Consider the following 72,089-nt stretch of genomic DNA (forward strand, 5'->3'; position numbering starts at 1 on the left):
GCTAATTTATAGCTCAAAAATCAACCACAACAAAGCTGAAATTTGAAACTCTATGCTGAAATTTTCAACTACAAGCTGAAATTTTCCATAAACAAGCTAAAATAACATATAAAAGTTAGAAAATTCACATGGCAAAACTACTAGATCAGAGCCAAACTCAAACCATCATGTCAAGGCTGAAATTTCACCATCAAAGCTGAAATTTTTGAATCACCACTTAATCTATGAAATTTTCCATGTAAACTACCAAAATCAAACTCTAAAACCACTAATATGCAAGTAAAAAAAGTAAAAATGGTTTCTTGCCATAGTTACCTTGAAACCCTAAGAAGAAATGGAAATCAAGTGCTTCTTTCTACGAAACCTCTCTACTAAAGCCTTTAATCCTTCCTAAAAGTCACCTTTTATGGAGTAGTTTGCAAGATTATGGTGAAAATTCAAGGATTCAAACAAGATTTGGTGGTTGAAGATGAAAGTTTTACTCTCTTTTCTTCACTCAAAAGTTGGCCAAAAGGAAAGGGAAAGGTGATAGGATTTTTGGCCAAGTCTTAGTCAAAGTCAAAGAACCATGGCTTGTGTAACACTTGGCGCTTCAAGGTTAATTCTCATCTCTTTGTCTTCCAAAGGCTAAAATATCTATCTAACATCTAATTATCCTTTAGCACCTTATAAAATAATATCCCTTTGTATAAAACTCCTCTTAATCTTCAAAAATTTATCGCACATATCACATTAGTGGGTCCTACTTTCATAATACACTACGAATTTAACATGCACTAACTCATACAAGAAAAATGATTTAAAAACTTGACTCACTTATAAAATATCTAGGAAATTAAAGCAATAAAGTAAGGTAAAGAAAATGTATTCGGAAAAATAAAATAAAATAAAATAAAGATATTTTTCGGGTCCTCACAAATTCCTACCACTTTGTTCTATAGAAATTCAATTTTTCTCACTTTAACCACATAACGCAAAATTTGAATTAAAAATGACTAAAACACTAAAAAACATACATAAATAGCTACACAAAAACACGCAACGAGAAACTAATACTAATACTAATATATATTGAGATGGGTTTATATAAACATGTTGAGAAACTAATACTAATATATATTTAGTGTAGTAGTTTATATTGTGAGTTATATACCAACGAAATCATGAAATGTTGAAGAAATTAGAGTAGAGAAAAGTAGACAAGAAGTAGAGAGAATTAGTCTTTCATTCACTTAACTCCTCCAAAGGTTATAAGAGAGGTTAGATGACCCCTATTTATAGGCAAAATAAGATCAATGGTATGTGAACTATTATCAATATTTATACGTGGTGTCGTGCCCATTTTTCAGAAATGAAAAGTGATGTTGTGAAAAACTGGATTTTTTTATTTTAAAAAAAAGAAAATAGCCTAAAATAGGACTTTGAAAATATGAAGATTTGGCCCAAAATATAGTACAAAAATAGTTTTGCGGAAAAAGAGTCCTCACTCTATATTTAATTTAGGTATACCCAGTTACCATAAAAAATAATTTGAAAAGGTAAAAGAAGGAAAAACCTTTTTAAATGACTTCTGGTATTTGAAAATAAGAGAAAAAGGTTTAAGAGTCATGATTGAAGAAAGAGAAAATAAATATTTGATTGGGTCAAACCTAAGACACCCTTTAAATCTAGTCTAAATTAGTTTTGCGAAAAAAAGAGTCGTCACTTGATATTGAATTTAGGTAGACCCAGTTACCATAAAAAAATAATTTGAAAGGTAAAAGAAGAAAAACACTTTTTAAATGACTTCTGGTATTTGAAAATAAGAGAAAAAGGTTTGAGAGTCATGATTAAAGAAAGAGAAGACAAATATTTGATTGGGTCAAACCTAAGACACCCTTTGAATCTAGTCTAAATTATTTATGAGGTTTAGTCAAAGTTTTTCTAAGCTAACCTTTAAAGTTATCACATTTAGATATTCTTATATGGATACAAATCTAAATATAAGAGAGGCATTGGGAGGGGGCAAAATATCCCTTTAAGGTCTAATTGGTACCAGCACATTAATTGGGAACCCAATAATAATCTCTTGAACGAGTCATGAGTATGCAAAGATGAGATTCGAAAAAAAGAAAATTAAAACTTGTATATATAGGTATAACTGGCCAAAGAAAGATGGATGCAACATTATGGGTACGAAGCACTAAAATTCATGACTCAATTTTTCTTTTTGTAGAGAATTAATGGGTGTTAAGGCTAATGAGTCATAACCATCTATTTCCATACTCCAAGGATGAACTTTCTAATTTAAACAAACAAATGTGATATTTAATATTCTAATTCCCAAAAAGGATGCAATTATAATTAAAATGGTTTAAACACATATGGATAAGAATATAAAATAGAGTAAAATAACATGCGAGTCAGAAAAGTCTAAAAATAGAAAATATGCATGAAAATGACATGGACGACACATGATGCATGAATCTAAAGGGGCTAAGAGTCTAGCATTGGACCAATCCAATTCTATAAGTTCTCACTAGTATTGAATTAGTTCAATTTTACAAGTCCTCACTAGCATTGAACTCGCAAGGAAGCGGAGAAAAATACCACAACTAGCATTAGACTGGTGTGTTGACATCACGCATTCATCATTTATATAATTATAATAAAGAAATAAAGCATGAATTAAAAAAAATAAACATATAAGAGCACATAATACCTAAGTATAGTATTAAATGCAAAGTCATAAGAAAGCATGCAAAACACATAAGCACATAAGTCACATAAAAGCATACAAAACATATCTATTATATTGGGGGATCTAGGTGCAATCTAAAGGGGGGAAAAAAGAAAAGAAAATAGGCCTATCAAACTATCTATTACATTTAAAAAGAAAATAAACATATTTACAACTTTTCTAAGAAAAGAAAATATAACCTATCTATTATATTTTGAGGTATTCAAGTACCTTCCAAATGATAATAAAACTTAAATTAAATAAATAAATGATTTAAGTAGATAAAGAAATAGCAAAAGAAACACATGAAGCATATACACATATAGGAGTATATAAGAACACGTAAGAACACATAATTAGAATTTAAAAGGTGATAAGAATACTTCCCTTTTGAAATGATGACTTGGATGAGGGAATGCAGAATTATCTATGCTCAAAATTCAACAAAAGGGTCAAAGTACCAATTTATTAGATATTTAATTAGTAGAGATAAAAAATGAATTAATGAATAAAAAAAACTCCCTAAAGTCACCAAACAAATAGTAAACTAATACTCCAAACACAAATAAAGGATTGAAGAGCTGAGGACAATTCCAATGACAAAGGTAACAACGAATCTTAGGGATTAAAGTGAGAAAATAAAAGTTCTTAGGGTCAAAATATACATTTTTAAAATCTAGGGACCAAAGTGAAAATTTTGAAAAAATAGTTTCACTTCCCTTTTATTCATAAATTACGGAACATTTACCAAGTTTAATTTCCCAAACTAATTATCAAATCACATTTCGTATAATCTGAGCTGTAGTCTTTCACATTTCATAAAATGATTTTTTTCGTCTCTCACATATTACAAATTAAAAATTTTCATCCCTTATTGATCATGTATATGAATAGTTTTTTCTTATTTTTGAAAATACATGTATATCTATTTGATTTCACCTGAATGGTACAAATAGCATGTAATATATTTCTATTTAATTTCACATGAACAAGTTAATTATAGTTATAGGTGAAATCAAATATAGATGTACTACATGTTATTCATACTGTCCAGATTAAATTAAATAGATATATATGGGTTTAAAAAAAAAGCTATTCATATACATTATCAATGAAAGATGAAAAAATTTATTTTGAAATCTGAGGGATTATTGATCGGATTATATAAATTTAATTTGATAACTTTGCCCATAAAAAATGACCACGCGCAAGGCACGTGGTAGATTTTAGTTAGAAACTAATCATAAACTTAGGTAGGAACCAAATTTGACGAATGTGAATTTGAAAGGAAGGTAAAATTGCACTTTTAAAAGTGAGAGAAAAAAAGTTATTTTACAAAATATGAGGGACGTTGTGAAATACTTTTCCAAAATAAAATTAGGAGACAAAACTGAATTTTCCCAGATTAATTAAGCACTTACATTTCCTTTATAGGTGTATATTTGGTTTATTCACTACAACAAAAATGACCTTTAACGGTATTTAAAGGTGTCAGTATAAATAATCTAACCTGACACTTTGCCTTTCCTCACTTCTCGGACGAGTGTTGTCCCTTCTAATGTGGGGATAGGCTCGTAGTATTCAAATGTGTCAGGAAAACTATACTGTTATAGCATCCCATCTGCCAACAAAATTTCCTTTTCTTGATAATCAAAAGTGTCAGGATAGCTATAGTACAACATTAGGATATTGAATTCTATGCTGACACTTTTAATTGCCAGAAGTTTTTTTTTTCTTTTTTTTTTTATATTGAAGCAACCTGCAGGTAGTGCTCCCTGCTATATATTCTGTCAACCAGCAACCCAAAGGACTTGTAAAATTATCCCAAAGAACAGAATGCATATAGTAATCTGAAAGCAAAAGTCAATGCTCAAATATAATTTGTTGAACTAAAAGTCAGTAATAAGTACTAACATTGCAAATCCGTAACAAGTACAAACTTGAAAGATTCTCTTGCGCACAAACTAAAAGATTCTCTTCCCTAAAAAGTAGAAAGAACTTGCAGTAGCTTCCAAACTTTCCAAGCTTCCAGTCCATAGGCAAAACAAACCTTTCCTGAAACATAGTTAGGAACAAGAAAATGAACATAACTTCACAATAAATTTTTAATAAAGTATACATAATACAAAAGCTACCACTACCTTTTATGAAAAAATTCATTAATGTGTGAAAAACATAAGGAACCACTTACAAAAGCTGATCTTCAGTGTAGTTTGTGTGCCTCTCGCATGTCTTAGTCCACTTCTTGAACCCATTGATAGAGCATTGTGCAGTAAAGATTGCTGCTGCTGCTAAGAGAGATGGGGGGAACCTAAGCATTTCATACTCGACAAGACACAGCTCAACAAAAGAAGGACAGAAGCTCCAACTAGTCACTAGAAGATTATTGCCTTAGGCAGATCAAGATAATGCAAAAAATTCACATACACTAAATACGAAACAATACCTTTTTATTAGATTGAGCAGCTTTAAGAAAGCGCCTCATGAAGACATAAGGAGTAGGCACTGAAAGATTAAACTACAAGGTATTGATCATTAAGCTCTCTTGCAGCGAGCCACAGTTCAATTTTAGTTATATGACAAAGGAAACCATCATATATCAAAGATCAACTCATAGACAATAGATGCCATAACAAACCTACCATCTCAAGCACGTCATTTCTGGAGTAAGCCATGTCAGAAATCAATATGAGGTCTTCAACGACAGGAACAGAAACTTCTTCATACTTGCAAGCCAGAAGCATTGCTGTCACTCCAACAAGTTGAAGTTTCTTGCGCACCACAGAGACTGTTGTTAAGAACCTATCTATTACATTGACAGTTAAATACAAGGTCTCATCCATCAGTTCAAACTTGTAATGCACCTGTACATTCAGAAGTACAGTGTTAGCTGCAACCTTTTTCTTACTTCTAACAGTTTAGAATTTGTAAGAATGCCAAAGTAATGTGAAATTATTACCTCTAGGTGAAAGTCTGGGTGGAAGCCCAGGTGGTGTAGGCGACGGCGCTGCCAGGTGGGAATGTCCAGCCCAATGAACCAACAACCACATGTGTTCTTTGTGCTACTGAGCACTACAATGCAGCAGCTAGAACTGCAACAACGAGTAGTATGATATTAAACTTGCCTGCCCTTTGCTGTGTTCTTGAACTTCAGATCGCCCCTATTTGAATTCACTTCCAAATCCGATTTGGTACTCTCTCTTGCTTGTGTCACTAGATTTATGTGAAGAGAGCCTCAAAGTTTGTGGAGGTGGACACTTGCTCCACCAGTATTTATAGGGACTCTTGCACCGGGTCATACCTCCAAGAAGCCGTATCGTAGCCTCACAAACTGGAAAATCACATCCCCCCTCTCTCTTTTGCGAATTTAGGCACTCGAAATTTCGAACCAATCTAGAAAGAAAGAAAGAAAGAAAGAACAGAGCCAACTAATGGATGACAAGCAATGGAAGTAGTTGAGGTTGACTCTTAGTGTTTTTTTAATAAAAAGCCAAGTCATTCGTTAATTAGATTGGTGGCCAAATTGGTCCAGGGGTGGTGGCCGTGTTTTGGGACTGAGTAATGACTATTTCCCATTTAAGGAGTATATTTTTTTCTTCTTGCCGGAATCATATCATATGGGAATAAATAACAAATCCTGTCCTAGAAAGATCGCTCGCTTAGTTTGTGGCCACCAGTTTCTCGGTTGTCTACTTGACATTTTATTGAACAGGTTATGGGCAACAAATCTATAACAAAATAGTCACACGAATCAAGTAGACAATCGAGAGGAATAAAGCTGAACAACAAGTGCACTCAAATCATAAACTATTACTACATTCATTTCAATCTCAAATAGATGGGACTAATCTCAAATGTAATCAATTTAGGGCAAACTTTAAAACTTAACCCTCCCAATTCAACACAATACAGTACATAACTTCAAGAATAAGTAATAATGTCCAATAAAATCTCAGGAAAAAAGGGAACAACTTGAAGAATGAGTTAAAAGGAAAATGAGTTAAAACGTACAGTAAGTAACATAAAAACGTTTATGGTGCTCTTTCTCTTTGGATTTTCCGTGACGTGTTTCAGTGTTCACCATTGCTCGCTATCTCTGCACTAGATTGAGGAACTAGAGAAGGAATTGGTAGAGACTAGAATGAAGTGTACTAACCTCTCTTTACACTTGGAAACTCAGAGAAAGCAGAAACTTGTCGAACAACAGATGGACTGTACTTGATGCAATACTTTTTAGTAGCGGTTTGAGCCTTTGGCATAACAGAGGGAAAATGACATGGGGTCGAAAATGTATTTGGATGGGTGGAATCCTCCTACTATTGCCCTTCCTCTTTTCGGCTTCTTTCTCTGCCAGTGTTTCTTGTGAGAGAGATAAGAAGAAGCAAAATTTGACCAAGTGTTTTGGCCGGCAAAATGAAAGTTTTGAGCAAATGAATATTCCGCCAATTCACTACGATATCGTTTTGTGCCTTTCCTTCTTTTTTTGGTATATCTCACATTTTATCAAGTGTCATAATAGGTAGTCTAAAGGCACATTATTATTCTTATATCAAATAAAATAAAAAAATTAAAGTATATATTATTGAGTTGATAATAAGTGTCATAATAGAAGTACTATAATGACATAAACCAGCAAGTGTCCCTATAGGCATGTCAGGAAAAGCCATTTTTGTTATAGTGATTTCACAACAACGTTTGTAATGGCAGTTTGAACTTCTACCCTATTGCACTACAATGCATGTGTGAGCATTTGAGATGCCGCTACAATGTACATTTAACATATAAGCATAAAATGAAATAGTTTCATCATACCTCCATGACCATTCTTTGAGTAACTGAATATCTCTACCATAATATCATTTCAAATCATCGGAAATAATAGTTAAATATGGTTAGATCAGATATCATTGATAGAGGCTCCTACTAGTAAATCTTAATCACCATTACTTTTCTACTAACATGCACAGAGGAGAGCTGGACGTAGAATCCTCGCAACATATTGCTCGGGACTCCACAATTAAGCAAAGTTCGGGACTATTTGAATTGTGTTTTCTGAGAGTTTTGTGAGAAAGAAATACTGTAGTACTTTTTTGAGATGTGATATTTGTAAGAAGAAAAGGTGGTCAAGAAACGCAATAAAGATTATTTTCAAAAAAAGAAATCCAAAAAATATTTTCTACAAAACTAGCAATTTAGACCAGGATTTAGATGCCACCAATCCTCAATGATGAGAAGGAAAAAAGGGTTCGAGAAATTTTCCATGTTACATGTTTTATGTTGTGAGTGCCCATAAATGGTCAAATACATAAAATTAATCAATTGTTTTACTACGAATTTTGGCTTAGGACTCCCCATTTTGTGCTGTCATATTTTACCAGCTCATAATACGCTGGATTATTGGAGCTTGAATCTTGGGAAAGGGACCGTTTATATATTAAAAGCCTATCAACTTGCATTAATTAAGATTATACTAGTTTGAAACAATTGGAGGAATAGCAGGTTCAGATACCTGGGATTTGGATGGTTTCAGAATGGATGAAAAATCATATCCTAATAAACCAATCGCTTTTGCTTTCTTTCTCCCAAATATAATGACAAAGAAAGAAGATTAGGCACAAGATTTCCATACTTTTCTGTCCTAACTAGATGTTAATAAAGTGTTAACAGTAAAAGTTAGCTTAGAATAGTAGTGGCAAGATTAGCTTTGCTTGTGGCCATGTACATCCATGGCGATTGGTCCCTTATAATAATATATTTTTGTTGCCATGTGGAACTTAGTTACCAACTTGGTAATAAATAACAAGTAACAGTGTATCTAAGATAAAAAGATACTTGTAAAAAAATATTGTAGCAAAAAAATTGTATCACTTTTTTAATGTGATATATGTAATATATAAAGATAGTTAAAAGATAAGTTTATGATACGATCAAATAAATTTATGTAAATAGTAAGCTATCCAAACGGATCTTGTGTGTTTTAATAATCTGCATGCGGTTTGTAAACACTGCAAACCAGGCGCAGTTTTATGTTGTAGCCGTCAGTGCCTATGTGCATAAAGAATTGATAAGAGTTGCAAACCTCTCAATCAAGCTTCAAGCCTTCAACTAAGCGTCCATCTCAAAGTTCTAATATGCTACTTGCTCCTCTGAAATGAAGTTGAAAGAGAATTAACGAATTGTTGGACAAATTATTACCAATCATTTGGGGATCACTTGACATTTTCAAGCCAACAAGTTCTCCGAAATGGGCTTTGGGGTTACAATGGTGCCATTTGCTTGTGTGAGGGACTAAATTGCATCATTTTGAAAGTGGAGGACTAAATAACTACAAAGACAATATGTAAGGAACTTCTTTTGTCGTTTTTTCTCTAAAATGAATTCAATCAAAGATCCAGCAGGTATAATAATTAATTGCAAAAGAAGTGCAACTACATTAGACTCTAATATTTACTTTAATTTACTCTGAAAGAAAATCATTCTCCAACAATGAATTTTACAATATAGAACTCAAATTGGTTTCTTGTTTTCAGTATTCGTGATAGAATGTTCATCAGTCAAGCATGAAGTTCAGACAACGTCGAAAGGCAAAATAAAAATAAAAAAATAGCATGCACTGTATTTAGTTTAAGAAGACAATCATTTGATACGAACAAAATAAAATATCATTAGCAGAGAAAAGGAAAATTTAATTAAGCAAGCACGACTATATATGTATAAAACTGGCGGATCCAAAATAAAAATCCCCAAGCTCTTGTAGTACTACGATTAAAACTCGATGGGATTGTCGTAATCGTATTCGTAAAACCAAAATATTTCTTGTTTATGATATATAGGGTCTGATTAGTGTTAATTCTCTCTTGTTTGGCTTTACGATTATGAATAATCTCTTAATGTACTCAAAATCTCCCCGTTTTAATTTACAAACCTTAAAAGGATAAGGAATACAAAACCTAGGCTTCAAGTGTCAACCACCATCTGCATGCTAAGCGTTTATGATATCTTAAGGCCCCCGCGCTCCTGAACTTGCAAAATCAAGAAAATCGAAGTGACCTACAGACATTGTAATATTAGAACTGCGAATATGGTTAATGAACTTCAGATTGTGTTTAGTAGCCCAAAATTCTGGTGAAATATTAAGTGGCAGAATGGGCTTAGCCAACTTTATTGCTTTTTAGTTTGCTAATTGAGGTTAATGGTTCCTAAGACCAAACTTATATGGTCAAAACATTAATCGGGTGACCGTAAGACCTAATTCAATTCTCAAGTTATCGATCATCTTCCCCCCTTTCTCCTTATGATGCTTGGAGTCTCCAGTTAAACTAATAACAACATAAGAGGTTAGTGGGCTTCAGATATTGTGTACAAAAGGATCAAAGGCTTCTATTAGCTTAACTTAATTTTGGCCCTAGTTGTCAATCGGAGTGGGCTAAGTTTTCCTTCTCCCCTAATTGATTGCATTTGCATCCTGAGTTTTCATTATGTGGATGATATAAATTGACAGTGAAGTATTACTGAAAGATGCATAGAAGAAATTGTTCAATTGGATCTCTCTGGATGCAATTTGAGCCAATAAGATCCAGGTGTTTTGAATCTTTGTAAAACAATCAAGAATACTGAGGGTTGGTGACAAAATGTTTCCCATCAAACCATACTAAGAGCCGCTCTTCAAACTTGGAACTTCCAGGGGACAAGATTCACAGCCTCAGTTTCCACTCTTACTAGAAAATTCAGCTTCTGGCCTATACTCCAGAAGGTAAGTCTGTCCTGCCCTCCCGAAGGTATGGGGCATCAAAATGGCTTTCTAAACTGAATTAGCATCCTTTAACAAGAAAGAACGAAAAGAAATATAAGAACTAATGTTGCACTTCTGCGGTAAATCCAGTCACAAAAATTTTATGCTCCTACAGGTTATGTCTTTTTTACCTAGCCGAAAGAACACTTCAACACTATTCATTAGTTGTATCTTGCAATTCTACCAAACAACATACCCTAACTCAACAATTGAGAATTTGGTACATTAAGATTCATAATTGAGAATTCGAGAATGACTTTTACGGAGGATTTTATGTCTTCTCAAGTTATATTGTAAATTTTCAGCTTTGGTGCATAAAGTATATAGCCTAGATTAGAGTATATATATGTGAAATTTTGATGGATTTCTTTGCCAAAAATATATGTTATACACCTAATTACATGTTAGTTCTGAACTCGTGTATTTCCCATGGAAATAAGGGTGAAAGGTGGAGGTCTAGATGAAAGGAATTGGGAGCAAGTTGCTGAAAATTTTTCCTTATTGGTCGAGTGAGAGAAGGGGAGTTTGAGTTTTAAGTTTAGGTTGATTTTGACATACTTTTGCTTGAGTCACTTGATAGAACCATGATCTTCATATATATGTTGGATTTGAGCTAAAACAAAGAGGTTTGAGAGGAAGAAAATGAGCTTTCCCCAAACACTTTTATTGTTGGTAATTTCTAGTTTTGAACCTTGAGAGTCTTGACCCGTTTTCTTCAAAATTCGTGACTATAATCACCATATTTTTTCTCCATATTATGCTTGAAGTATTGAGCTATCGTATATGGGTTTCCCACTTGCTTTGAACAAGAAACCTTGTGATTTTGGAAGCTATATTGGGAGTTAAAAATCGATGAATGTGTGTATTGTCGAAGGGGAAGTTTAAAGCTTCAAGTTTCTCACTTATAGTGGCTTGGAGTTGATGGATTCTTGCTATACTATATATGATAGTAGGATTTGAGAGTGGCCAAGAGAGAGAACCGGTGAGTGACAAGACAAGATCATGATAAGTTGATGTGTGTTCCAACTGCATGTTAGGACTTGTAGCTTGATTGAAATGTGATCTTGGCGAGATTGTTGAATACGTGAAATGCTATCTTGATTACATGGTTGATTGCTATTAAATTGTTAAACTCGCTTGACTTGATTTTGGTTGGGCGAGTGTGTACTTTATTGCATTTACTCTAATTTGACACTGTTTACAAGTGAAATAATATAAATGTGCATGACTTGAAACTTGTTTGGATATATCATCCCACTGACTGTACGAAGTGCTTGGGATCTCAAACCCCATTGCCTAGTTGGTCGAATCGAGCCAGCAAGGATTTGGTCGAGGAGATTGACGAACCATGGGTAGTGTTTATTGGTTATTACACTGGATTTGGCATACTTGAGTATTACCCGTATTGTTATATTTGGTGTACGGGTGGTGGGTGTCAAACCACCAAAAATAAAATTTATATTAGACCTACTACCAAAACTGAATGAGTATAGTGGTGAGTAGGGTCGTCTCCTCAGGGAACCGGTAGATTTATCACACAGGAAAATGGGGGGAATTTTAGCAATAGTACCAACTAATTAAAAAGAAATAAAAACTGAAATTCAAAGTTGAGTAAGATAGCGGGAACCAAATTACACAAATAACAATTAATTAAAACAACCTAGTCAAGGAATTAATCTTGGCACCGAAGCACACAATTGATCACAGATACAAGGGACAATTCATATACTCACGAATAAACTGGTTATAGTGGTCAAGCGACGCGCCCAACCACCAATCTTTCCTTACTTTTATGGTAGTCAAGAGACGCTCATAAACTACCCTCTTGTGACTAGACAACCCCAGAAACGCTCACAGGATTTAATGTAGCTACAGCATTAGACATTAGAAAGACCCAATTCTAGATGACAAACACACATGCGGGTTTATTTAGGCTAGATTAATTATCCCCACGATCCAAATTAGACCGCTTGCGAGGCGGTGAAATTGTCTCGTTTGCCACTAATCAAGATGCTTAAAGGCGACGCGCCAACATCCTAATTGGCTATCAATTATTTAGACACTCGAATAACAGGCCTAATTATCCAATAAATCTAAACAATAATAACTCAGGGAAAAATAGAGAATAATCAAATACCCATGAACATATAAATTAAAAATAAACAATTAAAACGATCTCACAGTTATGGTGCCCCGATCCTTGATTTACTCCTCAACTAGATAAAAGAACTAGCCTTGCCGCATAATCATGAAGCAATTCGGAGTTTTCATGGAGTTTTTGTTGATTGAGGGAGTAGTAAAAAGCATCGGCCGCCACTCACTACTTGCGTTCAAAAGGAAAAAGAAAGAAAACAAAGAGACTAAGTCCAAGACGAAGATGCCCTAGTCTATTGCTGTCTTTTTATTTATAGTGTTGCTGCCAAAAGTCTTCATTCAAAAGGCTTCCTAATCCCACGTAAGTTCAGAATTTGTTTCCAAAGAAAGGTGGTAGTCCAAGGGATAGGACCCGCGGTCCGTCTTTTTCACGCAACTCTACCTTGTCTGGCGTGGGCACGCCTTATAATGCCTAGTCTTCTGGAATTTGTCTCTTTTTGTCACTTTTAACACCACTTCGCCTGCAAATAACACAAATACCAAATCTGAGCAGAAATCCAATACTTTGCCTAATAAACTGCCAAAATTAAGACCAAATAACCACAAATAAACTGCATAATTATATCCCTATCAAATTCCCCCACACCAAGACAATGCTTGTCCTCAAGCATTTCAAACTTTAAATACACACCCAAGCGAGCAAACATTTTTGCAGCAGTCGAATTCAAAACAATGGCTATTAATCAAAGCAACTATTGCCAATGTATCATTTAGATAACTGTCAAGTACTGATGACAAATTTTACGAGATAACTCTCCAACTAACTTTTAAAACCAACGACTTTCAAATCCAGACTAACTAATCTAAGAATAGAAAATATCCAACCAACATTTTTTTTTAAAATAATCGGTCCAACTATTAAGCAAAATCTCAACATAAAGACTCATGGATCTGCAGGCAATACAATTATTCACAAACTTTCATGCTCGTATACCTTTTTTTTTTTTTTTTTTCATTTTTCTCATTTTTCTCATTTTTTTTGTTTCTTTTTCCTCTTTTTTTTTCTTCCCTCCTTCTTGAAGGAAGTGCTTAGTCTTGAGCCATTCAAGTCTTTTGACGCGAACTCCGACATCTCTCCAATGAAGGAGCCCGGTTACTCAACTTTAACCGCTTAAAGACCACATACTCATAATTATCGCTGCTTTTTGACGCGAAAATCGACACTTTAGGTGAAGACCCCCAATTACTAGTCAATGATAACCAGCGGAGTATAGCCGAATATTATTCATAAATAAACACCCATGTAAAATTAAAACCATGCAAGCCTGCTTCATTTCCTTAACATGGAGAACTAAGATTAATAATTGAACCAGTTCACACAAAAATGTCAGAAAAATATTTACAATGCCAAGAAAAGTTAACCAAGAGAAATGGCAAGAGTCACAAAATCTCAAATATTTACCAAAGAGTCATCCTAAAATTTTACCATATCATACTTAACATATTATCATCTAAAACCGTAACAATAGTTAAATTTGAAAATCTAGCCATTGCTTATCAGGGCTAACCATAAAAGTCCAAAAGGCATGGTAAAGGTTTTTTTTTTCTTTTGGGAAGAAAGAAAAGCAGTAAGAAGGAAAAGTTAGACTACTCCCCCCCACACCTAAAGTCTACATTGTCCTCAATGTAAGAACGAAAAGTGGAAGTCAAGTGAAGGGAGCAAAAAACTTCCCTAAATGAATAAAACTGCAGCAAAACACCATGATAGAGGAGGTGTCAGGGACTGGCAGCGTTGTTGTAAAGCGTGACCGCGCCTTTTAAGGTAGAGTCTTCTGCCCAAGCATTTCTACGGTGTTCAAGAGCATCACTTATAGGGCGCGGGCATGCCTTGTAAATCCAAGTCTGTGTCCCCAGAGTCGACTAGGGTTGCTGTAAGGCGTGACCATGCCTTATAAGGCAGAGTCTTCTGCCCAACACTTGCAATGAAACAAAACAACCCAAAATCAACGAAAAATGAAAGAGAACTATAACAAAAAATGGAGGCCTTGGGTTGCCTCCCAAAAAGCGCCTTTTTTTAATGTCTTTGGCTAGACGTTGCCCTGTTTATTCACGGAGGATATAATCTTGTGGCTCGTTTCAATGCTTCGTCCTCTGTATAATCCTGATAACCCTCGTAGATAGAGTAATTTTTGAGCACACGAGGTACGGTCTTCCATGAATTTTAGATGGTGCCAAACATACAAGTAATGACCTTAAGTCTTCACTCACTCCTCCATGAAGAGCATTTATTGGTTCGAGATATTTTGTCATCATGACTCTTAACTTATTCCTGTCATGAAACTCAAAATTTTCTGACATAATAAAATCAATCTCACTAACAGGAATTAAAGAATAAGAATCAAGAGAATATTGATTGAGGAATGGAGGAGATGTCACCGTATTCGGCGATTGTGCACTAGATTTATTCACTTGAGCAATTTGATGTTGGGATCTCATTTCTTGCATTTTAACTTTCTTTTCAACTACATCTTTAGATCTGTCTTCTTGAGACTCTTGCAGTTTCATGTCATTTGTCAGGATAATTGCACTCTCATCTTCCTCATGATCGATAATAGTCTGCGAGGGCAATTTCTCACACATTTGAGAAGTCAATTGCGTTATCCTAGATGTTAATTGATTCACTTGATTTGCCAAGTTACGCATGCTCACTTGTGTCTCCTGATGAAAATCCATTGTCTCCTGCTGAAATTTATATGTCTCCTGTTGAAATTGATATGTGTTAGTAGCTATTAATTTAACCATTTCTTCAAGAGACATACCTGACATGGATGCTGGCTGTTGCTGTTGATATTGATGTTGAAAATCTATTGGCTCTGGCGTATAATTAAAATTGGAGTTGTCCCACCATCCCTGATCATACCCGTTTGAGTAAGGGTCATACCTCATTTGATATTGAGGGGAAAAATCTCCAAGAGTGTCGATTGGAGCACTCAGGCCATCTTGAAAGGGGGGGTATATGTCGGCTGAATAATCTGAGGCAAAATAACTCCCACAATTTGCAACAGCCAATTGATTATTAGAAAAAGTACGAGTCTCATAATCCCTTTTAGAAATAAAATCCAATCCATCACCAAAATACGGAAGATTAGCAGCCATAAATAGTAAAAAAAAAAAAAATGGAACGAACTAAACAAAACAAACTTGTGCAATAAATCACTTCAAGCACCAGGTCCCCGGCAACGGCGCCAAAATTTGGTGGGTGTCAAACCAACAAAAACAAAATTTATATTAGACCTACTACCAAAACTGAATGAGTATAGTGGTGAGTAGGGTCGTCTCCTCAGGGAACCGGTAGATTTATCACACAGGAAAATGGGGGGAATTTTAGCAATAGTACCAACTAATTAAAAAGAAATAAAAACTGAAATTCAAAGTTGAGTAAGATAGCGGGAACCCAATTACACAAATAACAATTAATTAAAACAACCTAGTCAAGGAATTAATCTTGGCACCGAAGCACACAACTGATCACAGATACAAGGGACAATTCATATACTCACGAATAAACTGGTTATAGTGGTCAAGCGACGCGCCCAACCACCAATCTTTCCTTACTTTTATGGTAGTCAAGAGACGCTCATAAACTACCCTCTTGTGACTAGACAACCCAGAAACGCTCACAGGATTTAATGTAGCCACAGCATTAGACATTAGAAAGACCCAATTCTAGATGACAAACACACATGCGGGTTTATTTAGGCTAGATTAATTATCCCCACGATCCAAATTAGACCGCTTGCGAGGCGGTGAAATTGTCTCGTTTGTCACTAATCAAGATGCTTAAAGGCAACGCGCCAACATCCTAATTGGCTATCAATTATTTAGACACTCGAATAACAGGCCTAATTATCCAATAAATCTAAACAATAATAACTCAGGGAAAATAGAGAATAATCAAATACCCATGAACATATAAATTAAAAATAAACAATTAAAACGATCTCACACTTATGGTGCCCCGATCCTTGATTTACTCCTCAACTAGATAAAAGAACTAGCCTTGCCGCATAATCATGAAGCAATTCGGAGTTTTCATGGAGTTTTTGTTGATTGAGGGAGTAGTAAAAGGCATCGGCTGCCACTCACTACTTGCATTCAAAAGGAAAAAGAAAAAAAACAAAGAGACAAGTCCAAGACGAAGATGCCCTAGTCTATTGCTGTCTTTTTATTTATAGTGTTGCTGCCAAAAGTCTTCATTCAAAAGGCTTCCTAATCCCACGTAAGTTCAGAATTTGTTTCCAAAGAAAGGTGGTAGTCCAAGGGATAGGACCCGTGGTCCGTCTTTTTCACGCAACTCTACCTTGTCTGGCGTGGGCACGCCTTATAATGCCTAGTCTTCTGGAATTTGTCTCCTTTTGTCACTTTTAACACCACTTCGCCTGCAAATAACACAAATACCAAATCTGGGCAGAAATCCAATACTTTGCATAATAAACTACCAAAATTAAGACCAAATAACCACAAATAAACTGCATAATTATATCCCTATCAGCGGGTCTGATAAGAGGGATGATCGGTGGACAGAGACTGGAGTGATATAGTGATCTACTGGATATTGTTACCGCATTTCCATGGTTGATGGAGTGTCAACAGATCTGGGACAGGCTACATTGAATTTGTTCGCATGAGCAAAATTGTATCCTTATACTTGAAAGTGCTAATTGCTTATTTGAAATATTAATGACTTGTCTTATTGGCATTTACTTTATTCCTTTTGAGATTGTGATGTATGTGATTGTCATCTTGATACTTTGGTTGCATATTTCTTGGAATCTCACTGGACAAAAACTCACCTATTAGTTTGTTTGTCTTATAGAGGGCGAGCTCGTGGGAGTGAGAGTTGGAGACGGCAAAGCTTTTGTCTAAGTTTTGTTTATTGTCCTAATGACTTTTGGTTTTTTTTTTGGTGTGTAAACTTGAATCTCTGATTGTATTATTGAAACTTGAATCACTGGACAGTTGATGTTAATGTGTATATATTGGAGTTTGGCATTTATTATTGTTCTTAGGGGTGGGCAAAATTATCCACTAACTCAAAAACTCGCCATATCCAATCTGATCCTATCCAAAAATTAGGATATCCAATTTGTATTATTTGATAGAATCAAAAGAGGGTTGGGTACTCGCTAAGATGTGGAGCGGGTTAGGGTCACATAATTAAAAACCTGCGGATACTCGAGCCACCTCGCGTATATATTTTTTATTTCTTTTCTTTTTATAACATACTATAAAATAATAATTTTGAGCTAAATAAGTAATTTCATTGAACAAATTGCATTATAAATATAAGAAACTATAGTTTATTTACAAGATTCATTTGTAGAGATCATGATTTTATGTTTTATAGAAAAGGGTTTAATTAATGTGGAACATATATTTGAAAAAATGTGCTACTTGTTTCAAACTTTTATTGATTTTTTAATTTTTTTTTATGTTTTCTTTTATTTCATATTCTCTTCACATATTTGTTTCTTGGTTGGGGACTTTTTTTGAGAAAAAATCTTTATTAAATCTTAGATGAATTTGAAAAATATAAAATTAAATTAATATAATTTTTTTTAAAAAAATTAAATGATAAGTTGAGTGGGGCGGGTACATGTTGACCTAACACTATTTTAGCGGATACCCGATTATAGGATACCCACTAATATGTGGAGTGGGTAAGAGTTAGAAAATGATTGACCCGTGAGGTATGGGTCGGGTCAGCCAATTGGTGGATGGGATGTGACGATCCCACCTTCTCCTAGGGCATACCCATCTTCTTATTGAGCATTCGTTTCAGTGTTAAGAGACACTCATTTCACTATCATTGCACATTCACATTCATTTCAATATCATTGCACATTCCACCAATTCACCTCCTTATGTCCTCCAAAACAATATACAATCCCCTACATTCAATAATAAGTTCAATAATCTCCCAATCTCATGGTAATACTCGAGTATACCAAAACATTTACCCAAATCTACCGTCCTACCCGACCAAGCCCTTTGCTGGCTCGAATAGTCCGTTGAACAGAGGGTTTTGGGGTCCAGTTCAGCCGATGCGGCGAGGCACACATACGGCTTACATTCATGCACACTTACAGTAACATTCAGTTAATTATCAATCTTCAAGCTCAACTAAGTCGAGTGCGATAAAATACACCCTCGACTTAGAAGGCGAGGGACAATTGAGATACACTTCACAAGAAATCATTTAGTAATAATTCATGATAAGCACATTTGTCACATAATTTCACTTAGAAACACACAAACAGTTAAACACATAAATTTGGAAAAACACTCACCAAATACCCAAATAAATTATTCTCGAGCCACGGGTTCGTTTCCTGGCTCACAGCTACTTCCTGAGACAAGTTCATAATTCCAAAGTGAATATATAATTTATAGATGTTCACTTATTATTTATTATCCTATTATTTGATCGATTAAAGTCAAGTTTGACTTTAAAATACAAAATATAGTATTTAATATTTATTTTACATTTTATTTCAAAATTTATTAACTTTATTATTTTGAACTAAGAATTATACATTTTTCCCAGGTTTGTATCCTTGTATAATATTTACATCAGGAATATGTCTTTCTCAATTCAATATTCATTAATTACAGCTTTTTAAATCAACTGAACTTAACATTAACCTTTAATAAGGTGAATTTTAGAAATAACTACCTTTAAGGTACTTTATTGTCCTATTATTGACGTTATTAAAATCAAGTTTGACTTTAAAATATAAAATATAATATATTCAATATTTATTCTATATGTCATTTCGACTTATTGACTTTATCATTTAAACCAAGGAATATACTTATTTTTCAAGTTTATAATTTATAAAATATCTAAATTAAGAGTAGACTATTTTTCACTTAAGATTCTGAGATTAAAGTTTAGGAACACTCCATTGGTCCCCGTTTTAACTAATTAACTTTAAGTCGTTCGTAACTTAAATGTTATTTCTTTACACTAGTTCTCTAAGTTCTACAATTTATATATTATCACTTATCATTTATTACTTTATAATTTAAACCACTAAAGTCAAGTTTCAGGTGCCCGTGGCGGATCCAGAACGAGGTGGATCAAATCTGGGAGTTGGTAGCGGACGTAGCACGAATTTCTCATTGCTTCAGAGAAGCTAACCGAGTGGTAGATATTCTTGCCAATGTGGGTGTCTCTCATCAGCATCAGCTTTGTGTTATCTATGAACACATTCACACGTTCCCAAAGTTGGCAAGGGGGGAGGTTCGTCTAGACAGGTTGGGCATGTCATCAGTTAGGAGGATAAGAGGGGCAAGTGTGACAGTAAGGCATGGTGGGGAAACTTTGTAGTTCAAACTCAAATAACATTTGATATATCTTATTGTAACACATCATATAACAAAATTTTTTTGAAAAAAGTTTGGCTTATAAATCAAGATATAACAATCCAACAACCCATCCCACATTTTCTCTTGAATATTAACTTTTCGTTACAAATCAAGAAAGATATATATTTTCAGGTTCATAGCTTTGTAAAATGTTTGGACTAGGATTAAACTATGTCCTACTCAATATTTTAAGGTTAGAATAAATAGACCTTTCATTCCTTCCATTTTAAGTTAAATCAAATACTAGATTGCCTGTGGTTTACGTCTTGTTAAATTTATTAGTTTTCTAGTTTTAAGTTCTCAAAATTGTTCATATAGTTAGTGTCAAAATGCTATGAGATCTTTCGTATAAATTCACCACTAATTTTTCTAGCAATGTACACGGTCCAGCACTCATTATTCCCTCCACTCCTTCCTCTCAATCTCATGCTCTTACTAGATAGGCAACTCATATTCATTAAGCTACAAAGTAGCCTTAGCTATCATCTATGAAAGCTTACAAAGTTGGAAATTAGATGAAATGCTGGTTAAAAGTTGATTCTCACGGCTAGCATTATCGCAAAAATGCATTCGGGGAACAAAAGAAAGGCAATGAGCAAGGCAGCTTTTCCAGCCTCTGGTGTTTTGATCATAACTGGAGCTACGCTTATCAGATTGGGGCAAATTTTATAGTATTTTGAAGCTAAGATATAGACCTACATTTCTAATGAAGATATCGACACCCAGTTCTCACATTTTCAGGGTCAAAAATGGCCGGACAGAAGGACATTCTGCTTCACTCCCTCGGCCAACATTCTGCTTTGCCACCCTCTGGTTTTTTGAACATAACTAGAGCTACGCTTATTGGATTGAGGTAAATTTTATAGCATTTCGAAGCTAAGACATAGACCTACATTTCTTATGAAAACATTGACACCCAGTTCTTGCATTTTCAAGGTAAAAAATGGCCGGTCAGAAGCACCTTCTGCTTCCTTCCCTCGGCCAACAACCTGCAATCAGTGAACTTGTTCCCCCCTTCATCACTCAGTTTAGTTCCTACTCATTCCTTTTTTTCTGGTTAAAGTTTAGAGGCATTAGGACAGGTTTCAACTCTGTAAGTCAGTTTAGAAGCTAAGGGTTTGCAGGGAATATCCAAAGCTTCTTATCAGTTTTACTCAGACGAAGCCAACAGATTCCAGCAAGTAATGACTTAGCAGCTGAGTTTTCTCTTTGGTTTCTCTTCAGTTTTGTATTCCAGCTACTCGTACAGAGTATATTGATCCACTACAAATTATCCGAGCTAAAGTATGGCTGTTTATGATCAGAATTCAGAGGGAAAAGCTGGACTAATTCTCATGCCTGAGCTTAGCAGCAAAATCTGATGCATGGCAGCATGCATCAGACCTCCTTCGAATTCAATTCTCTCATTTCATTCTCACCGCCTCATGCGTGAAGCAATCAAGATGCCAGGCACACTTTACAGGTTAACACAGGATATTTTAGAGTTATTATTCATGAAAATCAACTGAAATTTTCCACTCCTTCTCAGATGAAACCGACAGCAGCTCATCGGGTTTCACTTAACCATTCCAGCTCAATGTTCCCATTTTTCACAAGTTCCTATAGGTAAATTCCACTTTATGCCAGAAACAAACATTTTCATACATTTTCTACAATACTCTTCCATTTTTCCATTGTTAACAGGCTGCAATTCAACTAACTATCTCTCGGTTCCCATAAGTTCAGTCTAGCTTCAATCTTATTCTTCCATCAGATTTTCCCTCAGTAAAAATTTATTTCCTTGCTGCAACCTAACATACAATCCATGTATCCAGTTATTCTCAGCAAATGAAGGAACGTTGCAGAGGATTCTTACCTTTCCCTTCAAGTTTTATGGTCGCAGTCTGCTCCTAATCTCAGCCTCAGTTCCTTTAGCTCTCGCACCAACTTTTCCTTCTTTTCTCTCAACTGCAATCGGTCAGTTGAAGTTGCCAACTGATTTTCTCCTCTTACGACTCTTTGGTATGAAAAGGAAGAAAGCTTTTGTTTCTCACTCTCAGCCCGCCAGTTTTTGTTTCTTTACGCTGTTCTCATTCGGTTATTGCTGATTCAGCAATTTGGTGATGCATTCCCTCCTGACAGCTGTCTCAATTCACCGCCCAATCTCAGTTAGATCCCAACCTCCCACCGCTTGGATTTAGCAGACAATTGCCTAACTTCCATTCGGTTCCATTGGTTTTTTTTTTTGGGTGAAATTGTGATAGCTTAAGTGATGGCCGCATGGTAATTAGTCTAGAATTTTAAGGTTAGTTTGGTCTTTTAGTTGTAGTTTAATTACTCTCTAAGGCCTGAAACTTTTATATTTTATGTATGAACTCCTAACTTCATTTGTATTTTCGTGGGAAAATTTCTTACATTGATTTTGACACATTTAGCTTTAAGAAAAACTTATTAGACATGTACTTGTTACACTTTTAGTGTATGTTATGTGTCTTAGTGGTATTTGCAATTAACACAATTTACGATATACACATCATATATTTATTTAATTCGTAAATTTTTTCTACACTTCTAGACATGTACTTATTGAATTTATTTTCTAAATTCTCAATTTATAGAGACTCAATTAGGCATTTAAGGTAACCGTTTATTCGTTATATATAATTTTCTAATATCAAAGTAACTAAAATATAATAATTTTAGGGTATACACATCATTTTCTCGGGTTCTGACATGGGACGGGTACCCGGCCCGTGCCTACCCCTAATTGTTCTTGAGGTTATTCTTATTACTATTGGGAATTGTCAGTGAGTCTTGACGAGAGCCAGGTAGGCGGACTGCCAAATCTTGGAGTACGTCCTAAAGGGAGGTGGGGTCATTACAAATATCACAAACACAATATCCAAATCTTACATTAACAAACTTAGAGTGCAATACAAAAACAAAATTGTGGAAAAAATGAAACCCTTGTCACTAGGGTTTCTTGAGCCTCTCCTTCTTCATCTCCCTAGCCTTCTTGTTGATAACCACAACTTGATTCTATTGCACTAACCTACACTAAAACAAGAGAAAATAAAGAGAGCTGCATTTGTTAAGGGATTGTGTTTTGCTCTTTGACACAACCCTTTGGTTGTTTTTCTTCTCCTCCAAACTCTCTCCCTTCTATCAAACCAACTAGAACTAAACTCCCAAAACTAGAAGAACTAGGTATTATATATTTTTGGTCTTGCATTATTGGAGTCAAAAAGTCAACAAGAGAAGCTCCTAGAACCCCTCACTACAACTATACTTTGTCCCTTTTTGTCCCATGAAGAATGGAAAAGAAATACAAGGTCAAACAAGTTGGCAATTTGCGGCCGCCACCAATCCCTCGAGGATTTCTTGAGAAACCACAAGGGGATTGTGAAGAATCCTTCTTCCAGGGATTATGCAGAGCATGTGATTCCCTGTTTTCTCTTCAAAGTCAATATTCTGCCCATAATCCTTTGCAGAATCCGCTGAGTAACCGTCAAGGATTTCTTCTTTTCTCTCTATTTTTTTAACTTTCCATTCTTCATCCTTGAGTTGCACTTCATCTTTTAAATATTGCCGTGGCTTCTCAAACTTCTAATGCTCACCTTGTTAGTTCACCATTTCACTTTCAATTGAGCTTGATCATTTTCTCTACAAAAATGAGATTTTATGAGTAAAATGACAAAATCACAGCTAATTTATCTATCAACTCAAAGTGCAAATGAGAGAACAAAATGAGTAATTCATAGCATTTAACTTCACAAATTGACTCCAAAATAATAGGAAACATCCTCAAAGAAATCACAAAATTAGCCCTTATTAGAAATCTTGTCCAAATTGTAGCAATAAAAATGTACTGCTATATTTTGGCATTTTGACTATCAAAACATGTAAACTGGATTTCAATGTCTTCATAAAAAGTGCAGGGCCAAAATATTTCAGTGGCCGTTAAATTATTACAAATTCTAATTTTTGGACCTTCAACTATTAATGGGCAGTTTTTACCCTCCAACTAATTTAAATGTATATTAATAATGATTACGTCAACTTGAGTTGTTATGTCTAACAGAAATAGACCAAAACTATTAAGAATCGCCTTTATTCTTTTTAACATAGTGATTCAAATTGACGAAAGGTGTGACAGCTCCACCTTTCCGTAGGGCGTACCAAGAGTTTGGCAGACCGCCTATCCAATTCTTGCCAGGACTCAGTCACAATTCATGAAATTTACAAATGATAACCTCAAAATAAAAGCGATATTAAGAACAACCTTCAATATATACACTCATGGACCTCCAATGTCCCACAATCTAATATACAACCAAGGAGTCAAACTTGCAAAAAAATCAAACCAAACAAGCTGGCTAGACATCTATGAAGTGCTCGCGTGAGCGACTGATGAACTTAGATGAAATCTAGGCCTTCCTCAATTCAACCTCTCATGTTGTCATCCCTGTAAGGAAAACAAATTTGCATGGAATGAGCTAAAAACCCAATAAAGTTCCAAGAAAACAGGCAGGTAATATAACAGGCAAGACCATACACCGGATATCAAGAAATAAGTCAAACTCAAATAGATCATGATCCAATATATAGTTAAACAAATAGCCAGATAGATCATGCAAAATGTACAGCAGAGAACACATTCATGGCAAAGGATATAGATTGCTCTCATGAACAAGTTCCACTGTAGCTTGATCAAAGTCTGTTGACTCTCCGTCAACCACGAATTTTAATGTCCGTAGATCACCACTTTACACCAGTTTCCATCCATCAAATATACCCCTTATTGGGTCCGAACACCAAAGAAGTACCCAAGGTTCGTCGATCTCCTCGGCCAAATCCTTGTCGGCTCTATTCGACCAACTAACTCTGGGTTGGACTTATAGTCCTAGATATTCAATAATTCAGGATCTGGCTTATAGCCCCAAGTATTCAGCATTCAGGAGTGGAGTCGTTGGCTGTTATCCAATGCTCACGCAGTAATAATTGGAGACGTTAGTTGACTAAATGCTTTGTATTCAGTAATATCAGTATTCAAGTGATGAATTTCAGTCAAGAGTAAACAAGTTAGGAACTTGTCCTTTACCCAAGATTTCTAGTTTACCCGACCACTCTGAGGCTGGTCTAAAGCAAGAGGTCCAACGAGGGTTCAATTCAGCCGTTATCGACTTACATTCACGCATACGCATGAGTAATCCAAGATTTCACTTACCCGACATCTCGGATCCAGTTCAACAACTACAAGAGAAATGTAGCTGGTCTACAATTCAACCGCCACAAAAAGGATGTAGCCGGTCCACTATTGTGAGGCCCCGAAATTTTACTTGTCTTTATAGCTCTTATTTGAACTTACTTGCCTTAGATTCTTGGTTGTTTTAATGGTTGAATTTGAGCAAAAGGAGTGAATTTTGTTAAGAAAAGTTTCATAATCTCAAGTTGTTAGAAAATCTAGAAATTTTTGCAGGAGGCTCTGCGCAGTTTTGGGAAATTGGCTATAACTTCGTATAAGAAAGTCGAAATTGAGTTTCGTTTGTTTTGTTTGAAACTAGACTCATAGAGTTTCCTACGACATAAAATTCAAAGTTTGATTCAATCTCTCTAAATTCCAAAAAATTGGCAAAGTTGACTGAAAATTCTGCCCTGCATAAGTAAAAATAGGAATGTTATAGTAGCTTACAGCTCAAGTTGGACCAACTTATGAACTGAATCTCTTTGAGGTGTCTTCTAAAGATTATTAGTATTTGAAGTCTACTTTTAATAGGCCAAGTTTTATGAATTTTTGATAATTATAACTCAAGTTATGATTTTTCTAAAGGAATGGTGCATACTAGGGTTTTTGGTGTGTTTTTGGTGCATTTTGGTAGTGTGATCACTTGGTGAGGTGTGCGTACTAAATTTGGTGGATAAGAGCGGGTATTAATTAAGAGGAAGAATGTGATTAGAAATGCTAATAATAAGTTAGTGAATCATAAGTTAAAACAAAAGTACGAGAGAGTTAAGAAAAATAGGCTTGAATCGATGTGCGCCGTTTGTTATCGGTTGAGTACACCACTTGAACAATATTTTCTTACCTTAATCTCCTTGATTTTATTTCATTTAATTCTCCCTAATTTGACCCTTAGACCAGCCAAAATTCTTGACCTAAAAAAAAGAGGAAAAGAAAAAAAAAACAAGAGAAAAATTGGTGGTGACAAGTGTTGGCAATCCAAGAGATGTTTGACCAAAACTGTGAGGACTCGTAAAAACTATTATTTTTTTTAGCCTAATTTGTGGCTTAATAAATTATTTAATTGGATATTTGCCTCGAGGAATATTTTCTAGTCTTATTAGACCTAAATACATGGTAATATAACTTCGTTATATTTTTAAAGTAACTCATTTCATGAATTAATTTCCTGGAGCGCGTTTAGTAAAAACAGTGAATAGTGCTTGAAGATTTTATCCGCTTGAGAGTACAATAAGTTTGGAATATTGGAGACATGTACAATGGACCTAAATTCGGTATTTTAATGTTTAAATACTCAAGTGATAGTTATTAGTACTATCGTTATAAGAATTTCCCGGAAGTTTCGCGTTATAGCGGTAAAATTGGCGGTACGCGTTTTCACACGCGCGACTTTATTTGAGGAACTTTAGACCCTTGTTTCGAGACAATTAAGAGTGAATAATGTTTATATTAACATGAGTGCATTAGAGGTTTAGTGCACTAGTGAACCAAACGCGCGAGAAAATCGAGCCTAAAAACGTGCCAAACGAGCCTTACAAGAGTTGACTTTGGAGCAATTTTTCACCACACATTTAATCTTCTTTGAGAAGCCAACTTAGATCAAAATCACACTCTCTCTTCCCTCTCCTCATGGCCGGCCAAAACACTCCCTCTCTCTAACTCATTTGCAACAAAAATTCTGCACACTAATCTCAACCAAAACTACCCCAAATCACCTCCAAATCACACCAAACTTGGAGACCACTTAGCAAACCTCTTGGAGGTTGGATTTAGCTAACAAAAGGCTGCATCTTCACGGGTTCTTGGAGCTTCAAGAGGGCCGAAATTTCTGATCTTGCACACCCAAGGAATAGGTAATGATCAACCCTTGGATTCTTGTCTTTTGGAATTTATATAGCAAGATTAAGCTCATGCATGCACTTAGTTAGCTTGTTTATGGTGAAAATGAAATGAGTGGGCTCTTGGTATTCCCACACTTGGGGTTGTTGTTGCTGATTTAAGGATTAATGTTGGATTTAATGGTAGTTTAGTGGTTATAATGATGAGTTTATGGAGTGTTATTGTTGGAAACTCAAAGTAGAGGTCTTGGCAAGAATTTCCGAAAATGCCCCTGTTTTGTTCGGCCATAAGAAGGCCCATTTTTGGTGATCTATTGGCATGAACCTGATGTATATAGGTTATATTATGTGTGTAAAAATTTTCGTTGGAAAACATTAACGTTTGGTGGGTCAAATGAATTTTTCTCCTAGAAGTGGCAATCTGGAAATCTGTTCCGTATTGCACTGTCCAGCGTTGGCATTTTGGCTATAACTCTGTCCTCGGATGTCGAAATCATGTGCCGTCGGTGGCGTTTGAAACTAGACATTCCTAGCTTTAATTTGGTATAAAATGCACGTTCTGATTCCTTGTGAGCAAGCCGAACCAAATGTTTTAAGTTCGCTGTCCTGTTGCTCTGTTCGTCTGGAATGAAGTGTTCAGGCAGCAACTTGATGCCCGAATTTGAACCAGATGGGTGCCGAATTTGGGAATGACTTCTTCTGTGATGTTTTAGTACTATGAATGTATTTTCCAACGGCGTAAGCCATGCTCAATTTTGAGCTATATTGACTGAGTTGTGACTGAAACAAGTGGACTGCTCTGTTTTGGAAAACCCTAATGTTGGGACTGGTTTGGAACCAAATCTTGGAATGAACTTGTTAGTTGATGTTTTTGATATTAAACACTTACCAAAGATATTATGGGTGTATCTTAGACCCTTATTTCACAAATGAACCATGGTTGGATAACTTTCTTGGTTAAACGATTGGAAATTTGGAAAATGAAAGTCAAAGGCAGATTGCCTTATAATTTTCCTGAACTTTGGTTGACTAATTAACTATCTTACCGAAAGTATTTTTCCCTGAAATTTGATAGAGTGGTACCTTTCATATGGGAGTAAAATACTGCCAATTTTGGTACCAATCCAAGTTCGTTTCGATACCCAATTAAATTTCTAGTGTTGGAGGTTCAAAACTGGAAATTCTTCTTCAGTCTTGAATCTTCCTCAACTTGGGGCTACTATATCTTGGTGCTCGAAACTCCGTTTCTCAATCCGCTTGTTTTGTTATACTCTTGGATTGCAACACTATTTGATTTCCAAATTTCAAAGGTTAGTTCAAAACAAGTGAATTTTACTGAATTTCCAAAATTGGCCAAAAACCAACCTTGAAACTGTCTTAGTATTCTACAGCAGTAACTTTGATCCAACTTTTGAATACCTTCCATTTCGAATCATGGAAAAGTGTCTTCTAGAAACTTGTAGTACTCGGAATGTAGTTTCCAATGGTATCAAGCTTTCCAATTTTGGACCTACGTAGTGCAAGATACGATTTTTCTAGAATTGACACCCAAAGCTAAAATTTGACAATTTCTTAGAAATGAGATTTTGGAAACTTGCCTTCTTTTCTCGATACCGATTGAACATTTTGAACTCGATTTCATGAAAAATGTTAGTCTCTTTCTTTAGACTTTAAAACTTTACTCTTGAGCCTCGATTATTAATAATTAAGGCCCAATTCATGAATTCCCTTTAGATTGTACAACCTTCTTTGATAAGTAGGAGTTCTAAGTGATAGTGTATAATAGTTAATGGTTGTTTACTCAGGCACTCGAGGGAATCTCCAAGGGGAACTCGGAGCGGACACCTAAAACGCTTGTTTGAAAACTACTCGCTTGTTTTGACTAGGTGAGTGTTCCATATAGGAATACGTAATTGAATAAGTCTAGGACACGCTTATTTCATGATTATTAAGTGCTATGTGTTAAGTATTTACCATACTCATGCCTATTTAAGGAATGTATACTTGCATTGTATATCTACATGAATTGGTTAAATCATTAACCATATCAAATGACCATATGAACTCGATACATGCTTAACTTGCTAGATTGTTTACTTAGTCTACTTGGTTTTGAAAAATGGAGTCGAGTGTGTACTTTATCGCACTCGTTCTCTTTTGAGATGAATAATTCATGCTTGAAAATACTCGAATAACATGACTTGGTATGCTAAGGTTGCATACGTCGTTGGAGTGAATCTCCTCGACTCTCACGTGGTAAAAAATGGGATAACGGCCAATGATGGCCTATGCATATGACCAATGCTTGTCAATTAACCGTCAACCGTGAACAGTTAACCGTTAACCGTGAACCGTTTACCAACCCACATGACTACCTGATTACCTGACTATTTGCTCATATGATTTCTAATCTATATGATTATTCGATATCCGTGAATTATATGCTCCCATGAAATCAACTTGTATTGCTTACGTGCTTACGTGCTAAGTATCCACTTGATCACTTGATTATCATGAATCACATGTTATATGAAGTTGTCCATCATTGTTAGGCGAGTGTGTACTTTATCTCACTCGACCTACTCAAATGATGAATTTTACCTTTTGTCGAATTACTTGATTACTTGTGCATGTTGTAAGCTCTAAGCTGAACTCGGGCCCTGCCTCGGTTACTGACCTACTCGAGCCAGGACTGGGCTCGGTCGGGTAGGTTGGAACCCTGGACAACCGTTTCGGTATACTCGAGTATTACCACTGGAGGGATAAGGTGATGGCCAGTCAAACCGAGGGGATCCGGAAGTCATAAGGTGCAGATGACCGACAGAGTTCCACTGGAACACCGTATCCTACAGTATATGTTTACCTTGTATCATAATAATTGTTTCGTGCTAAAATGCCAACATGAAATCCTGAGCTATGCCTGTAATAAGCTCCAATCACTCGTGAACTATACATGCCAATGTCTCATACCATGATAAATGTCTCAAATTACCTGTACAATGATTATTGCCTCATGATAACATGCCATTGTGTAACCTTGAACCATGCGTATGATATGCCCAACTTATTTGATTTATTTGAACTGTTAGAGTGTCTTGGAACCTCACTGGGCTGTGTAGCTCATACCACGTTGTGGATTTCTTTTACAGGGTTCGAGACCAAGGGTGCTCGTGAGTAGTACTAGATTGTTTTCTTTTGAAGACTTTAAGTTATATTATAACGGATGGCTATAGTACCCCTTTTCCATTGGGTTGTATTTAAGCTTGAAAGCTGCATAATTGTAAGTGTGAGATATTCGAAGTACTTTAATTATGTATTGAGGTTACTTAAAGTATTTCGAGCTTTTGAATGATCGATTGTAGTGAGTCCCGGCGAGAGCTGGGCAGGCGTCCCGCGGATACCCTTTGGTTCGCCTTAGGGAGAAGTGGGGGCGTCACAGTTGGTATCAGAGCTTAGGCTTCAGATCTTTGTAGTGTATCCTAGGCTTAAATGTTTAGGATGCCGGACTGTGGGACTGGTTTGAAAGTTAAATGATTGCTTGTAGCAATGAAATTTAGAGCCAATTCACGTGGTCTCTACAAAGGAGCAAGATAGGACCAAGTGGTGTTATGGTCCTTACTATGTGATTGAGTAAAGGTTTAAGTGCCCTTCAAAAAAAAAATGTAAGCTGTGAATCATGAATGTTATAGGTTGTAAAACCTTTATCTTGATAATTGGAGGGAATTTGATATGTATGTTGGGTAGGAATCTCGAATGTGGTGATTTAGTCTTGGGACCGGCCGGCTCGAGTTGTGAATTACCTTATTTCGGATTCTTGTACCCGAGTACTTGAGAGTTGAGGGCAACCATAAGGACTTTATATCTCCATTTTTGGGGAATAAGAATGAATCGATATTTCATGTGAATGGTTGCAGGAAACCAATAATTGTTTGGTTAAGATGGTACAATAATTAAGAGTGGAAGATGGAAAATATTGTAACTCAAAAGATCCTTGTGTTGGGATTGAAATCGAGCATGTTAGGGAATGAGAATCGTCTAGTTCCAATAATCTAGTGAATCCCTACTTGTGATCTTTTATAGTGAGACGATGGGAGTAGAACTTAGAGTCTGCGCCTTGAAGATGAATGTACTTGTGATGATCACTTGTTTATTTTGCTATTGACTTTGACTTGGCATGAACTTTACTTGGCCATAACTTGTTTTATAATTTAATGAACTCTAGTTTGTGTTTACTTGCATAGTGATAATGTTATTTGTGTAAGTGACTTCATTCTCTTTAAATGTTGCTACTGGTATATGAGTATAGTTCAATTTTAACTAAGTGTGAGGGTTATGCATGTGCGTATAGATTAGTTGTGAACATGGAAACTAGAGGACAACGAAAGGGACGTCAACCTAGACAACCCCGAAATGAAAGAGTAGCTAATGGGTCCGGTATTGATCAAAACGTTGAGTCAAGTGTTGGGAGAGGAAATGACCAAATGGGACAAGTTTTAACTCGCATGACGGATATCCTGGAGCTCTTGGTAGCTCAACAAGGTCAAGGTGTTGGACAAGGAAACCAACGTGGAAACCAAGAGATAGGGGAGGATCGAGCTTTAGAGCGGTTTCAAAAATTTTTCCCGCCCAAGTTTGCTGGAGGACCTGATCCAGAGGTGGCTGAGAATTGGTTAGAGAATATAAGAAATATATTCGATGCCTTGGATTACACAGAGGAGAGACAAGTCACCTTTGCTGTATTTCAACTTGAAGGAGCAGCCCGAGCCTGGTGGAATGTTATAAGAAACAAGTGGGAAAGAGATCAAACCCTAAGGACTTGGATAAACTTTGTACGTGAATTTAATGAGAAATTTCTTCCTCCACTTGTCCAAGAAAAGAGAGAAGATGATTTTATAAAGCTTCGTCAAGGAACTTTGAGCGTAGCTGAGTATGAAACACGCTTTACAAAGTTATCTACATATGCCCCAGAATTGGTGGCTACTGAACGGAAGAGAATAAGAAGGTTTATCCAAGGATTAGATTTGGAAATCCAAGATGCCCTTGCTGCAGCACAGGTTGAAACATTTAGTGACGCTCTCGAAAAAGCGCAAAGGGTAGAAAGCACAAAATCTCAACTGAGAGCTCTCCAAGCAAGGAAAAGAGATGCATCTGATAGTACACTAGGAGGAAATGGACCACCACCCAAAGTTAGAAAAGAAGTGGATGGAGTAGGACTGTTATTTCCTGCACCACTCATGATAAAGGAACCAAAAGGAACTATGTCGCGAGGGACTTCAGTAGAACAGACACGATCAAAGAAAACCTCGCAAGCCAGTCAGGTCACAACACCTCGTCCGACTTGTGGATATTGTGGAAGGACGAATCACATTGAAGAAAACTGTTGGCTAAAGGGACGAAAGTGTATGGGGTGTGGGAGTACCAACCATAAAGTTCATGACTGTCCAAGGAGGTATCCACGAGAAACTACTGCTCCACAAGGAAATGGAACTGTCCCTCGACAAGTCAATGGAAGGAGAAACCGACCAATGGCATCAGAAAGAAAGCATAACATGAACACACCACATGGTTCAGAGTTGTCTGAGATTACAGAAGGTATGAATTTCGAGGACGAAATTCTTTTAAGGAGGGGAGGTTGTGAGGACTCGTAAAAACTATTATTTTTTTTAGCCTAATTTGTGGCTTAATAAATTATTTAATTGGATATTTGCCTCGAGGAATATTTTCTAGTCTTATTAGACCTAAATACATGGTAATATAACTTCGTTATATTTTTAAAGTAACTCATTTCATGAATTAATTTCCTGGAGCGCGTTTAGTAAAAACAGTGAATAGTGCTTGAAGATTTTATCCGCTTGAGAGTACAATAAGTTTGGAATATTGGAGACATGTACAATGGACCTAAATTCGGTATTTTAATGTTTAAATACTCAAGTGATAGTTATTAGTACTATCGTTATAAGAATTTCCCGGAAGTTTCGCGTTATAGCGGTAAAATTGGCGGTACGCGTTTTCACACGCGCGACTTTATTTGAGGAACTTTAGACCCTTGTTTCGAGACAATTAAGAGTGAATAATGTTTATATTAACATGAGTGCATTAGAGGTTTAGTGCACTAGTGAACCAAACGCGCGAGAAAATCGAGCCTAAAAACGTGCCAAACGAGCCTTACAAGAGTTGACTTTGGAGCAATTTTTCACCACACATTTAATCTTCTTTGAGAAGCCAACTTAGATCAAAATCACACTCTCTCTTCCCTCTCCTCATGGCCGGCCAAAACACTCCCTCTCTCTAACTCATTTGCAACAAAAATTCTGCACACTAATCTCAACCAAAACTACCCCAAATCACCTCCAAATCACACCAAACTTGGAGACCACTTAGCAAACCTCTTGGAGGTTGGATTTAGCTAACAAAAGGCTGCATCTTCACGGGTTCTTGGAGCTTCAAGAGGGCCGAAATTTCTGATCTTGCACACCCAAGGAATAGGTAATGATCAACCCTTGGATTCTTGTCTTTTGGAATTTATATAGCAAGATTAAGCTCATGCATGCACTTAGTTAGCTTGTTTATGGTGAAAATGAAATGAGTGGGCTCTTGGTATTCCCACACTTGGGGTTGTTGTTGCTGATTTAAGGATTAATGTTGGATTTAATGGTAGTTTAGTGGTTATAATGATGAGTTTATGGAGTGTTATTGTTGGAAACTCAAAGTAGAGGTCTTGGCAAGAATTTCCGAAAATGCCCCTGTTTTGTTCGGCCATAAGAAGGCCCATTTTTGGTGATCTATTGGCATGAACCTGATGTATATATGTTATATTATGTGTGTAAAAATTTTCGTTGGAAAACATTAACGTTTGGTGGGTCAAATGAATTTTTCTCCTAGAAGTGGCAATCTGGAAATCTGTTCCGTATTGCACTGTCCAGCGTTGGCATTTTGGCTATAACTCTGTCCTCGGATGTCGAAATCATGTGCCGTCGGTGGCGTTTGAAACTAGACATTCCTAGCTTTAATTTGGTATAAAATGCACGTTCTGATTCCTTGTGAGCAAGCCGAACCAAATGTTTTAAGTTCGCTGTCCTGTTGCTCTGTTCGTCTGGAATGAAGTGTTCAGGCAGCAACTTGATGCCCGAATTTGAACCAGATGGGTGCCGAATTTGGGAATGACTTCTTCTGTGATGTTTTAGTACTATGAATGTATTTTCCAACGGCGTAAGCCATGCTCAATTTTGAGCTATATTGACTGAGTTGTGACTGAAACAAGTGGACTGCTCTGTTTTGGAAAACCCTAATGTTGGGACTGGTTTGGAACCAAATCTTGGAATGAACTTGTTAGTTGATGTTTTTGATATTAAACACTTACCAAAGATATTATGGGTGTATCTTAGACCCTTATTTCACAAATGAACCATGGTTGGATAACTTTCTTGGTTAAACGATTGGAAATTTGGAAAATGAAAGTCAAAGGCAGATTGCCTTATAATTTTCCTGAACTTTGGTTGACTAATTAACTATCTTACCGAAAGTATTTTTCCCTGAAATTTGATAGAGTGGTACCTTTCATATGGGAGTAAAATACTGCCAATTTTGGTACCAATCCAAGTTCGTTTCGATACCCAATTAAATTTCTAGTGTTGGAGGTTCAAAACTGGAAATTCTTCTTCAGTCTTGAATCTTCCTCAACTTGGGGCTACTATATCTTGGTGCTCGAAACTCCGTTTCTCAATCCGCTTGTTTTGTTATACTCTTGGATTGCAACACTATTTGATTTCCAAATTTCAAAGGTTAGTTCAAAACAAGTGAATTTTACTGAATTTCCAAAATTGGCCAAAAACCAACCTTGAAACTGTCTTAGTATTCTACAGCAGTAACTTTGATCCAACTTTTGAATACCTTCCATTTCGAATCATGGAAAAGTGTCTTCTAGAAACTTGTAGTACTCGGAATGTAGTTTCCAATGGTATCAAGCTTTCCAATTTTGGACCTACGTAGTGCAAGATACGATTTTTCTAGAATTGACACCCAAAGCTAAAATTTGACAATTTCTTAGAAATGAGATTTTGGAAACTTGCCTTCTTTTCTCGATACCGATTGAACATTTTGAACTCGATTTCATGAAAAATGTTAGTCTCTTTCTTTAGACTTTAAAACTTTACTCTTGAGCCTCGATTATTAATAATTAAGGCCCAATTCATGAATTCCCTTTAGATTGTACAACCTTCTTTGATAAGTAGGAGTTCTAAGTGATAGTGTATAATAGTTAATGGTTGTTTACTCAGGCACTCGAGGGAATCTCCAAGGGGAACTCGGAGCGGACACCTAAAACGCTTGTTTGAAAACTACTCGCTTGTTTTGACTAGGTGAGTGTTCCATATAGGAATACGTAATTGAATAAGTCTAGGACACGCTTATTTCATGATTATTAAGTGCTATGTGTTAAGTATTTACCATACTCATGCCTATTTAAGGAATGTATACTTGCATTGTATATCTACATGAATTGGTTAAATCATTAACCATATCAAATGACCATATGAACTCGATACATGCTTAACTTGCTAGATTGTTTACTTAGTCTACTTGGTTTTGAAAAATGGAGTCGAGTGTGTACTTTATCGCACTCGTTCTCTTTTGAGATGAATAATTCATGCTTGAAAATACTCGAATAACATGACTTGGTATGCTAAGGTTGCATACGTCGTTGGAGTGAATCTCCTCGACTCTCACGTGGTAAAAAATGGGATAACGGCCAATGATGGCCTATGCATATGACCAATGCTTGTCAATTAACCGTCAACCGTGAACAGTTAACCGTTAACCGTGAACCGTTTACCAACCCACATGACTACCTGATTACCTGACTATTTGCTCATATGATTTCTAATCTATATGATTATTCGATATCCGTGAATTATATGCTCCCATGAAATCAACTTGTATTGCTTACGTGCTTACGTGCTAAGTATCCACTTGATCACTTGATTATCATGAATCACATGTTATATGAAGTTGTCCATCATTGTTAGGCGAGTGTGTACTTTATCTCACTCGACCTACTCAAATGATGAATTTTACCTTTTGTCGAATTACTTGATTACTTGTGCATGTTGTAAGCTCTAAGCTGAACTCGGGCCCTGCCTCGGTTACTGACCTACTCGAGCCAGGACTGGGCTCGGTCGGGTAGGTTGGAACCCTGGACAACCGTTTCGGTATACTCGAGTATTACCACTGGAGGGATAAGGTGATGGCCAGTCAAACCGAGGGGATCCGGAAGTCATAAGGTGCAGATGACCGACAGAGTTCCACTGGAACACCGTATCCTACAGTATATGTTTACCTTGTATCATAATAATTGTTTCGTGCTAAAATGCCAACATGAAATCCTGAGCTATGCCTGTAATAAGCTCCAATCACTCGTGAACTATACATGCCAATGTCTCATACCATGATAAATGTCTCAAATTACCTGTACAATGATTATTGCCTCATGATAACATGCCATTGTGTAACCTTGAACCATGCGTATGATATGCCCAACTTATTTGATTTATTTGAACTGTTAGAGTGTCTTGGAACCTCACTGGGCTGTGTAGCTCATACCACGTTGTGGATTTCTTTTACAGGGTTCGAGACCAAGGGTGCTCGTGAGTAGTACTAGATTGTTTTCTTTTGAAGACTTTAAGTTATATTATAACGGATGGCTATAGTACCCCTTTTCCATTGGGTTGTATTTAAGCTTGAAAGCTGCATAATTGTAAGTGTGAGATATTCGAAGTACTTTAATTATGTATTGAGGTTACTTAAAGTATTTCGAGCTTTTGAATGATCGATTGTAGTGAGTCCCGGCGAGAGCTGGGCAGGCGTCCCGCGGATACCCTTTGGTTCGCCTTAGGGAGAAGTGGGGGCGTCACAGTTGGTATCAGAGCTTAGGCTTCAGATCTTTGTAGTGTATCCTAGGCTTAAATGTTTAGGATGCCGGACTGTGGGACTGGTTTGAAAGTTAAATGATTGCTTGTAGCAATGAAATTTAGAGCCAATTCACGTGGTCTCTACAAAGGAGCAAGATAGGACCAAGTGGTGTTATGGTCCTTACTATGTGATTGAGTAAAGGTTTAAGTGCCCTTCAAAAAAAAAATGTAAGCTGTGAATCATGAATGTTATAGGTTGTAAAACCTTTATCTTGATAATTGGAGGGAATTTGATATGTATGTTGGGTAGGAATCTCGAATGTGGTGATTTAGTCTTGGGACCGGCCGGCTCGAGTTGTGAATTACCTTATTTCGGATTCTTGTACCCGAGTACTTGAGAGTTGAGGGCAACCATAAGGACTTTATATCTCCATTTTTGGGGAATAAGAATGAATCGATATTTCATGTGAATGGTTGCAGGAAACCAATAATTGTTTGGTTAAGATGGTACAATAATTAAGAGTGGAAGATGGAAAATATTGTAACTCAAAAGATCCTTGTGTTGGGATTGAAATCGAGCATGTTAGGGAATGAGAATCGTCTAGTTCCAATAATCTAGTGAATCCCTACTTGTGATCTTTTATAGTGAGACGATGGGAGTAGAACTTAGAGTCTGCGCCTTGAAGATGAATGTACTTGTGATGATCACTTGTTTATTTTGCTATTGACTTTGACTTGGCATGAACTTTACTTGGCCATAACTTGTTTTATAATTTAATGAACTCTAGTTTGTGTTTACTTGCATAGTGATAATGTTATTTGTGTAAGTGACTTCATTCTCTTTAAATGTTGCTACTGGTATATGAGTATAGTTCAATTTTAACTAAGTGTGAGGGTTATGCATGTGCGTATAGATTAGTTGTGAACATGGAAACTAGAGGACAACGAAAGGGACGTCAACCTAGACAACCCCGAAATGAAAGAGTAGCTAATGGGTCCGGTATTGATCAAAACGTTGAGTCAAGTGTTGGGAGAGGAAATGACCAAATGGGACAAGTTTTAACTCGCATGACGGATATCCTGGAGCTCTTGGTAGCTCAACAAGGTCAAGGTGTTGGACAAGGAAACCAACGTGGAAACCAAGAGATAGGGGAGGATCGAGCTTTAGAGCGGTTTCAAAAATTTTTCCCGCCCAAGTTTGCTGGAGGACCTGATCCAGAGGTGGCTGAGAATTGGTTAGAGAATATAAGAAATATATTCGATGCCTTGGATTACACAGAGGAGAGACAAGTCACCTTTGCTGTATTTCAACTTGAAGGAGCAGCCCGAGCCTGGTGGAATGTTATAAGAAACAAGTGGGAAAGAGATCAAACCCTAAGGACTTGGATAAACTTTGTACGTGAATTTAATGAGAAATTTCTTCCTCCACTTGTCCAAGAAAAGAGAGAAGATGATTTTATAAAGCTTCGTCAAGGAACTTTGAGCGTAGCTGAGTATGAAACACGCTTTACAAAGTTATCTACATATGCCCCAGAATTGGTGGCTACTGAACGGAAGAGAATAAGAAGGTTTATCCAAGGATTAGATTTGGAAATCCAAGATGCCCTTGCTGCAGCACAGGTTGAAACATTTAGTGACGCTCTCGAAAAAGCGCAAAGGGTAGAAAGCACAAAATCTCAACTGAGAGCTCTCCAAGCAAGGAAAAGAGATGCATCTGATAGTACACTAGGAGGAAATGGACCACCACCCAAAGTTAGAAAAGAAGTGGATGGAGTAGGACTGTTATTTCCTGCACCACTCATGATAAAGGAACCAAAAGGAACTATGTCGCGAGGGACTTCAGTAGAACAGACACGATCAAAGAAAACCTCGCAAGCCAGTCAGGTCACAACACCTCGTCCGACTTGTGGATATTGTGGAAGGACGAAGCACATTGAAGAAAACTGTTGGCTAAAGGGACGAAAGTGTATGGGGTGTGGGAGTACCACCCATAAAGTTCATGACTGTCCAAGGAGGTATCCACGAGAAACTACTGCTCCACAAGGAAATGGAACTGTCCCTCGACAAGTCAATGGAAGGAGAAACCGACCAATGGCATCAGAAAGAAAGCATAACATGAACACACCACATGGTTCAGAGTTGTCTGAGATTACAGAAGGTATGAATTTCGAGGACGAAATTCTTTTAAGGAGGGGAGGTTGTGAGGACTCGTAAAAACTATTATTTTTTTTAGCCTAATTTGTGGCTTAATAAATTATTTAATTGGATATTTGCCTCGAGGAATATTTTCTAGTCTTATTAGACCTAAATACATGGTAATATAACTTCGTTATATTTTTAAAGTAACTCATTTCATGAATTAATTTCCTGGAGCGCGTTTAGTAAAAACAGTGAATAGTGCTTGAAGATTTTATCCGCTTGAGAGTACAATAAGTTTGGAATATTGGAGACATGTACAATGGACCTAAATTCGGTATTTTAATGTTTAAATACTCAAGTGATAGTTATTAGTACTATCGTTATAAGAATTTCCCGGAAGTTTCGCGTTATAGCGGTAAAATTGGCGGTACGCGTTTTCACACGCGCGACTTTATTTGAGGAACTTTAGACCCTTGTTTCGAGACAATTAAGAGTGAATAATGTTTATATTAACATGAGTGCATTAGAGGTTTAGTGCACTAGTGAACCAAACGCGCGAGAAAATCGAGCCTAAAAACGTGCCAAACGAGCCTTACAAGAGTTGACTTTGGAGCAATTTTTCACCACACATTTAATCTTCTTTGAGAAGCCAACTTAGATCAAAATCACACTCTCTCTTCCCTCTCCTCATGGCCGGCCAAAACACTCCCTCTCTCTAACTCATTTGCAACAAAAATTCTGCACACTAATCTCAACCAAAACTACCCCAAATCACCTCCAAATCACACCAAACTTGGAGACCACTTAGCAAACCTCTTGGAGGTTGGATTTAGCTAACAAAAGGCTGCATCTTCACGGGTTCTTGGAGCTTCAAGAGGGCCGAAATTTCTGATCTTGCACACCCAAGGAATAGGTAATGATCAACCCTTGGATTCTTGTCTTTTGGAATTTATATAGCAAGATTAAGCTCATGCATGCACTTAGTTAGCTTGTTTATGGTGAAAATGAAATGAGTGGGCTCTTGGTATTCCCACACTTGGGGTTGTTGTTGCTGATTTAAGGATTAATGTTGGATTTAATGGTAGTTTAGTGGTTATAATGATGAGTTTATGGAGTGTTATTGTTGGAAACTCAAAGTAGAGGTCTTGGCAAGAATTTCCGAAAATGCCCCTGTTTTGTTCGGCCATAAGAAGGCCCATTTTTGGTGATCTATTGGCATGAACCTGATGTATATATGTTATATTATGTGTGTAAAAATTTTCGTTGGAAAACATTAACGTTTGGTGGGTCAAATGAATTTTTCTCCTAGAAGTGGCAATCTGGAAATCTGTTCCGTATTGCACTGTCCAGCGTTGGCATTTTGGCTATAACTCTGTCCTCGGATGTCGAAATCATGTGCCGTCGGTGGCGTTTGAAACTAGACATTCCTAGCTTTAATTTGGTATAAAATGCACGTTCTGATTCCTTGTGAGCAAGCCGAACCAAATGTTTTAAGTTCGCTGTCCTGTTGCTCTGTTCGTCTGGAATGAAGTGTTCAGGCAGCAACTTGATGCCCGAATTTGAACCAGATGGGTGCCGAATTTGGGAATGACTTCTTCTGTGATGTTTTAGTACTATGAATGTATTTTCCAACGGCGTAAGCCATGCTCAATTTTGAGCTATATTGACTGAGTTGTGACTGAAACAAGTGGACTGCTCTGTTTTGGAAAACCCTAATGTTGGGACTGGTTTGGAACCAAATCTTGGAATGAACTTGTTAGTTGATGTTTTTGATATTAAACACTTACCAAAGATATTATGGGTGTATCTTAGACCCTTATTTCACAAATGAACCATGGTTGGATAACTTTCTTGGTTAAACGATTGGAAATTTGGAAAATGAAAGTCAAAGGCAGATTGCCTTATAATTTTCCTGAACTTTGGTTGACTAATTAACTATCTTACCGAAAGTATTTTTCCCTGAAATTTGATAGAGTGGTACCTTTCATATGGGAGTAAAATACTGCCAATTTTGGTACCAATCCAAGTTCGTTTCGATACCCAATTAAATTTCTAGTGTTGGAGGTTCAAAACTGGAAATTCTTCTTCAGTCTTGAATCTTCCTCAACTTGGGGCTACTATATCTTGGTGCTCGAAACTCCGTTTCTCAATCCGCTTGTTTTGTTATACTCTTGGATTGCAACACTATTTGATTTCCAAATTTCAAAGGTTAGTTCAAAACAAGTGAATTTTACTGAATTTCCAAAATTGGCCAAAAACCAACCTTGAAACTGTCTTAGTATTCTACAGCAGTAACTTTGATCCAACTTTTGAATACCTTCCATTTCGAATCATGGAAAAGTGTCTTCTAGAAACTTGTAGTACTCGGAATGTAGTTTCCAATGGTATCAAGCTTTCCAATTTTGGACCTACGTAGTGCAAGATACGATTTTTCTAGAATTGACACCCAAAGCTAAAATTTGACAATTTCTTAGAAATGAGATTTTGGAAACTTGCCTTCTTTTCTCGATACCGATTGAACATTTTGAACTCGATTTCATGAAAAATGTTAGTCTCTTTCTTTAGACTTTAAAACTTTACTCTTGAGCCTCGATTATTAATAATTAAGGCCCAATTCATGAATTCCCTTTAGATTGTACAACCTTCTTTGATAAGTAGGAGTTCTAAGTGATAGTGTATAATAGTTAATGGTTGTTTACTCAGGCACTCGAGGGAATCTCCAAGGGGAACTCGGAGCGGACACCTAAAACGCTTGTTTGAAAACTACTCGCTTGTTTTGACTAGGTGAGTGTTCCATATAGGAATACGTAATTGAATAAGTCTAGGACACGCTTATTTCATGATTATTAAGTGCTATGTGTTAAGTATTTACCATACTCATGCCTATTTAAGGAATGTATACTTGCATTGTATATCTACATGAATTGGTTAAATCATTAACCATATCAAATGACCATATGAACTCGATACATGCTTAACTTGCTAGATTGTTTACTTAGTCTACTTGGTTTTGAAAAATGGAGTCGAGTGTGTACTTTATCGCACTCGTTCTCTTTTGAGATGAATAATTCATGCTTGAAAATACTCGAATAACATGACTTGGTATGCTAAGGTTGCATACGTCGTTGGAGTGAATCTCCTCGACTCTCACGTGGTAAAAAATGGGATAACGGCCAATGATGGCCTATGCATATGACCAATGCTTGTCAATTAACCGTCAACCGTGAACAGTTAACCGTTAACCGTGAACCGTTTACCAACCCACATGACTACCTGATTACCTGACTATTTGCTCATATGATTTCTAATCTATATGATTATTCGATATCCGTGAATTATATGCTCCCATGAAATCAACTTGTATTGCTTACGTGCTTACGTGCTAAGTATCCACTTGATCACTTGATTATCATGAATCACATGTTATATGAAGTTGTCCATCATTGTTAGGCGAGTGTGTACTTTATCTCACTCGACCTACTCAAATGATGAATTTTACCTTTTGTCGAATTACTTGATTACTTGTGCATGTTGTAAGCTCTAAGCTGAACTCGGGCCCTGCCTCGGTTACTGACCTACTCGAGCCAGGACTGGGCTCGGTCGGGTAGGTTGGAACCCTGGACAACCGTTTCGGTATACTCGAGTATTACCACTGGAGGGATAAGGTGATGGCCAGTCAAACCGAGGGGATCCGGAAGTCATAAGGTGCAGATGACCGACAGAGTTCCACTGGAACACCGTATCCTACAGTATATGTTTACCTTGTATCATAATAATTGTTTCGTGCTAAAATGCCAACATGAAATCCTGAGCTATGCCTGTAATAAGCTCCAATCACTCGTGAACTATACATGCCAATGTCTCATACCATGATAAATGTCTCAAATTACCTGTACAATGATTATTGCCTCATGATAACATGCCATTGTGTAACCTTGAACCATGCGTATGATATGCCCAACTTATTTGATTTATTTGAACTGTTAGAGTGTCTTGGAACCTCACTGGGCTGTGTAGCTCATACCACGTTGTGGATTTCTTTTACAGGGTTCGAGACCAAGGGTGCTCGTGAGTAGTACTAGATTGTTTTCTTTTGAAGACTTTAAGTTATATTATAACGGATGGCTATAGTACCCCTTTTCCATTGGGTTGTATTTAAGCTTGAAAGCTGCATAATTGTAAGTGTGAGATATTCGAAGTACTTTAATTATGTATTGAGGTTACTTAAAGTATTTCGAGCTTTTGAATGATCGATTGTAGTGAGTCCCGGCGAGAGCTGGGCAGGCGTCCCGCGGATACCCTTTGGTTCGCCTTAGGGAGAAGTGGGGGCGTCACATTTCTCATTTCTTATACCAAGTTGCGAATTTAAAAGTTTTAAACGCTTCTTTATCCAAACTAAAAGAGCGAGTATGAATTTTCTAGGGTTTGGTAAGTAAAATGAGTACTACTTAAATGAGTTCTATTTACTTGGTTTTCTTCAAGCGAAACTCTTATATTTTGAAAGCCTAATTGATTTCAAGTTGCTATACGATATTTTATCACAGATTTTGACTCTAACCAGGGAGTTGAATCAGAACTTTGTTTTGGAAAGCAGTAAATCATTAGTGAGTATTCCAACTGCATGTTCCCTGCTAATTGTTGCTAGAAATTTACTAAACACCTGATTTGATATTCATAGGCGAGTGTGTACTTTATCGCACTTGACCTAACTCAACTAAACACTTGATATCTCATTCATGCATGTACAAGTAACTTGATTTGCATGTTACCTGTATATTAACTTGAAATACTTGAAATGCGTGGAAATGCGACATGCTAGGCATTATTTGTGACTTGGTTAGGGTTAGGCGAGTGTGCCATTATTCGCACTCATCCTCCTTTTCTTGAATGATCTGGTACTTACTTGAACTTGATTGACCTGTACTTGTGTTTATACTTGTGCTTGATTTGTAAGTGCTGAGCGGCAGCATGTACCACACTCAATCCGAGTGGGAGATGCCTCTCATTCCGTCTCCATACTTTATCTTGATTAAATCGATTGGAGATGTTATCTCATCGACTATACTGACTGCTTGGGAACCCAAACCCCACTGGCTAGTTAATTGAGTCGAGCCGGCAAGGGCCTGGTCGATTAGATAACGAACCATGGGTCTCCTGTTCTGTCAAGTGAAGTGTTATCTCCTCGACTAATTGGTATACTCGAGTATTACCACCAGTGTTTATCTTGGAGTTCGGGCCTGGTAGGGGGTTTGAATGGTGGATGGAGATTGGAGTTAAGTGGTGCTCTATTAGACTTGTTATAATTCCATGGTTGACGGAGTGTCAACAGATTTTGAACAAGTGACCACGGAACCTGCTCCTGAGAGCAGGCTGTATCCTTTTTACCTGGAAATGTTGGAGATCTAATACTTTGTTATTTGAAGTGTTATTGCTCATTTTTATGAACTCTTATACTCGCTATTTTGATATTTCAAGTTTCATGCAATGGTCAACTCGCTACTTGGGTTTGCATGATGTTTTGGAACCTCACTGAGTTTTGACTCATCCTATTAGTTTTGTTTTCCTTACAGGTGATACGAGCATAGGCGTAAGGCTGGTACAACCTGGTGTCATCTAGTTTTGACTTTTGTGATTGTACTTGCGCTAGTGCTCGATTAGGGTTGAAAGTTATCTAAAACATGAATCTTTTGTTATATTGGAAAATATATGAATGGTTGAGATAGAACTGGGTATAAATGTACATCCTAAGTTTGGGAACTACTGTTTAAGTTACTTTGAAGTTGTAACCCGTTTTATTGAAGTGAGTGAGTGAGTCCTCGCGAGAGTTGGGCAGGTGGTCTGCTAAACCCTGGGGTATGCCCTAGGGGGAAGTGGGGTTGTCACAAGTATTCAACCGCCACAAGAGAAATGCAACCGATCTACAGTTCAACCGCAGCAAGAGGAATGCAGCCGGTTTACAACCATGCACATAAACATGTGGGTCCACATGCAGGATCAATTAACTCATGTTCATGGAGGTCGAGCGCGAATAAGGACACACTCGCCTAATCATAATCAAGTCACAAGTAATACCTAACAAGTCACATTTCAAGCATTTCAAATATTTCAAGTCAATATACAGGTCACATATAAATCAAGTCACAAATAAGCTCAGTATATCATGTTTCAAGCATTTCAAGTATTTCAAATCCAAACAGTTGAAAATCGGGTGGGCACGAAAACCTGATCAAACAAGAAAACTGGAGAAAAACTGTAGAAATCAGAAATTTCTTCAGCAAATCTGGCCACAAATCCGGCCAAATATTGACCGGATTCAAGGTTGGATTTACAGGGAAGGCAGAAAACAATTTGATTGCTTACTACCTCGAATCTGGCAAAAAATCCGGCCACTTTCTGGCCGGATTCTTGGCACATTTCAGTTATACAAAACGGCCAACACATTTTTTTAACAGAATATCAAAAGTTTAGTTGAGTTAGGTCAAGTGCGATAAAGTACACACTTACCCATGAGACGATAAATCAAGTACCTAGCAATGTCTAGAGACAGTAAGCATGTAACACGCGTCCCAAGCACACAAGAAAATCGGTGGGATAACCATCCGAGTGACCAACAAGTCAAGTGCAAGCAAAGCAATTCATTTCATATCAATATCAAGAAGTTAAACTAGAAAGGATCGAGTATGATAAAGTACATCCTCATCCCAAAGGTCATCAATTCAAGAATAATTACTTTAACCAAGCAAACTTATCATTCAAGCAAGGAGACATTCCACGTAAATATTTTCATGCACTTAGAACACTCACCAATCAATTGTAACCCTTCACTTTAACCCTGGTTGGTCCTCTTGAGCTCTCTCGAGTCCTGTGGTCACATACTATATTAAAAGACTAGCAATACAAAACCAAAATACATGAAGAAATTAAGGTTCCAAAACTTCACTTCTTTTCTTTTAAACCTCAATTCCACCCATAAATCAAACTCAAAATAGTTTACCAACTCCAATCTTAAAATTAAAATGAAAGTAAGAACAGTTCTAGGAAAATAGAATTTTTTTAGTTTTGCGCAGTGCAATTTGAAAATCATAACTCAAGTTTCTTAATTCCAAAATTTATAAAATTTATACTGTTAGAAAATAGACTCAAAAGATTACAATTTCCCAGAAGACATCTTTGTAAGATTCTGTCCATAAGTCAGTCAAATTCTAACCTCAAGCGGCTTCTTTATCCAGTAGAAAGACAGAACAGGAATTAAAATTCAGTCAATTTTGGAAAATCACAGATATTCATAGGAATTGAGAAAAATTCTAAAATTTTCACGGTACAAAGTACTATGAATCTAGTTTGAAACGCAATAAAAAAAACTCAATTCCGACATTTCTACACTAAGATATAACAGATTTCCCAAAACTACTCAAGCTTTCCTGCGAAAAATTTTCAGCAGCACTTCCTTTGTGTTTGCCAATTTTTCTAGCCAAAATCAACATCAAATTTCATCTCAATCGCAACCCCAAATCATAAGCTATCAAATAAATTTAATGTAGGCCACAACAACCTCCAAATATAGTCAATTTATAGCTCAAAAACCAACCACAATTGAGCTAAATTTTAGAAACCTTAAGCTGAAATTTTCACATACAAGCTGAAATTTTCCTTAAGCAAGGAAAACTAACATATAAAAACTAGATATTTCACATGGCAAAACTATCAAAACATGGACAAGCTCAAGCATCATATGAGGGCAGAAATATCACCATAAAAGCTGGATTTTTCCATATCATCACCTCAAACAATGAAATTTCTCATAAAGCTATCAAAATTGCAAGCCTAAACCACTAGTTTGGAAATATTTGAAGTAGAGGAAAGTTTCTTGCCATAAATACCTTAGAACCCTATGCAAAGAGGTTACCAAGACCTTTCTCCTCCCAAATCACTCCACCAAAACCCTTAAGCTTCCTTAGTGATCACCTTTTATGGAGTAGTTTGCAAAATCAATAGTTGAAACTCAAGATTCAAGCAAGAAAGTGAGGTTTAAAATGAAGTTTTCTCTCTTTTTTCTCCTCTCCAAATTTCGGCGAAGTTAGGAAGAAATGGAAGGAAATTTTGGTCAAAATTTGGTTTTAGTAAAGTTAAGAAAGTCTTGGTCAAAATCCAATCTCCAAGGATTTCGCGACACTTGGCTCCTTAAGGTTTGTTCTCATCTCTTTGTCTTCCAAAGATAATATATCTAGCTAACCTCTAATTATCCATTAGCACCTTATAAACTAATGTCCCTATATGCAAAATCCATCTAATTTTCAAAAATTTATCGCACTTACCGCATTAGCAGGTCCCACTTCCATGATGCGCTACGAACTTAACATGAACTAACGTGTACAAGGAAAATGATTTAAAAACTTGACTCACTCATAAAAATATCTAGAATTTAAGGTAACAAAATAAACTATAGAAAATATATTCGAAGAAATAAAATAAAATAAGAAAATTTTCGGGTCCTCACGCTCTCTCTCCCTTAAGAAAATTTCGTCCTCGAAATTCTCTCCTTTGCTCACAAAATTTGATTCTACAGTGTTTTATTCTACTTCTCAAGAGTTTCTCCTCACTCATGCTGCTACCACAATCGAGCCTAGAGAAAAACCTTAACAATCGCAATGGCTAAATTAACGTGCTAAGAAAGATCAATGAAGGTATGAAAAGGTGAAAAGTGACACAAACTTCAAACTCGGTGAAAAGAAGAGTTAAAACTTAGTTACTATTCTTTCTAATTATTAAACTTATATACTGTACGTTGACAAATCACCGATAATGTAAGACCCCTTTCATCTTTACAATTGTACCACGAGACCCTGTGGCGACCCCACTTCTCCCTAAGGCGAACCAAAGGGTTGGCGGGCCGCCTGCCCAGCTCTCGCCAGGACTCACGCAAGCATTCTAACCCAAATCCTTTCGAAGAATAACCTAATCTATTACAAAATAATTTCCCCGAAGAAGACCGTCACTAAAACCACATTAACTTCAGAGATAGCAGTGATTTAAAATAGCCGATCGAAGCTCTAAAACGTCCCACGTGCTACAAACCAAGGTATAAAGTCGTACCAATCCGGATGGATAATTACATATGTGACGACCCCACTTCCCCCTAAGGCGAACCAAAGGGTTGGCGGGCCGTCTGCCCAGCTCTCGCCAGGACTCACGCAAGCATTCTAGCTTAAAATCCTCCAGGGATTACCCTAAACTACTACAAAAATAATTCTTCCGAAATAAATCAATTTCTATCACCTCATTAGCTTCAAAGATAACGGCATACAACTTAGCCAAACGACGGCTCTTAACCACTTCACACGTTACTCGCAAGGTTAAAGACATACTATACTAATAAAAACATACAAACCGAATATTAGAATTTGGAATTACATTTTTCCAGCTTCAAGTGGCAACCAAAATAAAAGGTACAGAACTTAACGTAGAATTCATTACAGACCGAAATCTAAATTCAAGCTATTCAAATACATTCATAGGAAATATAAGCAGCTCAAATTCTTTCAACTTCCAGACCTGTAAGGAAAACAAATAAACGTGGGGTGAGCTAAAGCTCAGTGGTGCCCCAAAACATGCAGTCACGCAAGTCAAACAGCGAGTAATAACTTAAACAAATTTAACAATTAGGAAAGCGTATAACAGCACAAGGTAGGATACAGGGGCTCTCAGGAGCCATTTTCCTCGCTTGATCACCATTCATCGTAGTTGACCCTCCGTCAACTCTCACTACTTATAGTCCATGTAGATCCACTCATTTTAATCCTAACCCGTCACCATTCATACCTCCGCTTCGGGCCCGAACTTCGTCTACCGACGCAGTATACTCGAGATATACCCGTAATAAAATTTGTCGAGAGATTCACGAATCGACGTTTTTGTAGTTGATTCAAGTGTCGAGGGATTCACCCAACGACGTAACTACATTTAGATTCAAAGATTATTGTAGTTCGATTCAAGTGCCGAGGGATTCACCCAACGACGTAACTACATTTAGATTCAAAGATTATTGTAGTTCGATTCAAGTGCCGAGGGATTCACCCAACGACGTAACTACTCTTAGATTAAGGATTCACGAGAAAAATGATTCACGCAAGTCACCACTCGAACGGCTAGTGCGATAAAGTACACACTGCTCACTTCGATGGATCAAAAACTCATTTTACAATTCATCACATATCGAGTCAAGAAAGCACTTAATTCAAGTAGGAAAAGAACAGGCAGGGACACTCACCAAGAGTGCAGTTCAGTTATCAAGTTGGGAATCGAATTCCGCGTCCTCGCAATATCCTAAAAACCAAATTTTGAAACTATAAGTTTCTACTCAGCTTTTAAGCTTATAGACATCGAGGTATATTTAATATACTACTAGTCTACTTTTCTTAGAAGAATCAAGAGTCCCTTAGGTTAAAACTTGACAAAAATAGAAGAAATGTTTATTATAGTTTTCCTTAAGATACTTATCCTTATAAAAGGGTAACTAATATTATTTTCTTGAAATAAGTCGACAATCCTCTTAATAACCACGTTAGGAAGTTACTTTGAACATTTCTTTAAAGTTACGGCTTTTGCAAAAACTATTACTAAAACTATTTTTCCTAAAATAGGGTTTCTTGCCGAGCAAGTTTCCCAAGCTTTTCTCTAAGATTAGTAAAACTCGTATTTTGGAACTTTTCCTATAGTTAACTATCCAAGTGCAAAGTTTAAGGAAAGAAAAGGAATTAAAATAAGACTTAGAGTTTTCAAAAGCTATAGAACTTATTTACTATAGCTATCAAGGCTAGATTGAGCTAAAGAAAATTATCGAGTTTGGAAAGTTTTAGGCAAAACACTAGATATGGAGTTTTATAGTATAATGCTAGCTGGAAATATTTTTGATTAGTTTTGATCACAGCTACTCGAGTTCGCAAGGTCGAAACGACTTCCACAGCTCCGACTCCGTTTTGGAATCATAATATGGATCAAATTATGACAAAAATTCACATAGCAAATTACTAGAGCTTCGTCAATCATTAGCCCTAGCTTTCAACAATTGCATTACTGAATAAAATAAAATGATCAACCAAGGCTTCATCAATCATTAGCACTTGGTTTCAGCAAACCCATCATAAGCAAATAAAAATAAAGGTAAAGCCCCAAGACATTCCAGCAATTAACTTCCATCATCCAGTAATACTTATAAAATCATTCCAATGGCCAAGGGCTTCATCAATCATTAGCCCTTGACAACATCAATCACTCCCAACCACAATTTAATCAAGAATTTAAACCACAAGTAAGCTAAAATCTCAATCCAAATTCAACTTTAGTTTCACAAAGAAACAAGGCATTCACACCAGACAGTCCACTTTGAGGAGTCACGAACAGCAGTATACATGGAGGAAAAATACGAAATTTCTACAGGACAAAGGCCTATGATTATAGTTTCAAATGCCACTGACGGCGCCTTAATCGGATTTTCCTACACCAAGATGTAAGCATTTTGCCTAGACTGGTCAGTGAAATCCGGAAATCTGGAAATTCTTGTTCACTTGTGAAAAACTCCTTTTTCTCTTTTAAAACCATAGGACTTTTATTCAAACCATCCGTACATTTAAATATGACATTCATACCAGTATATACCAAGGCAAATAACACTTAATTCCAGCAAGTGGTTCAGCCAAGAATTCATATATATACTAATCTGTCATCAGCTATATATGACAACCATCAATTGGCAATTCACCCACAATTCGAGTGTTTCACCTCTGCATGTCTTATCAAACTTTAAAACAACATATTCCAGGCATTTCCAATCATTGTGTTTCAAGGAATAATTTCACAACCGAGCTAAAACTCCGATTCAACCTTCGGATACCACAAAACAAATTTCCAGCATTTATTTTCCAACATTTGGGTCAATCTTTTAGTCATTCAAATTTCCAGCACTAAGTTGTTCATGAATTCAATATTTCTTTGGTTAAAAACAGAATTTGGTACTCTATTAGGTCTTGAAAACATGTGGTTAGCTAGTAAAGATTTCCAAATCAATCCAAGTTCATACTATAACTGTATTCATCAAACACAAATCTAGGATTTATATCAACTAAGCTCGGATGATAGTTCATGAAATAATTTTCTGTTTTCATTTTTATTTTCCTAGTTAGCCAAGCTACCATACCTTATGCAAACTTCAATTAACCTGTTGTTAACTAGTTAATCATATACATTATCTCATAAAATCCCCGTGATCACAGATTTAGAACTAAAAATCCAATTCCAGGTCTCGGAAATTTTCAGTTCATTCCAAATCACAAATCCAGAATTTTTTCCAAGTTCCTAGCTTTATTGTCTATTAGTGTAACTCAACATGCAGGCCCTTAGGCATTTTATCTTCCCTTAGTTAGTTAAGATAATAACCACAGCTCATCAAAATTGGGCTAATTAAACAAATCAGTCATTAGTCATGCTCGGCAGAAGATTGACATCAACCAGAATTTCTTAGGTTCTTTAATTCATCAATTAACTTCATAGAATTAACATGCAGGGTCTTAGACATCATGAACATTGAGTTTCACTCGGCTACTTACACTTGAGAGCTCAAGTGATCACAAGCAAACAGAATTTCAGTTGCATTTCCATACCATTCTTCTCGGCAGAACCAAAACAGAATTGCTAAGCTTCTTAGTTCATCATCCGACATTATTTTCAGTTAAAGCTTTTTACTTTGCCCTTAATTCACACATGCACAAATTTCTGAGTTAAGTAGCTAACAAGTCAGTCCAGAAAATTCAGCTCGGCAGCATCAACACTTTCACAAATCCAGAAATTGTGGGACTACACTCGGTGCTTGTATGAAAGAAAAATTTCTGTTTTCATCTCTTATTTTTTTTTCTTTCCAGATTAATCCAGGCTAATCAATTTCATGCATGACACTAATCATAATAATCATCCAAGGTTCGATTAATTAATCACCTACACCTGCTCAATCATTTCCAAAAGACGCACTGCGGCTGCAAATCCCAAATTAGTCACTCGGCAGGGACATCTAACCGAATCAGAAAATTTTCCTAATATCTTAAGTTCACCATCCGAGCACTTAGATTGACATGCATGACCTTGAGCATCATGTTTAGTGTTAAGTAACCGTATATATGAGCTCAAATTACTTCAATTAAGCAATGATCAAGTCTGCATTTCTGATTCAAGCTCACGGCAAAACCAATTCTTCCCAAAACAGATTTCTCATTTATTTTTATTTTTTTTTGTCTGACTACATAACCAACACGAGCATGCTCTGGTAAAACTTCATCTACTGATACTTGACTTAAATTTAACCCAAAAAGAATTACCTCAGAAACCAGCTAAGCCCACCTACAAGAAATTTGAAATTCCTATCCTCCGCTCGGCTCACACGCACGGTTTTTGATTGCTGTAAGGTTGCGACTGGAGATGCTGAGATGCGGCTTGGTTGAAGTCGAAAATGGTCACAGCTAGCAGAGGGAAGGGTGTAGATCAAATGTTCCCACGCGGTGGTCTCCTGGCTTCCTCCCTCAGCTAGCGGACAGAACAGGAAATTTTCTGCTCAGGGATTTCTTTTCTTCTTGCTCTCGGTTACAGCAGGTAACTCCCTCTCCTCTCAGTCGATACTCACGATGCAATGTGGAGTGGGATGCGGCTTGTGGTCTGAGTTGTAGTGGTGCAGAGGAGATGGAAATGGTGCTCGGTTGAGTGTGTATGATGTTTGAGTACTGAATTGGATAAGTTTCTCACTGGCCGAATGAAGAGGTAGCGTATAAGGTGGTGAAGTGGTGCTGCAGTGGTGAAGGCTGTGATTGGCCGGCTGAGGTGGTGGAGCTGCGGTTGGCCGAGCTGGGTGGCTTGTGATCATGATGTCCGGGAGTTGTTTGGGGTTGCAGAATTTGGTTATGGCCGTGGGTGGTGTTGTGAGGCTGTGAGGGTATTGTAGGCATTTCACTAATTCTCCAATTAGCCACTCAAGTCCTTGGTCCTAATTAAGCTCCAAAAATTGTCCCCAACTTGCTTTGAACGCCTAATTAAAGCGCTAAACTTGCAAGACTTTGATTATCGAAATCCTAGGTCCAAAAAAAATTACAGTACTTGTATTAATCCTATCTAAAATTGATTGACTACGAATTAGTATCAAGCTTCCTTTAACATTCTTGTTTGATTAATTAAACTATTAAAATCAAGTTTGACCAATATATAAAAGTCTAACATTTAAGTTAATACGAAAAATTTAATCTAGCTCTAAAAATTTTAACTTAGAAAAATTATGTAAGTTTTCACATAAACGTGTTTTACGTACTTAATTGCAAACAAGTAGAAGTAGTACTAGGAATTATTAAAGGAATAAAAGGAATGCAATTAACATGCGAAATGTTATTTATATAAGCATTTTCAGGGTTCTCACATCCTCCCCTCCTTACAATGAATTTTGTCCTCAAAATTCTTACTTTCTCAAGAGATAGGTCGAGTATATATATATATATATATATATATATATATATATTTTATATAAATTCAATTGGGCACTAAATTTAACCATTTATTTGTTATAATATTTCTAATAGTAAAGTAGTTAAAATAAAGGATATTCGTAGCATACATACATTTCGTAGCGTACATATAATTCATAGCGAAAAATTACACTTCCAAAAGTGCTATTCTAGTTTAGGGTAACTATAACCTCTATTCCTCGAGTGAGGTCAAACCCTCTTGATTTGTGAAACATTCACTACTAGGACCCCGTTCAAGGTCATTAACACGACTTACTTCCATCTGGCACTTGATCGCTCTGTAGCGGACTTAGTTGCCTGCTGAGTACTTCCTCTTTTTAAATGCTCTAGGGCATCCCGAAATCTTGTGCTTGGTACTACCGCACCTCAAGCACTTTCCTCCCTTTTTCCAACATTCCTTCTCGGTATGACCAGCTTTCCTACAATACCCACAATTTGCTCGAAAAGTGGCGGCCTGGCTATTTCGAGAGTTTTCTTTATTTTCCTTCTCCAGTTCTATATTTTGGCGTAGTAGCTCAATTTTCTCTGCATATTCTTGTTTCCATCGTCCTTCCCAGTAGTCGGCCAATTTCTTTTGAAATTCTACCTCATTTCGGAGAATGTCCATTTCCTTACTCATTTCTTCCAGGGTTATCATCTTACTAGTTGGCTTAGGTCAAATAGCTAGCCTGCCAGGTAGATCATAGAATCAAAATAAGCAACTATTCATACTGGAAGCTTAAGCCGTAATACTCCATCATCCTTTTACTGATGGTTACTCCAAGATATAAACCTTACTACTTTCTACTTAATCCAACGAGTTCTTAAATGTCACCGAGATTACCATCGTTAATCACTATCACGACAGAGTAAGGAAGCCTTATCCCAAAGAAAAATTTCATGTCTTAGTGCACTATTCAATACTTACCTTCAACATTGTTTAAAACAACAGTCATACTGCTGATTCTCACTAGGCCTTATTGTATTCCTTCGATTCATTCTTATTATTTTGAGGTCAGATTCCCCATGAAACCTAGATAGACGAATTTCAAGAGTCACTCCATTTTCGCAACTCTTTTGGGTTCCTAGGTTAGTTGATTGGCCTAGAGCTTTGGTATTCCACCAACCGTTCTAAGATATCAGTCATATGGTCAATAGGGTAGCTACATGGGTGGGTTCCTTCTAAAATCCCGTTGATAGCATCTTTGTCAAAGTCTGACTACCATTGGCCCTTGCAACAATTATAATATCATTATAGGCTCAACTTTAACAATTTTTTTTTTTTTGACTAAATCAAATGACTCAATTATGTAGTTCAAAACTCGAGTACAAAGATATATTTTCTATAAAAGACTTCACTCACCAAATTGTCGTACTCCAATTGTCCAAAATTATTTACTGGTGTGTGATTTTCAAAATTAACAATTTTAGAATTCACCCAGTTCTTTTGTCCCAAACCGAAAATCTTATTCGTTTGAGGAGAGTTTTTTTTTTTTTTTTTTTTTTGTACCCAAACTAATAACAGAATATCAAATATACATTTGAAAAAAAATGTAGTCTATGTATATATAAATAAAATGGCTATTCGAATGGAAGACAAGAAGAAAAGAAATTGGTTCTGATCTTGATAGTCAAAATTTCTAAATGCATTTGACTTTTTATAAGAAGTTTAACATTTGTTATTTGGACGTTTGATCAAGAAAAATCATTTAACCCCACAAATCACTTTTGAGAATAAAATGCTTTTAAGAAAATAAGCAGACATGCAGGTTTGTATATACTTAAACTTTGGTCCAAAGCCTCTACTCTTCACACCTAATCTGAGAATTAGCTTTTATGCTACATAAAACTTACTATTTACTCTCCCATTTCACGACCAATATTCATTCTTATTTATAAGAGAAGTGCAAATATTCGTAAAAGTTTAAAACATGCCTATAGGGCCAATCACAAGATATATGTAAAATAATCATTAAGTTCACAAGGAAGAACCTCACTAGTTACTCAACCAGGTCAATTCATCATAATACCAGTAGATCTCATCTCCTCGTTCAGTTTCAACTTAGATCAAGTGCTAGGATCCCATTGGATTGTACAAGACTGTCTATCGATCTTCCCTTCTATTATCCGTACAACTCTTCTAACAGTTTCAAACCATTAATACCCTTTAACGAGTTAATCTTAACTTTTCTCGTGTCTCTTTCAAGTTCACATCGGATCAATATTTTTAAATTTAAGGCCATAAGTTTAAAAGGACACTTTTAATTCAAACTAAACTTGTTTGTATTTTTAAGTTCCATAAATCCAAAAAGCACCAGTCCTATACCACTCAAAAGTTCTACATTTGTCCCAAAAGGCATTCTTTCAAAATGAAATTTGTAAATAAATGGATCTTGACCTTAAATTACAGCTTTAACAAATAGGAAAAATAAGAATGGATTTGACATTTCATTTATCTTAGGAAAATTTCCGATGCTCATAGAATTTAAGAAAGTTTGGAAATTTTTACACGGTGAAAAGGGCCATTGTCAACTCTTAAATCTAATAAACGAAACTCTTTTTTTTTTTTTTTTTCGAAACAAAATTTTGGCAAAACCAGGTTTAAAAATTATTTCCTTTCAACTTCAAATTTCATTTTCAAGAATCAACGTTTAAAATATTAAGCAAAATTTTGCCAGTGATTTGTAAGAAAACAGGGCTAAGGGTAACTAAACCTGTTCGGCCAGTAGCGATACTACCAAAAATTTTCACCGATCCTATCATCACTTCCCTATTATAGTTCATCAATCTCATAGTTTCTTTACACTACTTTGGTTATCAAATTTTACTCAAGTTAGGAATCATTTAATCCCAAGGACTAATGTATTTTACAACATTATAGCAAAATAGACGCGTAATCATCAAATTTCATACTCGCAATATAAGTCACATTGCACACCAACTTCATACAACTTCAAGGGCCAAACAATTCACGGATATTTTCATACACAACTCAAACTTCAATCTTTATAAGCATGAAAGGAAACAATACAACAATACACAAATTATTATAACCACATAGCTAGTAGCCTAACCCTTAGTTTAGATTCAACTTAACCTTCATTAGTTTAGTCCTGGACAATCCCACTAGACCCCCTTAATAATACTAATCAAATTTCCTTAGTAAATTGTAGATCTACTACGTCTAATATCAAATCAAATAATATGATCATTACTTAAGTACATCAGTGGCTCTTGAGTATTCTAAATGATCTCAAACATTTCATACAGTGGCTTTTTAAATAACCTATCAACTAGTTATCTTTATTCTATTGGACATTCACCCCAAATAGTTCTCCAACAAAATTTAAGGAGCCACAATGCCGTCGAAAATTCACCTTTCATGGCAAATTCGTCAAACTCATCTCCCCTCAAATTTTTAAAAATTCTCCTCAAGGTTTAGAGCTATTCACGACTGCATAGTTCTTACTTAAACTACGATTTCGCTCAATCTCTATGTCTAAACCAATAGTTTGGGTAAAAGATGGCATATATTCCACTTACCATGTGAATGACTAGCAAAATTATCCATCTTAAGTACAGAATTGGCACTAATCTTCGAGGTCTCGCTATTGGTTCTTCACCTTAAACTCTCAAAAGCTAGACTTGGTCCTTTCGATTCTACTTCGCCAAATTTAATCATGATTTCTAGTCCCATCATAATGCGGTATACTAAATTCTTCACAATTTGCAAATACACCATTGAATGAAATATCTGGTATTCGAGTACAGGAATCTAGCAATAGGATAATTCACATCTCAGGCTGGCCAGTCCCAAGAGTAACTTACCTACATTTGAGATTCCTACCCAACATACATATCTAATATCCCCAACTATAGACTTTGGTTTCACACTTAACAAGTCAATCCCCACAGTTCGAGAACCTTTTCCCGGTTTGAGCTTGGTAAAAGCTCTGATACCACCTGTGACGACCCCACTTCCCCCTAAGGCGAACCAAAGGGTTGGCGGGCCGTCTGCCCAGCTCTCGCCAGGACTCACGCAAGCATTCTAGCTTAAAATCCTCCAGGGATTACCCTAAACTACTACAAAAATAATTCTTCCGAAATAAATCAATTTCTATCACCTCATTAGCTTCAAAGATAACGGCATACAACTTAGCCAAACGACGGCTCTTAACCACTTCACACGTTACTCGCAAGGTTAAAGACATACTATACTAATAAAAACATACAAACCGAATATTAGAATTTGGAATTACATTTTTCCAGCTTCAAGTGGCAACCAAAATAAAAGGTACAGAACTTAACGTAGAATTCATTACAGACCGAAATCTAAATTCAAGCTATTCAAATACATTCATAGGAAATATAAGCAGCTCAAATTCTTTCAACTTCCAGACCTGTAAGGAAAACAAATAAACGTGGGGTGAGCTAAAGCTCAGTGGTGCCCCAAAACATGCAGTCACGCAAGTCAAACAGCGAGTAATAACTTAAACAAATTTAACAATTAGGAAAGCGTATAACAGCACAAGGTAGGATACAGGGGCTCTCAGGAGCCATTTTCCTCGCTTGATCACCATTCATCGTAGTTGACCCTCCGTCAACTCTCACTACTTATAGTCCATGTAGATCCACTCATTTTAATCCTAACCCGTCACCATTCATACCTCCGCTTCGGGCCCGAACTTCGTCTACCGACGCAGTATACTCGAGATATACCCGTAATAAAATTTGTCGAGAGATTCACGAATCGACGTTTTTGTAGTTGATTCAAGTGTCGAGGGATTCACCCAACGACGTAACTACATTTAGATTCAAAGATTATTGTAGTTCGATTCAAGTGCCGAGGGATTCACCCAACGACGTAACTACATTTAGATTCAAAGATTATTGTAGTTCGATTCAAGTGCCGAGGGATTCACCCAACGACGTAACTACTCTTAGATTAAGGATTCACGAGAAAAATGATTCACGCAAGTCACCACTCGAACGGCTAGTGCGATAAAGTACACACTGCTCACTTCGATGGATCAAAAACTCATTTTACAATTCATCACATATCGAGTCAAGAAAGCACTTAATTCAAGTAGGAAAAGAACAGGCAGGGACACTCACCAAGAGTGCAGTTCAGTTATCAAGTTGGGAATCGAATTCCGCGTCCTCGCAATATCCTAAAAACCAAATTTTGAAACTATAAGTTTCTACTCAGCTTTTAAGCTTATAGACATCGAGGTATATTTAATATACTACTAGTCTACTTTTCTTAGAAGAATCAAGAGTCCCTTAGGTTAAAACTTGACAAAAATAGAAGAAATGTTTATTATAGTTTTCCTTAAGATACTTATCCTTATAAAAGGGTAACTAATATTATTTTCTTGAAATAAGTCGACAATCCTCTTAATAACCACGTTAGGAAGTTACTTTGAACATTTCTTTAAAGTTACGGCTTTTGCAAAAACTATTACTAAAACTATTTTTCCTAAAATAGGGTTTCTTGCCGAGCAAGTTTCCCAAGCTTTTCTCTAAGATTAGTAAAACTCGTATTTTGGAACTTTTCCTATAGTTAACTATCCAAGTGCAAAGTTTAAGGAAAGAAAAGGAATTAAAATAAGACTTAGAGTTTTCAAAAGCTATAGAACTTATTTACTATAGCTATCAAGGCTAGATTGAGCTAAAGAAAATTATCGAGTTTGGAAAGTTTTAGGCAAAACACTAGATATGGAGTTTTATAGTATAATGCTAGCTGGAAATATTTTTGATTAGTTTTGATCACAGCTACTCGAGTTCGCAAGGTCGAAACGACTTCCACAGCTCCGACTCCGTTTTGGAATCATAATATGGATCAAATTATGACAAAAATTCACATAGCAAATTACTAGAGCTTCGTCAATCATTAGCCCTAGCTTTCAACAATTGCATTACTGAATAAAATAAAATGATCAACCAAGGCTTCATCAATCATTAGCACTTGGTTTCAGCAAACCCATCATAAGCAAATAAAAATAAAGGTAAAGCCCCAAGACATTCCAGCAATTAACTTCCATCATCCAGTAATACTTATAAAATCATTCCAATGGCCAAGGGCTTCATCAATCATTAGCCCTTGACAACATCAATCACTCCCAACCACAATTTAATCAAGAATTTAAACCACAAGTAAGCTAAAATCTCAATCCAAATTCAACTTTAGTTTCACAAAGAAACAAGGCATTCACACCAGACAGTCCACTTTGAGGAGTCACGAACAGCAGTATACATGGAGGAAAAATACGAAATTTCTACAGGACAAAGGCCTATGATTATAGTTTCAAATGCCACTGACGGCGCCTTAATCGGATTTTCCTACACCAAGATGTAAGCATTTTGCCTAGACTGGTCAGTGAAATCCGGAAATCTGGAAATTCTTGTTCACTTGTGAAAAACTCCTTTTTCTCTTTTAAAACCATAGGACTTTTATTCAAACCATCCGTACATTTAAATATGACATTCATACCAGTATATACCAAGGCAAATAACACTTAATTCCAGCAAGTGGTTCAGCCAAGAATTCATATATATACTAATCTGTCATCAGCTATATATGACAACCATCAATTGGCAATTCACCCACAATTCGAGTGTTTCACCTCTGCATGTCTTATCAAACTTTAAAACAACATATTCCAGGCATTTCCAATCATTGTGTTTCAAGGAATAATTTCACAACCGAGCTAAAACTCCGATTCAACCTTCGGATACCACAAAACAAATTTCCAGCATTTATTTTCCAACATTTGGGTCAATCTTTTAGTCATTCAAATTTCCAGCACTAAGTTGTTCATGAATTCAATATTTCTTTGGTTAAAAACAGAATTTGGTACTCTATTAGGTCTTGAAAACATGTGGTTAGCTAGTAAAGATTTCCAAATCAATCCAAGTTCATACTATAACTGTATTCATCAAACACAAATCTAGGATTTATATCAACTAAGCTCGGATGATAGTTCATGAAATAATTTTCTGTTTTCATTTTTATTTTCCTAGTTAGCCAAGCTACCATACCTTATGCAAACTTCAATTAACCTGTTGTTAACTAGTTAATCATATACATTATCTCATAAAATCCCCGTGATCACAGATTTAGAACTAAAAATCCAATTCCAGGTCTCGGAAATTTTCAGTTCATTCCAAATCACAAATCCAGAATTTTTTCCAAGTTCCTAGCTTTATTGTCTATTAGTGTAACTCAACATGCAGGCCCTTAGGCATTTTATCTTCCCTTAGTTAGTTAAGATAATAACCACAGCTCATCAAAATTGGGCTAATTAAACAAATCAGTCATTAGTCATGCTCGGCAGAAGATTGACATCAACCAGAATTTCTTAGGTTCTTTAATTCATCAATTAACTTCATAGAATTAACATGCAGGGTCTTAGACATCATGAACATTGAGTTTCACTCGGCTACTTACACTTGAGAGCTCAAGTGATCACAAGCAAACAGAATTTCAGTTGCATTTCCATACCATTCTTCTCGGCAGAACCAAAACAGAATTGCTAAGCTTCTTAGTTCATCATCCGACATTATTTTCAGTTAAAGCTTTTTACTTTGCCCTTAATTCACACATGCACAAATTTCTGAGTTAAGTAGCTAACAAGTCAGTCCAGAAAATTCAGCTCGGCAGCATCAACACTTTCACAAATCCAGAAATTGTGGGACTACACTCGGTGCTTGTATGAAAGAAAAATTTCTGTTTTCATCTCTTATTTTTTTTTCTTTCCAGATTAATCCAGGCTAATCAATTTCATGCATGACACTAATCATAATAATCATCCAAGGTTCGATTAATTAATCACCTACACCTGCTCAATCATTTCCAAAAGACGCACTGCGGCTGCAAATCCCAAATTAGTCACTCGGCAGGGACATCTAACCGAATCAGAAAATTTTCCTAATATCTTAAGTTCACCATCCGAGCACTTAGATTGACATGCATGACCTTGAGCATCATGTTTAGTGTTAAGTAACCGTATATATGAGCTCAAATTACTTCAATTAAGCAATGATCAAGTCTGCATTTCTGATTCAAGCTCACGGCAAAACCAATTCTTCCCAAAACAGATTTCTCATTTATTTTTATTTTTTTTTGTCTGACTACATAACCAACACGAGCATGCTCTGGTAAAACTTCATCTACTGATACTTGACTTAAATTTAACCCAAAAAGAATTACCTCAGAAACCAGCTAAGCCCACCTACAAGAAATTTGAAATTCCTATCCTCCGCTCGGCTCACACGCACGGTTTTTGATTGCTGTAAGGTTGCGACTGGAGATGCTGAGATGCGGCTTGGTTGAAGTCGAAAATGGTCACAGCTAGCAGAGGGAAGGGTGTAGATCAAATGTTCCCACGCGGTGGTCTCCTGGCTTCCTCCCTCAGCTAGCGGACAGAACAGGAAATTTTCTGCTCAGGGATTTCTTTTCTTCTTGCTCTCGGTTACAGCAGGTAACTCCCTCTCCTCTCAGTCGATACTCACGATGCAATGTGGAGTGGGATGCGGCTTGTGGTCTGAGTTGTAGTGGTGCAGAGGAGATGGAAATGGTGCTCGGTTGAGTGTGTATGATGTTTGAGTACTGAATTGGATAAGTTTCTCACTGGCCGAATGAAGAGGTAGCGTATAAGGTGGTGAAGTGGTGCTGCAGTGGTGAAGGCTGTGATTGGCCGGCTGAGGTGGTGGAGCTGCGGTTGGCCGAGCTGGGTGGCTTGTGATCATGATGTCCGGGAGTTGTTTGGGGTTGCAGAATTTGGTTATGGCCGTGGGTGGTGTTGTGAGGCTGTGAGGGTATTGTAGGCATTTCACTAATTCTCCAATTAGCCACTCAAGTCCTTGGTCCTAATTAAGCTCCAAAAATTGTCCCCAACTTGCTTTGAACGCCTAATTAAAGCGCTAAACTTGCAAGACTTTGATTATCGAAATCCTAGGTCCAAAAAAAATTACAGTACTTGTATTAATCCTATCTAAAATTGATTGACTACGAATTAGTATCAAGCTTCCTTTAACATTCTTGTTTGATTAATTAAACTATTAAAATCAAGTTTGACCAATATATAAAAGTCTAACATTTAAGTTAATACGAAAAATTTAATCTAGCTCTAAAAATTTTAACTTAGAAAAATTATGTAAGTTTTCACATAAACGTGTTTTACGTACTTAATTGCAAACAAGTAGAAGTAGTACTAGGAATTATTAAAGGAATAAAAGGAATGCAATTAACATGCGAAATGTTATTTATATAAGCATTTTCAGGGTTCTCACAACATACATCACTATTACAAACTTACAAGCCAAACACTCGAATTAGGGTTTACACATTTTCCAACTTCAAGTGGCAATCCAAAATGAAAGTACATAATCTCAATTAACGCATTACAGCCCACAAAATAAGTCTTAGTATTCAAATACATTCCAAAAGGAAAACATGAGTAAGTTTCAAAGCTTTCAACTTCCAGAGTAAGGAAAACAAATAAACGTGGGGTGAGCTAACGCTCAGTGGTGCCCCAAAACATGCAATCATGTAAATCAAACAGCGAGTAATAACTTAACCAAATTGAACAGTTAGGAAAGCGTATAACAACACAAGGTAGGATACAGGGGCTCTCAGGAGCCATTTTCCTTGCTTAATCACCATTCATCGTAGTTGACCCTCCGTCAACTCTCACTACTTATAGTCCATGTAGATCCACTCATTTTTACTCCTAACCCGTCACCGTTCATACCCCTGTCCCGGGCCCGAACACCGACTAAGGACGCAGTATACTCGAGATATACCCGTAGATGATTGGTCGAGGGATTCACCCAACGACGTTATTGTAGTTAGATTCATGCGTCGAGGGATTCGCCCAACAACATGATTGCAGTCAGATTCATGCGTCGAGGGATTCACCCAACGACGTTACTGCGTTTAGATTCATGAGAAAATGATTCACGCAAGTCACCACTCGAACGGCTAGTGCGATAAAGTACACACTGCTCACTTCGATGGATCAAAAACTAGTTTGCAAATTATCACATATTGAGTCAAGAAAGCACTTTAACCAAGTAAGCATAGAACAAGCAGGGACACTCACCAAGAGTGAAGTTCAGATGTCAAATTGGGAATCGAATTCCGCGTCCTCGCAATATCCTAGAATACCAAATTTTGAAACTATAAGTTTCTATTCAGTTTTTAAGCTTATACACATCAAGGTTTATCTAATATATTACTAGTTTACTTTCCCATAGTTAATTCGAGAATCTACTTAGGTTGAAGCTTGACAAAAGTAGTAGAAATGTTTCTTATAGTTTTCCTTGAGATATTTTTCCTTATAAAAGGGTAACTAGTATTATTTTCTTGAAATAAGTCGACAAACCTCTTAACATCAAAGCTAGAAAGATACCTTGAAAATTTCTTTAAAGCTACGGTTCTTGCAAAAATTATCACTAAAACTATTTTACCTAAAATAAAGTTTCTTGCCGAGCAAGTTTCTACATTTTTAATTAAAGTTATTAAAATTCTTATTTTGGAACTTTTCCTACCGATAACTATCCAAGGGCAAATTTTAAAGAAAGAAAAGGAATTAAAATAAGACTTAGGGTTTTCAAAAGCTAGAGAAATTATTTTCTATAACTATCAAGGTTAGTTTGAGCTAAAGGAAAATTTCGAGTTGGCAAGGTTTAGAAAATCCCTACACGAAATTTCTAACTTTGACCTTCAGTGCTAAGTTCTATCGTACCATACTAGAGTGAAGATATATTTAAATAGCTTGCTTAAAACTTCTCAAGTTCACAGGACCAAAATGAATTCCTTACGATTCCGATTTACAAGCACATAATATTTCAGATTTGTCAATATGACCAACTCACATTTCAAATAGAAATCTCACTAGGGCTTCGTCAATCATTAGCCCTAGGTTTCAACAGATTCAATTCTGATCAAGAATAAAACGAATGACCAAGGCTTCGTCAATCATTAGCACTTGGTTTTGGCAAGCTCATATCACATCTTAACTAAAACAAAATGAAGGTAAGGCCTCCAAGAAATTCCAGCAATTAAAGTTCATCATCCTTTAATATATATAAAACCATTCAAATGGCCAAGGGCTTCATCAATCATTAGCCCTTGACAAACATCAATCACTTCCAACCACAATTCAATCAGGAATTCAAATCACAATTAAGCTAAATGTTCGATCCAAGTCAAAATTCAGTTTCATGAAGAAACAGGACATTCAAGCAGGACAGCCTACTTTGAGGAGTCACGGACAGCAGTACACATGGAGGAAAAATATGAAATTTCTACAGAACAAAGGCCCATGATTCTAGTTTCAAATGCCACTGACGGCACCTTAAACGGATTTTCCTACACCAAGATATAAGCATTTTACTGAGACTGGTCAGTGAAATCCGAAAATCTGAAGACTCATTTTTCACTTGTGAAAAACTCCTTTTTCTCTTTTAACACCATAAGGTTTTTATTCAAACCATCCATACATTTCTTATAGAACCCTAAACAACATATTCCAGGCATTTCCAACCATTATGTTTCAAAGAAAAATTTCAAAACCAAGCTGAGGTTCCAACTCAACCTTCGGCTATCACAAAAGAAATTCCAGCATTTATATGCCAACATTTTTGGTTCAATCTTTCAATATATCCAATATTTTATTGCTAAACAACTTACACAACTTAAAATTTACATCTCCTATGTATTTCTAAACCATTATATTCCAAGGGAAAAAAAATGAAATAAATTTCCAGAAACCAATTAAAATTTCCAAAGACAAACTGAAAATTCTGGTTCATAACCCTCGGCCATCAATACCTTTCTAGCACTTAGGGTTTTATAAATCCAACTTTTCCTTGGCTAAAACATGGTTTTAGATTCTCAAATTCGTCATGTGAACCTTTGGCTAGCTAATTAACATGTCTGGTTCAAAATCGAATTCGAATAACAGCTTCAAACATCCCAAAATTCCAGAAATCTGTCCAGCTAGTCACGGATGAACATGTATGAAGAAACTTTCTGTTTTCATTTTATTTTCTTGGTTAAAACATAGTATTACTTACTCAAATTTGACCTGTAAACACTTAGTTAACCGATTAACATTTCCAGCTCGAAATTAAGTTCGAACAACTGTTATAATCCTCAAAATTTCCAGGTTTAACTCACGGTAGTTCACAAAAAAAATTTTCCAGAAATTGTATGTTCTTAATCTAGCTTTTTCCTTGGCTAAATCAGCATTTTAGGAACTCAAATTCAACATGCAAAGCCTTAATCGTATTAATCATCCAAGTTTAAGTTAACTAATCATAATCTCAGGTTTTGATCATCACAACAAAGCAGATTACATCATGAAATTCTTAATCAATTCTCGGTCAACCATTTTCTTTTCAAAACAGAATTTTCTTATGCCTTAACATCATCATCCGAGTCTAGATTCCACATGCAACACCCTAATCAACTTAATCTTTCACTTTTTAGTTAACTAATCATAATCTCAACCTCAGGTTATCAAAATTGGACAGATTAGAAACTGCATTACCTTGTTAATCTCTCGGCCGAACCATTTAGCCATCCAGTCAGATTTTTTCTTTTTCTAATGTCTCATCCGATGGTTTAAAATCAACATGCAAAGCTGGAACTAACTTATTCATCTTGTCTTAAGTTAGGGAGACACATCTTTAAGTTCAGATTGTCACAGGGAAGCAAAAATAAAGCTACATTTCCAAACCAGTTCCTCGGCAAAAACATTTTCATCAAAACAGAATTTTCTAGTGTCTTGAATTCATCAACCGATTGCACAAGCAACACATGCAGGCTCTGATATGTCTTTATCTATTAGTAATTAACCTAATTTAGTCCAGCAATTACCTCAGATACAAGCTAAGCCTACGCACAAGAAGTCTGGAATTTCTTTCTTCCTCTCGGCTCTCACGCACGGCCTGGAGGGTTGGTTGCGGTTGCAGTGGTTGCGGCTGAGAACTGGTTGCAGCTGGTGGAGATGGAGGCGCAGAATGGTGAAGCTCACTCACGATTTTCTCCCTGGTTTCACTCCAGCTCACGGCAGAACCAGAAAATTTTGCAGCTCACGGCTTCTTCCCTCGGTTCCTCTTTGTCGATGATAACAAGACAAAGAGGAAATGTGGTTGTGGAGAGGAAGTGTTGTGGTCTGAGGGAATTTTGTGCAGAGGAAATGGAATGGTGGTTTGTGATATAGGAACGAAGAGGTAGAGATATGGTGCCGCGGTTTTGGAGAAGGTGTAGACACCAAATTTTTGGTGTAATTCCTTTTACTTTTTTATTCTCATTTGTCGTGGTTGCTTTTAGTTTTTATTTTATTTTTAAGTTTTAGCGTAGGAAAATCATGGAAAAGGAAAAATCATAAAAAAAAGAGAAAAAAAAAGAAAAAAAAGCGTTCAAAAAATATGTTGTAGTTGTTTCAGATTTAGTTTCATTATTTAAAAATGAAAAATGATGAAAAATTAAAATTTGTAAGAAAAGGAAAAGAAGGAAAAGAATTTGTTCATAAAAATATGTTTTGAGCATTTTTTTTAGTATTTTATTTATTTTAGTTAAAATTATTTCTTACTTTTCAAAAAAAAAAAAAAAAAAACAAAAAAAACAAAAAAAAAAGGATACCAGCGGCAAGCTGCATTTGTAGCAGCTTGCAAGAAAGGACCTGTGCGGCTCCTTAAGCTGCAAATATGGCAGGATTGATTTAGGGTTTAGAGGTTAGGATTCTCATATAAAAAGGAAGAAGGATAGCAGCCGCAAGGGGGAGGTTTTGGTGGGTAACAAAAAGAGAGGGAGGAATCGGGAAAGAAAAAAGGGGAGCAAGATAGGCAAGGTGACGGGGGGGAAGAGAGAGAGAGGAAAGCCGAGAGCTAGGAAGAGGGCAAAAGAGGAGTGAGTGTGTGAGAGCTGGGAAAGTTGAGACAAGGGCGACGGCTGAAAAGTTGGAAGAGAGGGTGACGGAAGGAAGCAAGAGACTAAGAAAAGGAAAGTGGCGGGTCTTGGGAAGAACAAACAAAGAAGGAGAATCCGGCAAGGAAGAAAGCTGTGGTCTTTGGACTGAGAGAAAAGATCTGAGCAGGGAGAGAAGGAAGTCGCGTTTCTGAAAATTTGGTGGATCCTTATCGAAGGTCAGATCTTCATAGCTTGTTACTAAAATCTACAACCTGGGCTGTTTGATCCTTGAGCAGTTGCATCACTCATTCTGCCTTGAGATTTCTACCGCCCCTTTGAGTCTTCAAGACAGAGAAAGGTAACTATCCAGCCCCCTTTTGTTCATTTGTATGAAAACAAATCCTTTAGATAGGAGCATAGTTTTCTTGTTTGATGGCCTGGCTGGTCCACCGCTGTAGGATGGTTCCCCATTCCCTCGTTGATTAATTGCATATTTTTGCTCTAGAATTTCTGTTTCCAAACACTAGATGACTGGGCTAATGTTTTGACAAATCATGTTAGAAGATTAGGATGGTTTTGCTTGTTAGAATCGCAAGTTATGATTTTGTTTGTCAAAAGTTGCAAAAACCTGCACATAAAATCTGCTGCAACAAGCTCCAAGCTCTTGGTCCTGTTGCAGCAGCGTGCGCAGATACCTTTTCTTTTCCTTAGATGGCCGAAGCTTTGGTTTTGTTTCAAACGCTTGATTTGGTTTGTAGCTTGACTGAAATGTCCTGTGCATGATTGGGAACCTGGTGTCAAAGGTCATCAGTAATTTCTGGTTTGATAAATCTGTTGGTATGATGAAACAACAAGTTTGGAAACCAAAAAAAAAATGCAGCAAGTTTCATTTCGGTTATTGCAGAAGCTGTTTCGAAGTCGTCACTAGCATGAGGGGCTTCCTATAAGTTGCATTTTTGTCAGGAGGTTTTGCCATGTTTGTGACTGTAGTTGGTTCAAAGTCTTATATGACTCAGCCGAAAGTTTCATGGGATTGCAGAAACTGTTTGAACAAAAATTGCAGCAAGAAATATAGGAATGATTTTGGGTTTTACCAGTTTTTTTTCATTCCCCCCTGATTTGCATGTCTAAGTTAATGTCTTATGATGGTTTTTGAGAATCTAATGAACTCCCTGAATAGCCAAGGAAGCTTTAAGATCACGGAAAAATGAGAAGAGTTTCGCTGCACTTGTTTTTGCTGTTATAAACTCTCGCCGCCCCTTTGTTTTTTAGCAGTCATCAACCTGAATTTTCTTATTTGATCTCGCAATGAGTGTATTATTTGGCTTGGTTGATGATCATGGGAATATTTTATGTTTGTTTGACTCAAAAGTTGAAGTTTTGCTGGTAATATTTCGGTGATGAAGCACAGCAATGTGCGGAGAGAAATTTCTGCTGCATTTATTTTCCATTCTTTTGCGGATTAGTTCCTTTCATCCTTGCCGGTCTGCTTATATTCTTTACTTTGGATCTGCAACAAAGTCTAGCTATTGATTTAGTTGGTGGCTGAGAGTTAAAATCTTGGTATTCAGTGAACCTGTTTGCATGAAATTTGCCTTGAATGAACAAAGAAAGTTGCAGCAGTTTTATGCTTCAGATTTTTTTTGCATATTTTTCCAGTATTTTTGCACAAGATCTTTCTAAATTTCTGGCCATTGGATTGTGACTATCATGTAGTTTCATTTAAGTTGAAGTCTAGATGATTAGTTTTGGATTAAATCTGGAATTTTTTACTTGAAAGGAAGAGGCAGTAATGTGCACCTGTTCTTGATTGCTGAAGGCTGTGTTGCATTTTTTTCCTTTTTCTTTCTTTTGCTTTTAGTTTTCCTTTTGCTGGTTAGTTCCAATTTTGTTTATTTCAATCCTACCATGAAGTTGTATGTTTAGTAGACAATTTTGTTTGCATGGTAAATAGATAGAATTGCACCTGAACATTGCCGCAAGCTTGGAACAAAATGTCATCAGAATTCATCCTTTTTAGTTGCAGAATGTTAAGCTCTTCACGTATGCATGCATGCAAATATCTTTCAGAAAATTGCACTTTAACCCCCCCAAGTCTCTCCTTGTTCCACTAGGACCCAATCAATTAAATAATTTCATCAATTTGGTCCTTGGTAGTTTTAATTTTTGCAACTTCATTGTTTGTTTGATTCCAATTAGCCACCTTGCTTTGTTTAAATTGCACTTCATGCATGAATTTAAGAGCTTTATGACCATGTGAGCCCGTGTTTGCATATTTTCTTTAATTTCTTCAAATAAATTGGTACCTTGACCATTTCTTTTATTTTGGAGGATAAATAAGTTGATTTCACTCCATTAGAGCTTCATTTCAAGGGCGGTATATCTTCTTTTATCCCTTTTGTCTCTCCTATGTGATCCAATGTGCTAAGTGTGAATCGCATGCCTAATTTGCTTTCATTACCATTCTTTAGTTCCATTATTTCATTCCTTCTTGCTTTTATTAAATTATTCTTTTAAATGGGGTATGTGTACACCTCTTGGCTTGTAATAGATAGGGCGTAGCAAGTAATTTGGTCCATTTTCCCTTTCCCTTCTGTTTTAGTTAGCAAATGTAATGGTTGCATGCCTATGTGTTATATGTTAAATGTTTTATTAGGATTTTGCATCTAGTCAAGCATGCTAAATGTTATGTGCTACGTGTTTATAAGTGATTCGCATGTCTACTCGCTTTTTGTAGTATGGATGAATGGAATGGATGAATGTACGTCACCACACTAGTCCAACACTAGTTGTGGCTTCTTTTATCGTTTCCACTAGTCCAACGCTAGTCGGAATTCATAGGAGGGGCTAGTCCAATGCTAGACCCAATAGGTTTTTTTTCCTTTTCTCATTAAGTGCATGATCACCACATATCACGCATTTTTCATTAGTTTTATCATTTGGTATGTTCCTCAAACCCCTTCCCCTTCACTTTAGGACTTGCATCTCATGCTAGTTAGCGTTCATTTGCGTGAGAGTCCCCTTAAATATGGGATATAGACGAGTGTGGCTTTTTCTAAGCCTTAGCACGCTTGTATTCTCTCTATCAAAAGGCAAATTGAGTCACGATTTAGGTCTCCCCGTACCCATTATGCATGAATTCCCTAGGTTCATGCATCCACTCTATCATTACACTTTCATTTTTTCCTCCCATTTGCACACGTACACCTTTTATCCCTCCATTTGCACACGTACACCTTTTATCCCTTCATTTGCACACGTACACCTTTTTATCCCTTCATTTGCACACGAACACTTTTATCATCACTTGCACACATGTACTTCATATTATCATTTCACACACCGCACCTTGCCCACTCACGTGCACATTTTCACTTACATATTATTGCCTTTTATTACTTTTTTTCAAACTCATGTCCTCACATTGCATACATGCATTCCATTCATTTGCATCCCACTCGCATTATTCGTGACCTCTTCAAAGGATCGTTATTGGGCTTCACAATTAATGTGATTGGCACCACTCAACCTTTGAAGGGAAATTTCCCCCAATACCCCTAGGTCTAGGGTTTTCCATTCATGTAGTACATCCAAATGTAATAAATTCTTTGGTTAAAACAAGAAAATCTTTGATTAAATCAACGCAACTAGCCTTGGCTAGGTCGAAGGGGTGCCTTGGATTTTTATCCTTGCCTTCCCCTTCGTCAAATGTGACTCCCGAACCTTTTTCTTTGTTTGCGTGGACTAGGAGTCGTTCAAAAGGGTTTCTTACTTTTTTCCTTAAAAATTCACTTTTTGGGTGACTTGGTACACCCTAACTCTATACCAAGTGGCGACTCCATTTTTCATATAAAAAACCCTTTTTGAACTATTTTTCTTGGGTCAAATCGTCGCATTTTCAAACCCCCATTTAGACCCATTTTTCTTTTAAATCACAATTCATTTTCCAATCACAAATATATTTTTCAAACCATTTATTTTATTTATCAAAAAATGGGGCGCGACAGTTGGCGACTCCACTGGGGACGTTTGAGAGTCCGAGCAAATTTGATTTAATCAACCTTTTTCTCTTTTTAACCTTTTCATTTATCACATTGGATGTTTAGAGTTGCATTTTTCCCTTTTTTAGGATTTTGCATTTCACGCGTATCCAATTACTCCCTCGCTTGCGAATGTATGTTTGGTTGATTGGATGTATGTTTACTTGCTTATCTCGCGCTTGCATTGCATTTGGGTGGGGGACATCACCTTAGAGCCTCGCGTTGGTTCTTGATCCCTCCCCTCCAAACGAGCACTAGCATACGTGCATACGCTTTAATTATTTTTACCCCCCATTTATTTTTCTTTTAGTGGCTTGTCACGCCACTCCACCCTATTAGGATTAGGTGACCCACTTGGACGTGTGATCACGACACGATGTGTGTGTAGCACGATCCGATGGGTCACTCAATCTTCCGCTTTAAGCTATGGGTTGATAGCCTTTAGCTTTTAGTCG

The 72,089-nt window shown here is 36.6% G+C and overlaps 1 protein-coding gene, 2 long non-coding RNA genes and 1 pseudogene across 5 annotated transcripts; 2 read left to right on the plus strand and 2 right to left on the minus strand.

Moving 5' to 3' along the window:
• Positions 1 to 4,906: 4,906 nt before the first annotated feature.
• LOC113704510 (cyclin-B2-2-like) lies at positions 4,907 to 5,834 on the minus strand (annotated as a pseudogene).
• Positions 5,835 to 16,549: 10,715 nt separating this feature from the next.
• Positions 16,550 to 22,102, minus strand: LOC113703097 (uncharacterized). The gene is made up of 3 exons (XR_011819844.1): positions 21,892 to 22,102; positions 18,956 to 19,015; positions 16,550 to 17,044 (listed from the first exon to the last, which is right to left on the minus strand). It is a non-coding gene; the product is annotated as an uncharacterized lncRNA (long non-coding RNA).
• A 4,873-nt stretch (positions 22,103 to 26,975) lies between these two features.
• LOC140013065 (uncharacterized) lies at positions 26,976 to 36,918 on the plus strand. 3 transcript variants are annotated; one of them, XR_011820138.1, is made up of 4 exons: positions 28,899 to 28,981; positions 30,245 to 33,581; positions 35,372 to 35,452; positions 36,716 to 36,918. XR_011820138.1 is itself a non-coding variant. In XM_072062085.1 (2 exons), exon 2 carries the CDS (start codon positions 31,376 to 31,378, stop codon positions 32,741 to 32,743), a length of 1,368 nt encoding a protein of 455 aa, XP_071918186.1. In that variant the 5' UTR covers positions 26,976 to 27,110; positions 30,245 to 31,375; the 3' UTR covers positions 32,744 to 33,553. The 3 variants fall into 3 exon arrangements, 1 of the variants encoding a protein (XP_071918186.1); XR_011820139.1 differs by lacking the exon at positions 35,372 to 35,452; XM_072062085.1 differs by lacking the exons at positions 28,899 to 28,981; positions 35,372 to 35,452; positions 36,716 to 36,918 and adding an exon at positions 26,976 to 27,110 and having other exon boundaries at positions 30,245 to 33,553.
• On the plus strand, positions 28,978 to 35,750 carry LOC140013066 (uncharacterized). The gene is made up of 2 exons (XR_011820140.1): positions 28,978 to 30,179; positions 35,453 to 35,750. It is a non-coding gene; the product is annotated as an uncharacterized lncRNA (long non-coding RNA).
• Positions 36,919 to 72,089: the final 35,171 nt, after the last annotated feature.

Source organism: Coffea arabica, chromosome 8e (genome assembly GCF_036785885.1).
Source record: "Coffea arabica cultivar ET-39 chromosome 8e, Coffea Arabica ET-39 HiFi, whole genome shotgun sequence".
Classification (NCBI taxonomy): Eukaryota; Viridiplantae; Streptophyta; class Magnoliopsida; order Gentianales; family Rubiaceae; genus Coffea; species Coffea arabica.

Coding starts and splice junctions, on each gene's coding strand:
- LOC140013065 (XM_072062085.1), top strand. CDS start 31,376: ATGTTGCTACTGGTATATGAGTATAGTTCAATTTTAACTAAGTGTGAG.